We start from the raw sequence: 72,089 nt of genomic DNA on the forward strand, positions 1-72,089 counted from the left end.
CTGGGTCTCCTCCAGCCCCACACCCTGCATCTGCATACGCAAATGCTTTTTCCATGGAAGAGCTCCAGATGGGGAAATATTTTGGAATCAGTCTGAGTTAAATACCAGACCCTATTTGTAATTTCTGCTTAGGCCTAAGCACTTAAAGGATTCCAAAGGGCAACAGTTGTGAGTCCATTTGGCATCCCTTCTTGGGGTAATGGAGAAGGGGATGGCAAGTCAAAGGAAGTTAGAATTATCCAGTCCCAGCTGAGCCCAGCTGCCAGGGCCTAAGCCGAATTGTTAGAAGAAAATCCAGCAGAGTTCTGAATCAGATTTCAGTGGTTCCATCTCGAATAGGATTTTCTCATGGGTCTGGCAAGAGCCATGCTGGATTTAAAGTGAAATTAAGCTGTGGACTCTGGGGGATAACACAGGAAATTACAAATGACAGCTGCTTGTCTCAATAGCCACATGTTGTCAAGAGGCCCCATTCAGGGCCTTTGTTATTCGAGGAATGGGGATGCATTGGAATCCAGTTTTGAGCCCCTGGGGAAAGTTGTTTTAGAGTAGAGTGGAGACTCAGAAGGCTGGTTCTATTTCTTTACTAGGCATGTGATCTCGAATCAGGCACACAGCTTCTCCAAGCCTCGGTTTGTTAATCTGTAAACAGGAAAGTAATAATACTGGCCTATAAGGTTTTTTGTTTTTGTTTTCTGGTGAAAGGCATTTTATAATCTGTAAAGTGTTCTAGAAATGCAGGGCTTGTTCTAGAAATGCAGGGCTCATTACTTGAGGGAGAAGGGAATAGAGATGCATAAGAAATAAATGGAATTTTGAAGAGAAGAAAAGGAACAGTGGTAATATAATTAAAATCAATTTTTAAGGGTTTACAGGCATCTGGAACCATAGTTAGAGCTATAAAAATAAGGTTCCAGAGATGTAATTGGTAATCTGAGGCCACTGCATGAAACGGCTCAGAGCTGATGGGGTAGAGGTGGAAGTTAGGGGTGGAATGAGGTGTAACATCAATGCGGCACCTATGATGTGTGAGGCATTTTTGAAGATGCCATTATCTCCTTAAGCCTCCGTACGAAGTATGTACCAACCTCATTTTAGAGAGGAGGAAACGGAGACGCAGAGGCCTTGAGCACTTTGCTCAAGGCCCCCTGGCCAGTGAATGAAAGAGCTGGGACTTTGCCTCCCAAGTACATCCTCACGTGCAGACAAATGAGCCAGTCAGTAGGGTGTAAACTAGGTAATTCACAGGACATGTTCTCCAAAGGGGTGAGGCCCGAGAAACGAGAGCAGCCCCGAGAGCTAGGGTGACCAGTGCATCCCGATTTGCCTGTGACTGTCTCCATCTTAGCACTGAAAATCCTGTGTCCCAGCCCCTCAGTCTGGGGCCTCCTCAGTCCCAGGCACACTGGGCGGTTGGTCACCTTATAGCTGACAGTTAGGGGATGTGCCCTTGGTGAACACAGGCAATTTCTCGGGATATCAACATCAGATGGGACTTTCATGGATGTGACGGAACAAGACAAAAACGAGACTACTCTGAAATGATGTCTGAGCAGGAATAAAAACAGACGCTGTGCAACTGCAAAAATGACCAAATACCCCCCTCTCCTGGCTAACAGGAGGGACTACTGTTTCTTCTTCAGTGACAACTCTAGCCACGCTTCTTTCTTCCTGCCTATTAAAGAAAAATTAAGATAATCACTAAATTTACCTACTTTCTCACAGCTCTCAATTCACTTCCTTGAGTCCTCCTGCTAATCAGCTAACACAGGCCCGACTCCTAGAGCAAGCCCTTCCTGAACACTCTTTCTCTTTTTTTTTTTCTTCTTTTTCTTTCTTTTTTTGTCTGCATTGGGTCTTCGTTGCTGTGCGTGGGCTTTCTCTAGTTGCAGAGAGCGGGGGCTACTCTTCGTTGCGGTGCGCGGGCTTCTCATTGCGGTGGCTTCTCTTGTTGCGGAGCACAGGCTCTAGGTGCGCGCGCTTGAGTAGTTGCAGCACGTGGGCTCAGTAGTCGTGGCTCGTGGGCTCTAGAGCGCCGGCTCAGTAGTTCTGGCGCACGGGTTTAGTTGCTCCGCGGCATGTGGGATATTCCCAGACCAGGGCTCGAACCCGTGTCCCCTGCATTGGCAGGCGGATTCTTAACCACTGCGCCACCAGGGAAGCCCCCCTGATACCCTCTTTCTGAGGTGCTTCATGGTTCCTCGTGATGTCAGGTGGCCTCATAGCAGGGTGCAGCACTAACTCTATTTGACCTCAGGTGTGTTCCTGGATGGTCTTTGACTACGGGACATTGACAGGACTTATACAAGGTCAGTGTATTAAGGGGGGCTACCTTTCACTTGTGCTATTGTAATTCTCTCTCTCTGGGCCATCTCTACAGCTAGACCAGATGTTTTTCAAAGCCGAATCACTTACTAAAGATGGTAAGTAGCATGTATGGAGGACTTCCACTCGCCAGGCACCATGCTAGGCTCTCTCCAAGGACTGACCCACTTACGGCTCACCCACACTTTCTGAAGCAGGTGCTATAATTTTCATTTCACAGATGCCGAAGAGGAGGCTGAATGAAACTATGTCCATTGCCCGGAGTTAGTAAGTGGCAGAGCCAAGATTCAGAACCATTGAGTTTGACTCTACAGCCCTGCTGGCACCCACAGAACATCCAACGTTTGGGGAATAGATCAATAACCAACTTGTCTTCAGTCAGAGGTCTTGGCATGATAATAATACGAAGGTTTCCTGCTCCGAGCCATACACTGTTTTGAACACTTTCCATGTGTTAACTTCCTTGACCCTTACAACAATGCCATCGAGCTGGTACCTCCATTTTACAGTTAAGGGTGAGGCTCCAAGAGGTATACAATACATTTATATAGAGTGTAGAGTGAACAAGATCTTTTCACATTTGCATTTTCTAAGCCCTGCGAAGTACTGAATTACATTAATCTAAGATGCTAGTTATCATAAGATGCACCATTGTTTTATGTGCCACTGAGAAAAAAAAGCTGCCAGTTACAATTTGTAAGATGTCTTCGAATGTACCCAGTTTTTGGAGATGCTAAAATGCAAGGAAAAAGACGTTTTAGAATTGATGAAATGGAGTAGGTATTTTTATCCCCATTGTTTAGATGCAGCACCTGGGGCTCAGAAATGAGTATATTTCTCAAGGTCATAAAAGTAGCAAGAGAGGGACTTGAATCCAGGTCCACAAAATATGCTCTTTCTTCAGTGCTATTCTAAACATTATGGGAGTCTTTGACCCCTGAGTTTAAAGGAGGGCTGAAGGAGTGTGTCTGACTCTAGGGCGTCCCTGAGACAGAAGACTTTTTGGGCCAGGGAACACTTTTTGTGACGTTTATATCACATTTTGTGGGTGGCCACATCTGCATCTAAATGCAGGGTGAGCTTTTCTTCTTTGCTTTTTAACTTGGCTAAGACTTTAGGTTCCTGTGGGTCCTTTGGCCAAAGAGATTGCATGAATGAGCTCACCATGCCTGGGTGATGCTTCTCTTTTCCAAGCCCCAGAGATTCTCTGTAGAACTCTCTCTGTCTCTCTCCCTGGGCTTCCCCAGTTGTGGTTTAGGTCTTGGACTGTCAACTTGCTTTAAGTTATCATGGGTCAGAGATCTCACAAGGAGTCTAACTCCATATTTGACGCTCCACTGTTGACAGCTTTTAAGCCTAACCTCTTCTCCCTCTCTGCCCCACGTCTGAGCAAGCTGATAAGAAAGCCATGGTGGTCTCTCCTTTGGTCCTGGTGGGAGATTTAAAGGATGCTAGCCCCTGCCAGCATGTGGGTACCCTCACTCTGACCCTACACTCTGTCTACACCCTATAACCCTACCCAGCTTCCTTTCTTTGTGTTCCCAAGCCATTTTGGACCTGATTGGGAGGTCTGCCCTGATCTCCCCAGAAAAGCCTCAATTATGTACAATCATAGCCTTTTCATAGCCTTTTGGTATATGTGTGACATTCTCCGTCTTGACATCCAAACTAAATTTTGAGTGGGGGTCCCTCCCGCTTCTGTAGAGAGGCTGCAGCAGACCCCTCAGAACAACTCAGCAGAGCCACGTCATCTAAAACCTATTTAAATTTTTTTAACAGAGAAAAATGTTAGTCATTTCTACCTAGATATTTTTAAAATGAAGAGAGGTTATGCTCACCAGCTTCTGTGTTTAATTGAAAGTCTATAGACGCCTCTCCATGGTAGTTTGCTAAGAGAGCTGGCAGGAAGGGCTGGCTGTGTGCAGCTCAGCCATCATCTTACGTGGGCCAGGTCATGTGAAGATTAAGGCAGGTGATGGAAGACATTCCAGGCTGTCAGCCCAAATAGACAAGGCTAAGGGAATCTGGAGGGCTTTAAAAGGTTCTTCCGGAGCAAATGAGAAATGGAATGGATAAATCAGACAGAAAAATGAAAAAGGAATGAAAAAGACTAGTGAATTATACAGAGAGAGAGAAAGATTATGAAATTAGAGGAAAAAGAAAAAGGGAAATTAGAAATAAAAAGAATGAAGAATGGAAAACTAAAACTAATGAATTGCTGGAGAGGCCTGGTACATTAAGAAATGGGAGGAGAAATGAAAAAGGAATAATTGGACAAGGAGAAGACAGTAAACAAGATAAACAATAATACAAGAAAATGATGTTCCCATCTTATGTAGGCTTTTAATCAAGAACCACAAAGTTTTACCACATGAGGGTTGAAATACATCCATTTCTGGGGGGTGGAATGAACAGGGTAAACTAGTTGCTGTTTGGACACAATTCGCAAAGTAATTACAAGGTCTAACAATGCTGAGTCATTAATCACCATTTCCGATGATGCTGAAACCGTAATGAGAAAACCCGTACCAATGTTTCCCAGGTCAATTTCAAGCTCTGTTATAAGAGGTATGGAGAGAAATCCATGGCATATTATTTTCCTGATTCTGAGTCGACATTTCAAACAGCACAGTGTGAAAATATAAAGACAGCACCCTTTTAAAGGTCAATAGTGATTTCCATTACAATCCATGATTTATCATTCAGCCCAGAAGATTTATTCCAGGCTGGGATGTAACACAAGAGTTTGCTCTACACAAGGGAGAAGCAAAGCAGAAAAAAAATTACCTAGTAGTTTTAAGGGCCTTTTCCCCCATGTACTTTTTCCCCTTTGAGCTCAAAAGGCAGGCACCAGACCAAATCTTCAAACATTTACATTTGGGTCCTTCTCTCTGTTTTGTGATAAATTCTCTCCAACCCCTCCACAAAGATCTGCTCCCAGTAGCCTGAGAGGTCTGGGGAAAATGCCGTTCAGGGTTTCTCCTTTTTGGCATCTTGAAGAAGTATTCTTGAAGAGTGTTAAAGAGTCTCTTCCTCGCTTTCTACCTGCCTTCCTCTATCTGGCTTTCCCAGCCGGAGAACACTGCTTCCAGAGAATTCCTCAGGCCCTTTAGCCATCCAGGAAAAGAATGACTTCAATACAGGGCATCTCGAATATTTAAGAAAGGGCTGTCCTAGGTGGCTTCTGCCCACAAAGGCAAGGTTCTTACCTTCGCTGGCAGCTCAGTGGCTGGGAGCGTTTTGGATCAAATCAGGTAGCAAACTGGCTGGGAGGCTGTAGAACAAGCCATGAAACCAAAGCTGGATTGACAACAGGTGATAGTATTATTTTGTAAGGTTTTTTCCCTCTTAGTTATATTACCACCCAGTAGTACTGTGGGTCCCAAACTGATGGAAAATGACTAAATTAACTAGGATGCCTGGGCCTCTTGTTATTTTGTTGACTTGAGAGTGATGCTGTCTGCTATCTCTTCTAACCGTTAACATTGACCTGGTTGACTTAATTCACGGGACCAAATTCAGAATCTTGGCAGAGAGCATCTGAAAACAGGTGTATTTGGAGTCAAGGCTAGTTGGGGGGTGGGAGAAGGGAGACTTCTCCGTTTCTAGTGCCTTCCTCCACGGGAGGGACCAGGAGCCCCATCTGTTTATTGGCCTCTCTGTTTCCTGCCTCTCTCTGCGTGCAGGGGGCAGAGGGCTGCCCTGAGCAGTGAGTGGACCAAGAAGCTGTGCACTGGGGCCACACCCTTCCACCCTTGCTCTTGGGAATTAACTGTCCACAGGGAACTTGTGTTCTCTTCTGCAATTCTCTACCATAATTTCCCCCATTTTTTTTATTGTGGTAAAATGCACAAAACATAAAATTTACCATCTTAAACGTACAGGTCAGTGATCTGAAATATATTCATGCACAACCGTCACCACCGTCCATCTCCAGAGCTCTTTTATCTTGTAAAACTGAAACACCACACCTGTTAAACAATAACTCCCCATTCCCCTTCCTCCCCAGCCTCTGGCAACCACCATTTTACTTTCTTTTTCTATGGTTTTGACTATTCTAGGAACCTCATGTAAGTGGACTTCTACAGAATTTGTCATTTTTAAAAATTCTTCTCTCCCCAGCTTTGTTGAGAAATAATTGACATCACTGTATAAGTTTAAGGCGTGCAGCATGATGGTTTTTTTTTTTTAACATCTTTATTGGAGTATAATTGCTTTACAATGGTGTGTTAGTTTCTGCTTTATAACCAAGTGACTCAGCTATACATATACATATATCCCCATATCTCCTGTCTCTTGTGTCTCCCTCCCACCCTCCCTATCCCACCCCTCTAGGTGGTCACAAATCACCGAGCTGATCTCCCTGTGCTTTGTGGCTTCCCACTAGCTATCTGTTTTACATTTGGTAGTGTAAATATGTCCATGCCACTCTCTCACTTCATCCCAGCTTACCCTTCCCCCTCCCCGTGTCCTCAAGTCTATTCTCTACGTCTGCGTCTTTATTCCTATCCTGCCCCTAGGTTCTTCAGAACCATTTAAAAATTTTTTTTAGATTCCATATATATGTATTAGCATAGGGTATTTATTTTTCTCTTTCTGACTTACTTCACTCTGTATGACAGTCTGTAGGTCCATCCACCTCACTACAAATAACTCAATTTCGTTTCTTTTTATGGCTGAGTAATATTCCATTGTATATATGTGCCACATCTTCTTTATCCATTCATCTGTCGATGGACACTTAGGTTGCTTCCATGTCCTGGCTGTTGTAAATAGACCTGCAATGAACATTGTGGTACACAGCATGATGGTTTGATTTACATATATTATGAAATAATTACCACAAGAGATTCAGCTAACATCCATCTTCTCATATAGATACAATAAAAAGGAAAGAAAGAAAAAAAGAGAAAAAATAGTTTCTCCTTGTGATGAGAATTCACAGGATTTACATTCTTAACGATTTCCCTATGTATCATTCAGTAGTGTTAGCTATAGTCATCATGTTTATGTTACATCCCTAGTACTTATTTATTTTATGAATGGGAGTTTGTACCTTTTGACCACTTCCCTCTACCCCACCAACCCCTGCCTCTGGTATCCACAAGTCTTATCTCTTTTTTTTTTTATGAGTTTGCTTTTTTGTGTTTTGTTTTAAATTCCACATATAAGTGATCATACAGTATTTGTCTTTCTCTGTCTGACTAATTTCACCCAACACAATGCCCTCAAGGTCCATCCACACTATTGCAAATGGTAGGATTTCCTCATTTTTTATGGCTGATGGTAGGATTTCCTCATTTTTATTCCATTGTATATAATAGTATTTGTGTTTTTGTCACTGGCTTATTTCCGTCAGCACAATGTCCTCAAGACTCATCCATGTTGTAGCCTATGACATAATTTTTTAAGGGACACTTCCCCCACCCCCAAGCAGAGACCGCCCAGAGATTAGGGGTTGACTTTATATAATTCTGAGGTTTAGTACTGTGGGGTCATTTGCCAATTTTTAAAATTTTGATTTTGTCAGCTCCTTTGTTTTAATTCTCAACTGGCTCAGAAAGGGCCCTATTTATTGGGCCCTCTTTAGGTCCCAACAAAGCTGAAATTATGACTCTCCTTAATCATCTTGAAAGCTTAATAACTTGATAGAATGCAGAGATTCTATATGATAGTTTGTTCCATACTTTCTGGCTTCACTCATTTCCTGAACAAATAAAAAAGAAAGTCTACTGTGTTTCAGGAGCTATGCCTCAGCAATGAGCAGCGCAGACACATCCTTGCCATCAAGAACTTTTAGTGGAAAAAAAATAGTAACAAAAGGAAACTTATGAATTGCGATTATTTCTAGGATGGAAAGAAAGGGCAAGAAAGAATAAGAGAGGCAGAGGGTGGCTAGATGGAGTGGATTTGGTTAAAGGCAGCTCTCACCCTTTCATGTTCAACCGTTAATTAAAATTGCTCATGATGTTTGAATGGAGACAATACCAGTAGTTAGTAAACTTGACATATGTTATGATAATTTTTAGTCTCCCTATAACTTACACGTTTTTCCTAGATTTATTACATATTGTCGTGCATTCATTTCTTGTCAATGCATTTCTAATATCAGGAAATCTGAAAGAGGTTAAGGATATAGGGATGAATAAGACATTCTTGCTGCCCTGAGGAAAAACCTCCCACATTGAGAGAGCCAGGGACATAAATAAGTAACTCTAATATGGTGTGATAAGCTGGGGGAAGATCATGAAAACACAGAGTAGGGGGTGATCACCTCGAGATATGGAAGTTGGGGAAGTTCAGGCAGAGCGGGTATGAGCGTCTGCAGAGGCACAAAGCAATGAAAAGCATGGCTTGTGTTTTCAGGGCAGCAGGAGTGACGTGTGCTAAGGAGAGAGAGTGGTTAAGGTACTGAGGTTCTGAAAAGGCCAGCGCATTTCCAGCGTTCCTTGGAAACACAGGCCTGATAGCTTCACCTTTTGCTTTGAAACTGTCTTGAAACCTTAGCTTAATTATTATTCCCATTGTAAAGGTAAGCAGACCAAACCTCAGCAGGTCAAGTGACTTGTGCAGGTCATGTGGTTGGTAAGGAGCAGAGCCAGATTAGAATGATCATGAACATAAAATAGATTTTATTGGTATTGGTTAGAATTTATGGAAAGTCAGAGTTTAGTTTTTTTAAAAAAACCTATTCTACAAGGTACACTGTCCTGTTTTGGGCAAAATTTCTGCTTAATCCCCTGAAAAGTATATAAAATTCCACAAGAATTTAATGGTGGTTGTGGATCTATCCGTACTCTTGGACTTGAGTGGTGGTAGTGGGGGGAGTAGTTCATTTAATTCTTAGCTAAAACATGGCAGACACAATTTAAGCATGAAAAAGAGTGAGATTTAAAAACAAGGAAATAAAAGTCAGTTTAATTCATATTTTGTTTGGCCTGAGTGCGAACAATTTCTTGCTTAACCTCTTGTTGGATACAGTAAAAAGATATTTTTCTAAAATGTCCAAAGCAGTGTTTAGTGAATTGGTCTTGGTATATATTTAAGAGGATAATTAGAGAAAAGGATGGGTTTAAAAGTGACTTATGCACTATCTCCACTAATTATTTTTAATAAGGAGTGATTCACCATGCAGAGTGCTGTTTTTTTCCTTCCCTTTGCATGTGCAAAGCAGAAGCAATGCTATGTGTGTGCTGAGGCATATCAAAGCTAGGCTGAACCTTCCTTACCAGGTCTGGTGGTTTGATGTTAGTTCAAAGGAAACCTCCAATCCCGAAGACTTTTAAATTTCTTTCTGCAAAATAAATTAAACGCAAAAAGCCAATATAAAACTCTCTGTGCCTCTGAATGTGAGGGATAGAGCCAGGTTGTTTCTCTCCAAAGTGTTCTTTGGAAATGTGTGTTTTTCTTGCGCATAGCATACACATATGTGGTAATCAAAATATGAGTCAGTCTTGGAAAGATGGATCAAGAGTCTAGGGGCTTCTGTTGAAGGCAGCTCTGCCCACCTTCCCTGTGGCTGGCCTAGGGCAGGGCCCAGGAATGCTGAATGCGTGAATGCGATGTGATAATTTACTCTTCACGCTGAGGCTGTCTGCAGCACACATGTAAGCATGTCACTCCCTCTCCCCAAATAAAGAAAAACATCCTTCATTTGCCCTGTAAGTCCCATGGGGTCTGGCTCCTTCCTCCCTTTCCAGCCCCATCTGGTACCATCCTCCTCCTTGTGTTCCTGAAGCTCCTCCTACCACAAAGCCTTTGCCAAGCTGTTCCCTTCCTCATGAAACATACTTTCTTACACTCTTTGCATCGGACAGCTGCTTTTACCCTTTAGGTCTCAGCTCTCATCACTGCTTTAGGCAAACCTTCTCTGATGTGCTTGCATAGCTCAAACCTATCACTTACTCCCATGCTATTCTGCACCTGTGATATTGTGATATAATAATAAATATATATTTGGTCTTCATCCCCAGGTCCTGGCGCACAGCTCCTACTCCTAAAGCCCTTGGAATGTCTGTGTGATAGAGCTATGAGGGGTGTTTTTTTTTTTTTTTAACTTTGGGTTTATTTATTTATTTATTTATTTATTTATTTATTTATGGCTGTGTTGTGTCTTCGTTTCTGTGCGAGGGCTTTCTCTAGTTGCGGCAAGCGGGGGCCGCTCTTCATCGCGGTGCGCGGGCCTCTCATTATCGCGGCCTCTCTTGTTGCGGAACACAGGCTCCAGTCGCTCAGGCTCAGTAATTGTGGCTCACGGGCCTAGTTGCTCTGTGGCATGTAGGATCTTCCCAGACCGGGGCTCGAACCCGTGTCCCCTGCATTGGCAGGCAGATTCTCAACCACTGCGCCACCAGGGAAGCCCGAGGGGTGTTTTTTGTTATCCATAATAAAACCCTTTCAGCCATACCTAAGTTTATGCTAATAAGGTGACTGTTAGAGGAAGTGGGGAGGCTAGTTGCCAGAAGGACCAACTATGTGATTTGAGGTTTGGAACTTTCAGCCCCACCCCCTGACCTCCATGGAGGAGAGATGAGCTGGAGGTTGTGCTCAATCAACAATGGCCAGTGATTTAATTTACCCTGAGTGCAGATTCATCTTTCTGGGATGGGCACATATGAACCTAGTCTGCAGAGAGTAATCGATGAAACCAGAAAGACATCCTCTTAATCTCCACCAAGAACTATAAATGTCAAGGGAACTGGCCACGTGACTCTAAGTGTGTCCTGACCCAGAATATTCTTTCCCTAAAGGCATGTTACATGGGAAGGCAAATAAGAGTTTGCTTGGTAAATCTGGAATCAGCACTAGGGTGGTAAGTATACTTAATGACGTGCATCTGCTTCATGCCCTTCCACATAAGAGAAATGCTTGCTCTAGGGCTCCTTTGGGCAGTGTCTAATCTGCCTCAGTGGTCCCCCTTATCCATTCTTCTGTGGTTGATCAATCCCACTTCTGATTAACAGTTTTTTGGATGTGTCAATAAAGGGATGGCAAGTATATGCTGTCCTTGCCATCAATCCCCTCCTCTTTGCATGGCAGATATTACTAATTGATCATGGCTTTCTTTCCCACTGGGCTCAGATGAAGTCTCAAAAGTCCTCCTCTACACAGCACTCCAGGGACCACAGTCAGCTGACTGGAATTGGCATGTAAGATATAAATGATTTCTCTCCTAGAGAAAGTCAGACAAATCAAGTCTGGTTAGAGTCTATATTTTCTATCACTTGCATACTTCATTCTCAGAGGGCAATTCCAAATTCTTGGTGGGGAGTGTGGCCTCATGACTGCCTTTCCTGTACCACTTGCACGACATATTTACATTTTTACTAGGACCTTCAATGTCTTCATTCATTCACTCCTTCCTTCCACAAATATCTGTTGGGAGTTATTGTACTTAGTGCCAGGCTCTGGGTCTCTCCAGGAACTGTTCTCATGAGATTTAGAGTTGGCTGGATTAAACCTGCCAGTGGTTCTAAAGAGAGAAATTTGAAATAGATCCATGGCAGAGTCAATGCTGGATTCCAGTCTTCCCCCAGAGGCATGCACCTGTAGGGTATAGCTTATCCTTTGGGACACTGGTGCCCAAACAAAGACAGCCTGATTCCTTTTAGATTATAGATTTTATTTTCTCCTTGGGTTTGTGTTCCTGTGGGCCCACGCTTATCTACGAATTCATGCAGTGGTGCCTGAGCCTGGTGCCTGGAATACCCCGCTTTTAACAAAGGGATGGTCATGTGTCCTCTTGTCTTCCAAAGGCACCTGTGGCAACAAAGTGTTTAAATATTCTCCCAATACCCCAAGAAATGCCTGTTACACTGTAATAAGAAAGGGAGGCAGTGATTCCACTCCGGAAGTAAAAACGTGGTGGGACAAACGAAAAGAGGTGTGTTAGGAGGAAGGAGGTAACCGAGGAAGAGCGCCCACAGTAAGGGAAGGAGCACTGAGCGGGTCGTGAAAAGCAGAGCGGGCGAGCGCTGCCAAGCCCCTCGGTGCTCTTCCACCGTGGGTGCACCGGTCCTCTTCCACCGTGGGTGCACCGCACTGTTCCCGCTAATGGGTCGGGAAGGTTCCCGCCCAGCCAGCTTCTCCTGCCTCCTGCGCGGAGCTCCCACTGCGCGGCTCCTGCTTCCAGCACGAGCTCTAATTCTGGGGAGAGGCTTCTTCTGTGTCCTGTGGTGCTTTCCTGGCCACAGGTGACACGGGGCTCAGACACTTGCAGCTGGGGGCCTGTCTGCCAGTTTCCCTCCCTTCACTTCCTCCTTGAAAAGTACCTCCTTGAAAAGGATGGGTGTTTAGAAGTAGTTTACATTCATGTCGAGAAGGGAAGTAAAAGTGTGAGAGGAGAAAGGAAGAAAAGGACAGCAGAAGAGGCATTACCGCTTAACCTGAAGGGCTTGGATCACGGGTCAGACCTGGGTTCAGGTTTCTGACTTTGCCATTTTAAACTCTGGGTGGCTAGACAAGCCTCAGTTTCTTCCTCTCTCAGATGGACGTAATTATCGTACTGCTCACATAGGGTTGCTGTAAATGAGGCAAGGTAAATAAAATCCTTGGGAAAGAAGCTGGGATGCAGAAATTACTCAAAAATGGTGACGATGACACCATGGTGCTCAGCTGAAGCTTTTGCTCTTGTTGATGGTGGTGCTGGCGACCATCTCTCTGGGCTCAGCTTTGTTATCTGAGTGAGTTGAACCAGGTGGCCTACGACATCTCTTCTGAGAGTCTATTTTTCATGATTAAGAGAAAAGAGAAATAATAGGCTTAATAGTGAAAGACAAGCACAACTGACATTTGTAGAGCTCATCAAATTTGCAAATCATTTTTATATAAATTTTCATCAGAACCTCTTAGCATATCTGTGAATAGGGATAATTATCCCAGTTTACAGATAAGGAAACTGAGGTTCTGAAAGTCAGATGATCTATTCAAGGCCATGAGGTTAGCAAATGGCAGAATTGAGGCTCATCTTTCCAACACAACACTGTGCTGCATTTAGTACTCCCTAAACCGCATTCACGTTTGTACCACTATGTCTCTGCTCATGCCTTTTCCTCTGCCTAGAATGTTCTCCCCATCAAAACATCTCCTCCTCTATTCTGTCAGTCCCTTTTCAGTCCTTCTGGAGCTTGTACTGTGAACATGGTGCTGTCACGGCATTTATCCCCATACGACTGTTTCCTGCAATGGTGCCTGAGCTTGGTGCCCAGAATACTCTGCTTTTAACAAAGGGATGGTCATGTGTCCCTTGGCTTCCAAAGGCAACTGTGACAACAAAGGTGTTTAAATATTCTCCCAACACCCCCAAGAAATGCCTGTTACAGTGTAATAAGAAAGGGAGGCTCTTTAAGATAGAAGCCAGTTTTTATTATCCTTGTATTCCTAGAACCTATCACATCATCTGACACATAGTAGGTTCTCAATAAATTTTCAACCAATGAATAAGTATAAGTGATTCCCACTAGCCTGGCTGGGGAAAGAGACATATATGATGCAGTATAAAAATATTGGAGAAACAATCACTTTTACAGTGGCCTATATGGATTATCATTTGTTTTTTACAAAATAAGACCAAAGTCTTTGGAATTTGTATAACATTATTGAAACCCATTAAAAATTACAATATACCCTCTTGGAAATTTCGATTGGTCGGCATTTTCAAGGTGACATTCAGAACCAAAATCACATTTAAAGGGCTCAATTTGATGAACATCATTCAATTCCGGGTATACCACAGACAGACACCAACACAAAGTGATATGTTGTGAGTGATGCTTTCACTAGAGACCTTACTTCTTTAGGGCCTGTTTTTCTTTCTTTCGCGTCCTGGGCTCATGGGTCATTTATTTTATCCCCCAAAGGTTCAATCTGATGGTTGTTTTAGACGACTTTGATAGGATTTTAAATGTCATGGCTCTGTGTAGGAGGAGGTGATTCAAGGTTAATGAGAGCCCAGACGGCACCGAGTGTAAATCTGGCCCTTTGGATTGACAGCCGTGGGTGACAGAGACTGAAGGTTCCTGTGCACAGTAGATGCAGTTTGACCTTTACCTGGGGAAGAGGATGAGCTGATGAATTCTGAGCCAGGTGGAGCGCTGCTGGGGTGAAAGTTTCAGGAAGATCAATTTGAGAGCTGGAAGGTACCTTGAGGGGGGTCTCTCATACATATGTATGTTTGTGTATATGTATGTGTGTACGTGTGTGTACGGTATATATATCTATGTAGGTACATATGTATGTATGTGTGTGTGTACCCATTCCTATCTCCTTCTATGCTTAAGGCAGCAGATTTGCAGAGATACACCTACTATGGACTGAATGTTTGTTTTCCCCCAAAATTCATATGTTGACCCCCTACCGCCTCACTGTGATGGTATTTGGAGGTAGGGCTTTTGGGAGGTGATTAGATTTGGATGGGGCCATTAAAGTGGGGTCCCCATGAAGGAATAAGTGCCCTAATAAGAAGAGACACCAGACAGCTTGCTCCCTCCCTCTCTCTTAGCCATGAGAAGACACAGTGAGAAGGGGGCCATCTGCAAACCAGGAAGCAGCCTCTCACCAGACACTGAATCGGAGGGCACTTGGATCTTGGACTTCCCAGCCTCCAGAACCGGGAAGAACGTAAATGTCTGTTTTGTAAGCTGCTCAGTCTATGGTATTTTGCTACGGTAGCCTGAGTGGACTGAGACAATACCCAAGGAGGTTTGTGAAGCCCATGAACGTGTGTGCAAAATGTCGTGTGCACGTGTGTAATTTTCACCATATTCTCAAAAGAGGTCCCTTAATGGTGGCTTGTTTCTTCCCCACTCCTCATTTTTTGTTGAGGAGAAGGAAGGAATTTTCATTCTACTCCCCAGCAGGATAGAGGATGGGAAGACCAGTTCCGCCTTTATTTTCTCAGCAATCTGGCTCACTCCTCCCCTGGAGCACCTTCTACGTTTGGGGAGTCTGAGTGTGCTCCTTCAGAGCCTCCTGGGCCTCTATCTCATTGGAATCTGCCTGCTGCAGAGGCAGGGCCAGCTTCATAGGTGTGTAACTTATGCAGTTGCAGAGGCCCCTGTGCTCAGAAGGGCCCTGTGCTTAGGTTAATGTTCTGCTTTTGTCATTTTGAAATTATTAACAATTTTTAAATAAGGGGCCCTTCATTTTCATTTTGCACTGGTCCTTGCAAATTATGTAGCTGGTCCTGGAGAGAAGGCACATTCTCACTGGCTCTCCATTAAGGAGAAGGCTCTGCCCTTGCAAGGGGAGACCTGTAGTTATGGAGGGTAAATTTCAACTTAGAGGGCATATTTTAGGAACAGGAAGTCCGTTTGGCCACAGACCAAGGCTCATTCTCCAACCAGCTTCATGGGCATGTTTGGCTTTTTAGGGGCAGCGCTGCGTGGTGGTTACAAGTTGGGCCCTGGCACCACTGCCGGATACCAATCCTGGTTCTGCCACTTACTAGTGACATGACCATGGCCAAATGATTCAACCTCATGTCTCTTAGTTTCCCATCCTGTCATACTATCAAGTGACTTAACATGTCTAAGTACTTATGGTTCCTAGAACACAGTATGTATTACTAATAATTGCTATTATACTTTGATCTCTATGATGCTGGTACCTTATTTCTCACTTGATTTGGAATTTGAAAGGGGAAGACAGGGCATTATTTTCTGGATTCTCTAAAACTCATATCTCAAAAAAAGGTTAAGAACCACTGATACATTTTCGAAGGAGGGTCAGTCCCTGCCCTCAAGGAACTTGTAAATTCATAGCTTGAAAACTGACACTGTAAGGTAATTTGGGAAAAGAGCTTTATAAGGATTAAAAACTAAACCCTCTAGGATCAGCTGGAGAAAGATAAACCCCTCTCATTTTAAAAAGAAGACTTTTTTATCATCGTCTTTGTGACATTTTCCAAGGGCAGCATGGATGGGTATCTTCCCTTTCCCAGACAGTAGCCACAAGCATGTATCTGAGACGATGATGTATTTATAAAAAATTTGGTTTTCAACTCAATAAATCAGGTCCAGTGTAGTATTTGGGTAGAACTGTGAGCCTGTGACTGGTTTGATAATTTTCTAGAATCATCTTGATTGTTCTCTGAACTCCGAAGGGGGATGATTATTTATTCTTTCTCACCATTCCTGAGCTCAAGAAGCTTACGGGCTAGTGAAGCAATCAAAATGGCCAGTGAGTATGCAGGGTGTGCTAAGGAGTAGAGGGACTGTCTTACTCAGTGTGGGTGGCTGTAAGAAATTACTGCAGACTGGGTGGCTTAAACAACAATTTCTTTCTCACAGTTCCAGAGGCTGGAAGTCCAAGATCAGAGTGCCAGTATGGTCAGGTTCTGGTGAGGACCCTCTTCTGGGTTTACAGATAGCTGTCTTCTTGCAGTGTCCCCGTGGTTTACTGTTTCCTAGCGAGCTCTCTTGGCCTCTAAGGACGTCAATCTCATTCATGAAGGCTCCACCCTCACCACCTAATCACCTTGCAAAGACCCCACCTCCTAACACCATCACATTAGGATCAGGGTTTCAACATATGCATTTTGGAGGGGCACAAACATTCAGTCCATTGCAGGAGGGGAGAGGGTACTTTGGCAGCCTAAGGGGCCAGCTGGAAAAGCTTCACAGAGAGGGTTAGCTGTGAACTCCCTGAAGTAAGAGTAGAGTTTTCACAGTAGACAGAGGTGTGTGTGTGTGTGTGTGTGTGTGTGTGTGTGTGTGTGTGTGTGATGACTCTTTTAAGAAAAGAAAAATGAATGTAAAAATATTAATGCACAGATATAGCCTGCTCTCATGGTGGTGATAGTGTCAATTTTGGACTCATTTGTGCTCGAAATGAAAATCCTAATTTAAATACTCTTCCCAGCAGAGACTCCCCTGCTCCTCCTTTCTCCCTAGAATACCTTTATGTTTCTTTAAAAATCATCCTCATTTGTGATTCATACCTCGTTTAACAAAATTTCTCCCTGGGATTTTATCATTGGTAAATAGTTTCCTAGATAACCATGATGGGATAAAGATTTGAAAAGCTTCGGGTAGCTTTCCAAGGGCTCTTTCTAAAAGTGTAGGTGCCACAGGGAGAAGTGAGAAGGAAGGGTTATATTGGAACAATGGCCGGGGTTTTATGAACTAACTACTCCTGAACCCATGAAAGCACAGTATATTTTAGACCAAAGGGAAACATCCTCCCTGCAATTTGTATCAAGAAAAAGGAGAGAGTTTTATCAGAAAAGATCTCGAAAAGTCAGGCTTTAGTGAGTACCTTAGCTCAAATGGTGATCAGATGTGGTCTACCAGGACTACAGTATAAATCCTGTTTCTGATACCTTACAAATAAATATTCAGTAAACAAGTACAGAAATCTTAATATACAAACAAAATATGAACTCAAATCCTTAATAAACAAGGCCAATATGGAAGTAACAGTTTCCTAACTGCCAACATCGGTGTCAGGAGCCCCTTCCTTGATGTCCAGCTGCACCTTGAACACTTTCCTCCCATTCTATTCCCATTCTAATGTGCTATTTCCACATTGTATAGTGATGGTGGGTTTAAAGCCTCTGTCCCCTTTGGGCTGTGAACATCCAGAGGTAGCTTTTGATCCCCTGTGCCTAGCACCATACCCATCACATAACAGATAAGGGAGGGAGGGAGGGGAAGAGGGAAGGAAAGAAGAAAGGAAGAAGGGAGGAAGGAAGGCATCCTTACTGTAGCATTGATGCAAATTTCAAAAAACTCATTTCTTCTGTCTGTTTTGACACAGACCTGTGTCCCCCTGAGCAGAGCTTCTGCCATCATTCTGAGGCTTTTGAGCCCTAGGGGTAATTTGGTTCAAAACATTTATGAGAATTTGCCAGGCATTAGGGGGTCCAAGGACTCCAAGGCACAGTTTGCTTTGTGCTCCTAAGTCTTGACAATTTCCCTTATGGCCACTGGGTGGCAGTGTGTCCCATGAAATGTTCATTTTTGTGGGGCTTTTGTGTGGCTCCTCCCCAGGCCTAAGGCTCAGAGATTGTTGCTTCTCACTTGGATTTGTTTAATGCACACTTCCAGATTGAATCGACAGCTCGTATTATAGCCATGTGTGTGCAGTATATGTGCTTAATTATACTGTGGAATTAAATTCAAAAGGGTGAGAATGTGGTTACATGTGTACATTTCCAAAGCCGGCTTCAGTTTGCAGCTTTTGCCTGGGGCTCAGGCAGGGATGATGCGACTGCAGGGGAAGCTGAGGGAAGCCTCAAACCCAACGGCGGGTGGCATCCGTTTGGAGCGAAGGCAACTGCAGATTTTGCATCCTAGGCCACTGATAGCCATGGCCCTGAGGTCCCTTCCCTTACCCCCTTGCTGCCCCAGGTTCAGATGCTCAGCCTCTGTGCTCTTCCTCCTGCTCCCAGCTGGCTTGCCTCATGAGAACTGGCCCTTAAGGGGGCCAACACCTGGCCCCAGACCTTCTTCTCCCCATCTCCCAGCATTACCTACTTATCCCTACCCATGCACAGAGCACTGCAAACTTTTCTCTACTATGTGGAATATCAATGACTTTAGATGACATTTATTAGACAGGACTTTAATGTCCAGGTATGTCTGTAATGGTGAGGTTTCAGGCACTGGAAAGGTCAATGAGAATGCGCACCAGAATGGAAAATCCTCAAGGTTATCTCCACAGCATCCCTAGCAACTGGGTGTTCCATTGGTGTTGAATACCTCCAGTGATGGAGAACTCACTGCTTTACCAGCAGATCCTTTCCTTCCTGATAGTTTTAATTATTAAATTTTTCTCATTTTCTTTGAGCTGAAATCTGGCCTCCCGTAGGTTTCAACCAGTGGCCCTCATTTCCCCCCTGGAGATATCTAGGCAAGATTTGTGGATCTTTTAAATTGCACATTTTGATCTGGTGGATATGAGACAGAGTCAGAGATTCTGGATCTCTAACAAGCTCCCAGGTGATACCAATCCTGCTGGTTCAAGGGCTGTACTGTGAATAGCAAGGGAGTAGAGGAAAAACCTCGCTTGGGCTTTCAAACTATCCATGGGTTCAAAATCTAGCATCATTCTCTAGCTCTGAGACCTTAGAAAAGTTACTCAAGTTCCAACAGTAAAATGGGGATAATAAAGCCTAAATGAATAATACCTAATTCATTTATCATGAGACTTCAATGAAATTACGAGTTTGTATCAGCTAGGAATGCTTTCAGTTGCAAGAAAAAGAAACCTAATATTGGCTTAAACTACTGGAGTTAATTTTTCTTGCATAACAAGAAATCTGGTGGTAAGTGGCTGCTGGCATTTGTTTAGCTGCTTCGTGATGCAAACAAGGACCCAGACCCTTTATATCTTCTTCACTACCATCCTCAGCATATTGGCTTTTCATCCTCATGCTTATTGTATGGTCACATGAAGGCGGCCACAAATCCAAGCGTGATGTGTGCACTCAAGGAAAGAAGAAAAGGGGAAATTTCGGTAATGGCTAAGTCTGACTCTTTTAGTGGGAAAGCAAAACACTTTCTAGAAGCCCCCTAGCAGAGTTTTCCTTATGATTCATTGGTCAGAGCCGGGTCACATGACCACTCTTAGTTTAAAAAAAAAAAATTAATTTTCTGCTCTGGGTCTTAGCTGCGGCACGTGGGATCTTTAGTTGCAGCGTGTGGCCTCTTTTTTTAAGTTGTGGTATGCGGGATCTAGTTCCCTGACCAGGGATCGAACACGGGCCCCCTACATTGGGAGCGTGGAGTCTTAACCACTGGACCATGAGGGGAAGTCCCACCACTCTTAGTTTTAAGGGACCCTGGCATAACAGATTACTGGCAAAAAGGAATAGGATTGTTATGGTTCATTACCTTGGGCTGGGCACACTGCTACTCTGAACAAAATTGCAGTTTTGTTGGTAAGTGTCTTAGTCTAGTATGGGCTGCTATAAAAAAGTACCATAGACTGGGTGGCTTAAGCAACAAATATTTATTTCTTTCAGTTCTGGGGGCTGGGAAGTCCAAGATCAAGGAACCAGCAGATCTGATGACTGGTGAAGGCCTACTTCTGGGTTCATAGACGGCTGTCTTCTTGCTGTGTCCTCACATGGTGGAAAGAGGGCAAGAGAGCTCTCTGGGGTCCCTTTTATAAGGGACTGATCCTATGCATGAGGGTTCCATCCTGGTGACCTGATCACCTTCCAAAGGTTCCAGCTCCTAATACCATCACATTGAGGATTAGGATTTCAATATATGAATTTTGGGGGACCCAGGTGTTCAGTCCATTGCAGCAAGGATGAAATGGGAGATAAACATCAGGTAGATAACTGTGTGGTTTTTAAAGCATATTTACAAATTCATGGACACTCCTCCCTTTAAGAAGTGGGATCTACGTCCCTTTCCCTCAAGCCTCATCTGTAACCAATGGAATATGGGCAGATATGATGCTGTGTGACTTCTGAGGCTGGGTCGTAAAAAGTCATGAATCTTCTACCTTGTTTCCTGGAACACCTGCACCTGGAGCCTGGAGATACCTTGTAAGAAGTTGGACTCCCCTGAGGCTGCCATGCTGTGAGGAAGCCAAGTCACACAGAGAGGGGCCACATGTAGGTACTTTGGTCGGCAGTTGTGGTCTTCCAATTAATCCATCCCAGGTCCCAACAGGTGAGTGAGTGAGGCTTCAGGTGGTTCCAGCGCCTCCCCCCCGCCCCCCACTGTTGGGTCTTCCAAACCAAGGCCCCAGCATTATGTAATAGGACAAGCCTGTCTGAATTCCCAACCCAAAGAATCTGTGAGCATAATTCAATGGTGATTGTTTTGTTTTTTTTTTAATTTTTAATTTTATTTTTGGCTGTGTTGGGTCTTCGTTGCTGCACGCGGGCTTTCTCTAGTTGCGGTGAGCGGGGGCTACTCTTCACTGTGGTGCGCGGGCTCTCATTGCGATGGCTTCTCTTGTTGTGGAGCACGGGCTCTAGGTGCGCGGGCTTCAGTAGTTGTGGCTCGCAGGCTCAGTAGCTGTGGCTTGAGGGCTCTAGAGTGCAGGCTCAGTAGTTGTGGCACGCAAGCTTAGTTGCTCCGCGGCATGTGGGATCTTCCCGGACCAGGGCTCGAACCCGTGTCCCCTGCATTGGCAGGCAGGTCCTTACCCACTGTGCCACCAGGGAAGTCCCTGGTTATTGTTTTAAACTACTAAATTTTGGAGGTAACTTTTTGCGTAGTAATAGTACCTGGACTAGAAACTAACAGAATTTGCCACGGAGTGTTTCCCACAGGGCCTGGCAGAGAGTAGCTGCTCAAAATTATGCTACTTATTAGAACTTCTCTTTACTCTCTCCAAAGCTGTTTACTTCTTTGGCACCAAAGATTCAACTAAACAAGCCGTGATAAGGATCTTAATTTTTTTCCAATGTTTTTCCCTTGAGTTGATTTCATTTTCCTTCACCAGCCTGCTTGCTTTCCTCTGAGTGTGTCTCTGGTGACTCTTTTTTGAGGTCTGGCTTCCAAAACAAATGATAGTAACTGTTGAGATTTATAGAATGATTTTTATGTGCCAAGCCCTTTGATAAGCACATTACTTAATGAGGTTAGGTACTCAAATTATACCCATTTTAAAGTTGAGGAAACTGAGGCACAGAGGGGATAAATACTTGCCCAAATTCGCAAGGTTAGTAAGTGGTAGAAGCCAAACCATCTAGTCTAGCTGTTCTTCATCGTGGAAACCAATATGTTGTCTGTGTTAGGACTATTGCAGTAGGAACATGGGCCAGAGAGTGCTTTTGAGATTCTGTGGGGTTTGGGGGAAGAGACATATTGCATGTATGAACAGCTCAGTAAAAACCATGCTGGGAGAAGAGGAAGTCATCTGGAAGATTTTTCAGGTCTCCAAGTTCCCACATTCTCTGGCTCCTGGTATTTGTCCCTTCAGCATCACTTCTGGAAATACGGTTCCTGCTGTTCACACTCACTCCTGACTCTTGTTCTGCCCAGTTGAACACCAGCAAACATTTACTAAGTCCACCTTGGCGCCCTTTGGGGTGTGTGTTTCTAACTTGCCTTCTTGATGAGATCTCTTCCCTTCCCACTTATCTCCCCATCAGGACCTCCTCTGCGCTAGTTCTCAACACCACACTGGCCTTTTGTCCATGGACTGTTTGTACTGGCCACAAATAATCCCTTCCCTCTGCCTCCCCCCCATTCTGTATCCATTGCCCAGCCCATTCATTGCCAACTGCTGCCATTCAGATGCTCGATGATGGGCTGCCACTCTCTTTCTGATTACCCCAAATGACGCTGGACACCAGCCCTACTCGTCTCTGTTTCTGGGGCAAAACAGACTAAACTTATCTTAGTAAATTCCTCAGGGGACCTGGTTATCACTACTTCCTTTTCCAAGTGCTCATAATTTATAACCATATTAGATAATTTTGACTGAGACTGACAGCAAAAATCACTGAAATACTTTCTTTTAAAGAACTGGAATAACACATACTTGTCTTCAGTCTTCTGTCAGTAACAATAAGAAGTTTCCTTCTCCCAACCACTCCCTACCTACCTGCCAGAGCCAATCACTTCAAATTTGAAAGCTTCTTTTGGTCTTCACTGCTCATATTTCTAAATAATGAAGTTACTATTTTTTCCTTAATTTAAAAGTTGTGAACATTTTAGATCTACTTTCTGTTAGAATTCTCATGCCTCTTATTTTCTCTTCTATTCATATTTTTATATGACAATTTTTAGTTTATTCAATAACCAATTTTAACATTACTTTGACTAGGAACAGATTACTGAGCCAATTAGGGTATTATGATTACATTATGAAAATTTCAAGCAAATCGTTATATAAAAAAAATACCATGAACACCCAGATACCTATTATCTTACTTAGTTGTAACCTAACATTTTGCCACATTTGTTTCAGGCATAAAAAAAGCGTGATAGATACAATTGAAAACGCTTTGGGTTTCTCTTCCTAATCTCATTCTTGTTCTTCTCCTTACTTATTTCCTTAGAGTAACCATGATCCTGAAGTTGCTGTTTGTCATTCTGTGAATTATTTTTTTTACTTATATTATATATGCAAGTATTCCTAAATGATATGTAGTATTGCTATGTTTTAAAATTCAATGTAAATGGCATAATACTTTATTTAGCCTTTTGTACCTACTTTTCCCCTCAATATTTGCTTTTTAGATTTATCCATGTTGATAAATGTAACTCTGGCTTTTAAAACTAATGTATGGTATTTCATTGTATGGCTATAATGCACTGTATTAATCTGTTCTCCCAGTGATAAACAAAATTTCTTTTCTATCCATTTTTTGCCATTATAAACAGTGCTGCAAAGAACATTCTCATAATTGTTTTCTTGTGCAAATGTGGAAGAGTTTCTCTAAATATGATGAATTTTGGTATATAAACGTTGGCAATTTTACAAGGTATTGTCAAATTGTTCGCCAAAATGGTTGAAATAATTAAATACCCACCAGCACTTTATGAGGGCTTTCCTGGAATGGTCAGACTTTATTAGTATTTTTTCAATATCATGGACATAAAATGGCATCTAAATGTGATTTCAATTTGCATTTCCCTTTCACCTGTAAGGTTGAAATCTTTTCATAAGGTTATTGGCCAGTCTCTGCGGAGTAAATGTTGTCTCACCTTCATTTGCTCAGATTTCAATGTACCTATTGTTAATTTTTTTAAAGCAGATGTTCTGGCATTTCTGCCAAAGCCTGTCCATGATATTTTCCATACCAGCTAAGATGCTTTGGCCTCAAGTAATAGAGCACCCAACAAACAGTAGCTTAAATAACAAAGACATGTTATTATCTCACGTAACAAGAATCACGGCAGTAGTTTGCTCCAGGGTAGGTTTAGACCTGGCTCTCCTTGTCTTTTTCCTCTGCCATCCTCAGCATGTTGGCCTTATCTCTTGGGTGGTCCTGAGACCACTGCTGCAGCTCCAAGAGTCATGTCCTTATACCACACAGGGAGGAGCAGGAAGGAAGATGGCAGGAGTCAAAACTGGGCCTTTGCCTTTGGTTGCTCTCTTTTACCAGGGAACAAATTCTTAGAATCCCTCTGAAGTCTTGCACTTATATCTCATAGGCCAGAACCGGTCACATGTCTGTATTAGATAAATTGTTGGCCTTTGGGAATGGGATGTCATGGTTGGTTTAGGCCAATCCCAATTCATCCTGGGAGCTGGGCAGACTGCATCCCAAACAAAACCTAGCTGCATAGACAAGTGAGAAATGGCTGTTGTGCAGGCTGCCAAAGTGCTCCCTTTCCCCAGATCAGCAGGTCATCTACAGCTCCTATTTTTTTTCTCCTGGACACCTCCCTCTTTAGTCCTCTATCCAGATGGTTCCTTCCATGGCCTGCTTCACAGCTTTCCCCTTTGAGTTTCCCTTTAGTATTCTTCTCTGTTGGGTCCCTTTCCTGAATGCCATGTTTTCCTTTCATTGTTTCTGTCTCTTTTTGCAGAAGCCCAACCCGTCGGTAACTTCCTAAAAAATAATGCATAGGAGACACATGCTCTGAACCTTGTTGGTGTGAAATTGTCAATATTCCATCCTCACATTTGATTCATCATTTGGTTGGTATAGAATGCTAAGTTTCAAATAATCTCCACTCAGAATTTTGGAGGCCTTGCTCCATTATTTTTTTATTCCCTATGTCTAGAAGTGCAAAGGTATCCTGACTACTGGTCCTTTGATGAAAACTCTCCTTCTCTTCTCAAAGGCTCTCCAGATCTCCTTTTTTATCCCTGGCCTTCTGGAATTCCACACAGCTGTAGCATGGCATTGGGCACTCAGAAAGCTCCTTCAGGCAGACTTCTGTCCCGAAGTCCTGAGAAATGTTCTTGTTTTATACTTCTGATGTTCCCTTCCCTCCATTTGCTGAATTCCTGGAATTCCTGTTGGTTGCATGACAGACTTTCTGAATTAACCGCGCTAGTATTCTTATCATTCTTTTGGCCTAGTTTTCCTCTCTTAATTTTTTTGTTTTCCTTTCTGTGAGGTTTTGGGGTTTGATTGTCCAAACTCCTTATTAAGTTTTTTATTTGCTTTCATATTTTTAATATCTAGGGACCCTTTCTTTCTTTTCTTTTCTTTTTAATTTGAAGTCTTTATTTTCCTCTCTAATCTCATGCCCCTTCCTCCCTCCCGTGATATAACAACTATAAGGAATTTGGTGAATTTCCTTCCAGTTCTTGTTGTGTGCATTTGCTTTGTGTATATGTGTCCATAAACAGTATTATTTCTTAAATGTTCATAAATGACATCAGATTGTACTTAACATTCTTCAACTTATTGTTTTTAACTCACAGGTATTTGGGATTCACTCTTGCTATTACACTTTGATTTAACTGATTCATTTTAGTGCACGATATTCTAGTAACTATAGACTACACTAGACTAATTTTTCTTATATTTACTAGGAACTCTTTCTTGTTCTTTAATAAATTCCCTTTCATAGCATCATGTTTTATGTATAAAATATCACTCTGATGTTATACTGTTTTGAGATTTTTCTTCTGTTTCCTGGATTTTCTGTTGTCTCTAGGTTCATTTTCTTCTGTCTTGCTTTTAGTTTGCTTTAGTGTCTCTCATGGTGGAATCTTTGCTCCTATGTATGAGGATTCCTTGTCTATTTGTCCACATTAAAGAAGCAGGCACTGAAAAGATCACTTCGAAGCTCTGAGTGCGTGGGCTGGGCTTGTTGATGTGGGAGACTTTATGTAGGATGATTGGAGCCTAGGGTAGCATTTTGATGGGATATCTTCAAAATCAAAATATGTAAGCCTTTATTCTAGGACCATTTCCAATTTGGTCTTGATAGGATCTAACAGTAGGTCTCTGTAGCATCAGCTTTATGCAGCATTAACTTATTCATGTTTCTCAAGATACCGAACTTCCTTAGGCCTCAGTTTCCTTGTCTGTAATCAGATGGAGTTGGGCTAGGTGACCTCAAAGGACTCATTCCACTCTGTAGTTTTATAATATGATTCAGGACAGAGATTAGTGAAGAGACGGAAGCATATTAGAAGGAATCAACTATGCTAAAATATAAAAATCCTTTGAAGCTGTCAGGAGATAGGCTCCTAAAAATCTAATAAAAATTTTGACTCATTGGGGACATGACTCAATGGGAGATAATTAGAAATAAACTTGGGAGGGAGGACTCAAGAACGGCTAATATTTAGTGACAATGCCTTAATTAATTTCACCTGTGCCCTTGGGATGTTGAAGTCACTAGGCTTTGCAGTCTACCTCTTGGAGCTGAATTGCACACGTAAGCTGGACGTTGCTGATTGAATGGGGCATTATAGATCCAGAGAGAAGGAAGGAGTATTAGATTTTAATTTATAATAACCCATCCAAGACCCTGGGTCTTAGGCTGACAGATCCCTACACAAAGGTCAACATCTTGGAGGATTTCTAAAATTAGATTCTTGTTTACTCCGCAAATGAAGCTGTGTTCTTCCCTCCTGGTGTTGTATGAGGTTAAGGGACTCTCAAAAGGTGATAGGGAAAACATTACTTGGAGATTTTACGTTTCTGCAGAGAAATTTTTATTAGGGTCTGATGTGTATGTGTGTATTAAAATTAAAACTAAGTCTTAGTTTAAACTCTGTTTGCTTACTTAGACTGTAAATTCCTGCAAAATTGCTGCCTGTGTCCTCACGGTTTTATGTATCTCTCATACAATGTGTGCAGTTGGTGTTTATTACACATTTGAGTAAATGAATATATTGAGATGAAAACATGCCCTGGGAAACTGCTTCCTTTTCATCCACCTCTAACGCAGGTTGAAAATCTATAGGTCACCATCCAAGTTCAGCATGTTTTAAGTAGGCTGAGGATTGGAACTGGGGCTTGTTTAAAAGTTAAAAGTACGTTCAACTCGATTTGATGGAATTCCAATGTCACAAAATACCTTGAGGACTAACGTCTCAGCCAATACTCCTTACTTCAGCAGCATGACTTGTCCTGCAGTCACCTCAATATCATATTGCTGAGCTGAAATATAGCTAACCTGTCATAATGGTATTTACCCAGAGCGCAGGGGAGAGTGATGACGGGGGAGACATTTAGGGGAGATTTCCTGGATTTACAATATTGATTTTTGGTCTTTGTATGAGGAAGAAATTAACATCCCTCCTCCTGGAAATATATTCTCTGTAATGAGCCTGGTTAACTTCATGAAATACAGCTTACCAAGTTAGTGTTTGCCAAGAAGGGGGACTGGGTTGGATTCAGAGGGAGGTGGGCAATCTCACTCAGAGATAGGGCTCTGTCAGACTGCAGACAAGGAAGGAGAAGATTTAGGCTGTCTTTGGTTTTGGCAAAGATGATGAAAGACAAGCTTTTAGTTGGGGAAACTTGTTTAAGAAAGGTTGGAGGGGAGAGAGGATTTCCATAGTAGCACAGACTTGGGGGCCACTTTTTATGTTTTTGTTCTGAAAAAGGCCATTCATTCACTCATTCATTTCAACAAACATTTACCAAAGGCTAGACTCATTACTAAGGATGTAAGGAATTGCTTTTAGGGAGCTAAGACACCAGACAAGAAAACAACCCAAACCAGCCTCATAGCAGTTGAAAATGGAGACTTTAACTCTTGGGGAAATTCACACTCTCCCCTGAGCATTATAAAATGGAAAACTTCATTTTGGCAAAGCCTAATGTCTAGGTATCATCTTTACATCTTCTCCAGCACCTTACACAGCATCTGGCCTGAACTTTATTTTATTTTATTTTTTAAAAAATTTATTTATTTATTTATTTTTGGCTGCCTTGGGTCTTCATTGCTGCGTGCGGGCTTTCTCTAGTTGTGGCGAGCGGGGGCTGCTCTTTGTTGTGATGCACGGGCTTCTCATTGCGGTGGCTTCTCTTGTTGCGGAGCACAGGCTCTAGGTGCACGGGCTTCAGTAGTTGTGGCACTCAGGCTCAGTAGTTGTGGCTCACGGGCTCTAGAGCGCAGGCTCGGTAGTTGTGGCGCGTGGGCTTTGTTGCTCTGCGGCATGTGGGGTCTTCCCGGACCAGGGCTCAAACCTATGTCCCCTGCATTGGCAGGTGGATTCTTAACCACTGCGCCACCAGGGAAGTCCCTGGCCTGAACTTTGTAATCAGTCCTCCTAAAAGTACGCCTTTCATCATTTCTCCCTTTCTTAGGGATCTACAATGACTTCCTGTGTTGCTTGCTGAACTCAAGATCAAAAGCCTATGCCTGAGTTTTAAGGCTTCTCATAATTTAGCTTATCTTCCTAATGTATATTCCATATATTCCATAAAGGAATAGCCCCCCCGGGGGCCCTCTCTACTTCTGAGATTGCTCTCAGACAGCTGGTACTCTGACTGAATCTTCAGCTTGTTAAAAATGTTGGTAGATGGAGACCACGCAGTTCATCCCTGTGGCAATGGGCACATGGACGGGGGTTTGGTTGGGTCTGCAACAGAGGTATGAGCTCTGGGAGCCTGCTGGGAGGGCTTCCTTTTCTCCTTTTCTCCACTCCCAGCAGCAGACCCAGGCTGTGGGGACAGAGAGGCCTGAGCTGGGCAGTGGGTATCAGTCTTTTTAGAGGCCGGAGCAGGGTCCAAGGGGAGGATGGGTTGCAGGGCTGACTGTGATTCCCAAAACAGCCTGGGTAGCCACTTAAGTCTGCAGAGCTGCCTCTATCAAAATGTTTGTGTGAGGCATTTTATGCTAGTTTTTGTTTGTGTTTAAAATAAGAGCTAGAAGGAAATCATCCCTAATTCTGTCATCCCAAGGAAAGGCGAGGGGAAATTTGAAGTTTTGCACGTGCTCTTTTTTTAAAAAAAAATATTTATTTATTTATTTGGCTGCACTGGGTCTCAGTTGCCGCATGGGGGATCTTCATTGCTGTGTGTGGGATCTTCTAGTTGTGGCATGCAGGATCTAGTTCCCTGACCATGGGTCGAACCCAGGCCCCCTGCACTGGGAAAGGGGAGTCTTAACTACTGGACCACCAGGGAAGTCCCTGAACACGCTCTTGAGAGTAACTAACCCGCCATCTACCTGCCGTTGCTGGCCGGTCCAGGGAAGACCTGGCTCAGAGGATGGGCAGTAGGCGATTGGGGGGTGTGCCCCGCAGAGTCCACCCGTGGTGTTGCCGCCGGTGTGTGATAGCCACTCGGGCTGTGATTCTAAGCTCTGTCCAGTGTGGAACACAGGGAAAGAAGGGCCTTAGGAACCGCTGAAGTCACTTGTTGCTCTTCACTGCTTTAAGGAAGTGGGGGGAACAACAGCCTCCTGACAGAGGATGCAGGGCTCCTCCCAGCGTCATCCAGAGAGGCCAGTTTTTGTGAAAGATGCTTCAACGCTCAATTGATAACGTTCGGCACTCCCCTCCTTGCCTCCACCCTCAGACCTTAACTTCTCACCAGCTTGTCTTTTTTTTTTTCTCCTTTATCCCCTGAATCTTTGCTCTGAAGTCCCTCCTTGAAGGGCTGCCCACTGGACGGAGCTCTCTGTGTACTCACCTGCTCTTGTCCCCCTTCCCCTGCGAGCGCCTGGCTGCCGTCCCCGGACCCAGCCGCCCTGACCGAGCTCCTGTGTGCTCCGGCCGCTCCTGCAGGGGCCACACACTACACTTAGAAACATGGCCAGACCCCTCACACCTAATTCCAGTGCACAGTGTTTGTCAAAAGGAAAAAAGGCTTTCTCATTTTGAAATTCAACAGGACAGTCCTGGAGGCCGTTACAAACTCTCAAGATGTGTCCTTCAGGTGAACCTGCCATCCGAGTGACAGTCCTTCCTGTCTGAGAAAAAATAAAAACGAAAGGGCCTCCTGTTCTCCAGCCCTTTTCTCACCTGTGTTTCCTCCCCCCCCCCCCAAAAAACCAGAAAACACTAAAAAAAAATGTTGGTAGAGAGCCGCTGCCTCGAAGAGCACCCCTACAGGCCAGCCCCAGGCTTACCTTTGTCTGGGACGCACCCACCCTTCCACAACCCAGGAGCCAAAGGGTTAACGCAGGCAGGGAGCACCAGCCTCCAACCGGCTGCTCTGTGTGGTCCGAGCCCAGTAGCACAGCTGGTGAAATGCTTTGCATCCATCCTGGGCAGCCCCCTGGGACCCACTCTGCCCTCTTTCCACCCTCTGTGTTTGCTCTTCTTCTTCTTTGCCTGTTCCTATTCTTGCCATTTTTAAAGACCCAACACAGCAAACTCCATCTGTGCATTTAACCACTATTTATTGAGGGGCTGCCATGAACACAGCGGTGCCAGACAGACACTGTTAGGCCCTCACAAAGCCTAGAGTCCACAGTGCGGAGAGAGACATTCATCTAATAATCTTCCACATCAGTGTAAATTGTGTGGTGTGGGCCATGCAGAGGGCGTATGGTAGGAGGTTGGTGTGGTGGAGTCTGTGGGAACCTGCACCTGGGCACCTGACTGGGCCTCTGTACCCAGGACCTGGACTTGACCTGGGTTGGGAAAGGGAAGGGGAGGTCAGGGATGCCTTCCCTGTGGTCCTGGCCTCTGGGCTGAGGTCTGGAGTATGAGTGGATATTAACTAGGCGTATAGGAGGGAAGCACGGTGTGTTTGAGGAACTGACAGTAGCCAGTGTTGTGGCTTGCAAGTCTCATTTTTTTCATGGACTCTCCTAGGATTTCCCAGAATTATATCCTTATATCCTCTTGTTGATTCATGGAAGAAGAGATTGATGGTTTCAGTAAGCTTTAATTTAGGACCGAGTGTGCACTGTGAAGGGCGCTGGGAATACGAAGCCTGCTACAAACTCCAACACTGCTTTTTCACTTTTTGCTTTCTCTTTTGTAGTGCTCAGCCCACCTTTAGGTGTTGTTCCTTGCTTGCTCTCCCTTCCCTGTATCTCATCAGAGGCTGTAAGTTACATCCTGAAGCGATCGTCTGTCCTCTTTATTAGCGTATCCCCAGCCCTGGAACAGAGCTTGGCCTGTATAGTAAGTGCTCAGTATATATTTGTTGAATAAATACTTGTGTTGAATGAACTCCTGATGAGACATGGTTGTGACCTTGTTGTGTATTGGTTTGTTATGGTTTCAGATCCACTTGTTTATGACTTAAGTGAAGGTGTTTTGATCTAAGGGTGAATTTGTTTACATCGAGGAAGATGTGCCAGGATGACGCCATCAACGTTAGTTGTAGCTCGGCTATGGAGAGGCGTTGCTTGATTTGAGCCAGAAATCTAGCAGCTGATGGACAGAGGTTTGCAAAATAGAATCCATCAGGATAAAACAAAGTCCTGTGAAATTTCCAGGAGAAAGTACTTTAAGAGATAATAATAATGATAATGGCAATAATAATAATAACAATGCAGCTTAACTCAATTCTCTCAATGCTATGTTGCTTTCCCAGTGAATTCCTAACTTTACAATACAGAGTTCAAAGGTATTTAGCATACCAGGTAAGCACCATATATATTTGATTTTTTGACATTTGAGAAGCAGACGAGATAGACAGAATGTCTGGCCACTTCCCATTTCAGCTTACTGGGTCACTGCCTGAACTCTCACATACAGAGGTGACATGAAAAGCTGGTGTTTTATTATTACCTCTCTTTATGGCTTATTGCCTCCATTAAAGAAAAATGGGTCTGAGATGGGATCCTTCAACCCCGGCTCTGAAGAGGCTAGCCTGAACCCCAGGGGAGGGCTAGGGGTCATTTTACACCCCCGTGAGCCCCATGCAGGAAGTTCTTAGGGGGAAAACTCGTTAACCATGGAATAGAATTCTATTTGGAGCTTTCCAGGTCTGTAATAACCTCTCCAGTGACCTTGCCCAGACTCACAAGTCTGCGGGCTGTGCGCTGGCTGGTTTGGCTTTCTCGTCTGTGTTTTAGACGATGGCTTCGAGGAAGACAAGAGGGTGTGGTTCAAGGGAAGCATTGAGCCCCAAGGAGACTCTGCCAATTACTGCACCTGTCAGTGTTCAACAGCAGATCCAATGAATTCAGAGACCCAAACAGTCTGCAGAAAACTGAACACAATTATCTAAGAAATTAAGTTATACAGTTGCCATGACCTTTAATCAATCATCCAACCGTTAATGTTAATTTTGTGATCTAAAAATCATAGTTCTATTTGCATTTTAATGGCTGCTAAATGAGTGTCATCAGGAAGAAATAATGGCAGGGTGGCCTTTTGCTACAAATTCTTGCTTCCTAATGGTGATGCAGAAAGCGAGGAAAACGGTGTTTGGAAAAGGTTTTGTTTCGCCTTCTAACAGATGTATGGAGCTGCCCTTCTCAAATGAAAAAACAAGCAGTTCCCCACAAATACCACCACCTGTTGTTATAAATAAATCCAAGCTGTAAAATGGCACGTACTCTTAATGGCAAAATCATTACGGGCACCCTACCCACCTCCCGCCAACCCTTCATTATAGCCTCTTAACACCTTGTTTCTCAGTCACGTACCTTTTTAAGCTTTCGACCGGCCATCAGGCCCCATCCCTCTCCAAGAGAGATGGCCTGTGGATTTGTGGCTAAAAATAAAAAGTTACCAACCTCGGGGAGAATGATCACACATCCCTTTGCACAGTTTAAGCAGCTAGAAACTGGCTACGTGCCACTCCATATTTAGGGTTCTCTTAAAATCTTAATCCAGACAGCCAGTGGTGTATTTCACAGCTAATGAACCTAACCTTCAAGTAGGAGCATAAAATCCTAATTAAATCAGGGCATCGTGAAGTTATTGGCAGGCTGTTTATAATTCGGTAGAATCTTGTTTCTATGAGTAGTTATACGAAAATTATAAAGCATTAGAACTGGAATGTTGTATCCTTTAATTATCTCCTTATCTATCTCCAAACTCCTTTAATCTACAGACTGTGTCACTCCATATATAAATATTGATTGTTTAGCAGGCCCAGGATATTAGACTTACTAAAATATTGTGTTTCTCACCTGAAACTCAGCTTCTTGCCTCCACTCTCTTGGGAGAAGTTTCATATGAATGATTTCTTCTGATGAAAGAGGTCTTGAACTTATAAATTTGGGAAAAAAGCTTAAAAAATAAAGTGCTTCAGGTATTTTCTGAGTACAGGAAATTCAAATAGGGAAGGGAGGAGAAAATATTAGAGATGAATGCTAACTTATTTTTTTCTTCCAAGGAAAGTGGGCAGGGGGATGTTCCTGCAAAGATTGCAAAACTCCATATTTCATAAAAGATTTATTAGCAATGACGGAGGGAGATTGCTGAGAGGAACCCTGATAAATGCCTTGCCTTTTTTCGCTGCTTTAAAATTATGGGTTCTGTCCATAAAGTACTGATTAATTCATATTCATTCAATGACATACCTTCTTTTTCTCCCCCAAGCAAAGATTGTAAGCATTTTACTTCAACAAATAAAGAACTCTGGGTGGGATGCATACTAATTCATTTAGCTCTGGAACTTGCACTACAATTTATGCAGCTAATCACAGCAAAGCAGGAAAGATTCTTTTCTTTTCCTGTGACAAGTCCTGCCTACCTTTCAGCATCTTTTCCCCAAAGGTATTATTAATCTCTAAACGTCATGAAATTGAAGACTTATCTAAGACCCTTTAAAACAGTGTGGCATCATACATAGCAACTCCCAAAGAGAGAAGTTGCTTTGCTTTTCTAAATGACTGTAGCAATTGGAGTCTTTTTTCCTTGCTTAAGGAATCCGGATAAAGTAACTGGTGCCTGTTCTAAACTTCCAGAGGAAATTGGTTGGATTTTAAACACAGTATTTATTTTGGAATACTGGGTGGTTCAGGCCTAGAAAAATGGCAAAGTCCTTGGAGGGAAGAGAATAGATGTTGGGCAGCAGATGAAGAGCCAGCAGTGGCTGTTCGCTCAGGAGTTTACCTGGAAGAGACACAGCTATGGCAGTGGGATGGATGGGACTTCCTGCTGCATAAGGTGGTCTGACAAATTACTTTTATGCACTTCTTAGAGAATCAGCCAGTATTTTTCAAATTTAATGAATTTTTAAATTATAAGAGTAATGTACTCCTATTGAGAATATTGGAAAATGTAGACAGGTACTAGCAGAAGAATTATTTGACAAGCACTGTGCTAGACACCATCCTGGATTAGTAAGGAGATTTCCATGAAAGAAGGTCCCTTAAATCTGGTTGGGGAACAACGGGCTGTAACCTCCATGAGGGTAAGTATCAGGTCTGTCTTGATCACTTGGCCCAGTCCTTGGCACTCTAGATGCTCACTATGTATTGGTTGAAGGAATAAAATAGTAAACAAACAGTAAAAACAGTGTATGTCCAAATTTGATTTTGGATAATTTTGACTGAGAGAACTAGAAGTATTGGTCTGAGTAGCTGTCTAGACTTTTGAGTAATTTCCAAGTAGTTTTGTTAAGGATCTAGTTTAAATAGATAGAAAATGACCAGACGTCAAGTTGCGGTGGAGAGGGGGAGTGCTATTTTCCATCGAAAATAAGACTACTTGGGGAATGCTTCTCCATGCCAACTAGGGAACTAAGTTTAACCTACCTCTCTTATAGCAACTCTCAGAAGTATGCATTTTTATCTTCACTTTATAATTTGGTTCAGAAAGCATAAGTAATTGTTCAAGACCTTAGTTATTAGTAAGTGGCACACCTGGGATTCACACTCTCCTTTGTGTAACTCCAACACTGTGTTCATAGCCACCATGCTTTACTGCCTGGAGTCTGGGTCAGCCAACGACGGGGGCCAAATACAGGAGCATATCCAGGGTTTGCACATAGGGATGCTTATAGGATCCGCTGTGGGGAGCTAAGTCCAGGGGAAGAATATGTGGGATTCCTGAACTTTTAATCCAGGGTCTACTGAGGATCCAAGATCCGGGAAGTACATTTGCCCAAGACTCACACAGCTTTGAAGAAGCTGAGTTCTGATCAGGTTGGCAGTGAGCACTGGGAAAGCCCGAGATCAGCAGTCAGGGAGCTGGTAACTGGCATTGAGGGACAGGAAACCTAGCCATTGGGGCTGACACGTAAGACTCTGTGTTTGGCTACTGGGAAGGTTGGGGCTTTCCAGTTGAAAACTTGAGATGCCACATGGGGGACTCAGCCGCTGGGAGAAACAGAATGAATCACGATTGACTCCGCAAGGCACCCTGCTGCCATGGAGGCCATCCCATTTGTCTTATTTGGAGACAAACTTAGTACCAGTGCCTGGAATAGAACTAAAAGGGAATCAGGTTGACTCAGTTACCAGGGTTGGATGGTGTGATTCAGTGAAGGGGCAGACTACCCCATGTTTGTCTGACCTTAGGGAATAGTCACAGCTAATATATGGGACTCAGGTTCATTTTTACCAAAGTTAATTGATATGTTGGATACTTCAAGCTTTCTCCTTTAATAATAAGGAGCACTAATAGTTGTTGTGCATCTAATATACATCAGGAACAGTGCAGAGCCCTTTGCATCTCATTTAATCCTCACGGCAATTTTGGGTGGTAAGCACTGTTCTCATCATCTTCCTTTTACAAAGAAATGAAATGAAGGCTTGGAAGGGTTAAGTAATTCAGGTAAGGTCACATATCTAGGAAGTGTGGAGCAGGGCTGAATGGCTGGGCAAGTCATTAAAATACTGAAAAATGTCTATTCTAGTAGTAAGTAGTCATCACAAGCTCTGAGTGTCCACACACCCCTGGCCTGCTCCGTGGTCAGCCAACTAGAGAGGGGTTTGTACAGTAGGAGGTCTCTGGGGCCAGCATCTGCTCTCACTGGGTGATTTCCCTGCTGCACTGGATGTACATCTATCGGTGGAGGTAGTTTTCATGGCGCACATGCCACCTGGCAGGTTAGGGCTCAGCACCCTAACAACCCTCTAAGAGAATACGAATCACCCTGAGCGTTCAGATGCGTAAGCTCTTGCCTGTGTTCCTTCATCAACAGTTGCTCCAGGGGAGGGGCCCATAGTGTTTCCTGTCATTCACCCAACTTCTTTTCTCAGTGTTTTGGGCTTTTCCTTTTGTAAAGGTGTCGATCCTGTTAAAAGCCACTTATATTTCCTGCCATTGCTTTCTGTGGGGCAGGTGGTAATGCACTCCAGGAATGCTGAATTATTTTCGTGCAGTTTAATGAAAGGAACCAGGATCTAAAGGTAGCTGACTTGAGTTCAAATCTTGACTCCATCATTTATTATCTCTGTGTGACCTTGCATAGGCTACCGAACCTCTTTGTATCTCTTCATTTGTAAAATGATGGTAATTCTATCCATCCCTCCTAGAGTCCTACCATCCATTTAAATCTTTTTACCAGAGAAAGACATAAATTAATATCACAATGGATATAGGCTACTGCACAATGTACTTGTCTAGTCCCTGAGGGGATTGAAAAATTGGCAGACCAGGTTATTAATAGTTTTCAAGATAGAATCCACACCAAATGCTGCACTATTCTCTGCCCCCAAAGAGTGGACGCGGGTTTTCTGTCTTATTTGTTGTGATGGGTTTGTTTACTGGAGCTCTTCTTTTAGAACTGTCTAGAACTTTTCCAATTTAAGTGATTCTGAAGTGACATTTCCAAAACTAGCCTAAGGCTTTTCTCTACTCTCACTAGCCTCACCTCACAGCCCCATGAACGCACACTCAGGCTTCATTACATTCACCAAGATAGACTCAAGTAAATCCTACTGTAGATAAACAGCCCATAAAATTAACCATGGGTGAGCAGATTGTCTCTTAATGCACTCTCTAAAGGGCATGCTCTTTAAGGGGAGAAACCAACCAGGGAATGGATTTGGAGATAATTTGTGAGCTGCAGGTGTGACCTGATAAGGCACTAAAAAGCTCAACATTATGATTGTAAAAATGCAGTATGCCCATCCATCATCAGTGTAGCCTACATAAGCAAAGTCATTCATTAGAGCAAGATAAATAGCTTATTATTTGTCGGGAGTAAAAAATGAATAGGTACAAAAATAGTAATATGGTAAAATTTGCGAGTACTTGTATGCATTATTTCTTTTAGTCGTTAAAGCTATGCTGTGTGATAGGTATTACTGGTCCTCTTTTACAAACAAGGAAATTAACCCTCAAAGAGTTTTACTAATTTATTTGTTTCCATAGCTAGGAGTCAGAGTAGTTCTCAATGCCCAGGAGACATTTAGCCATGTCTGGAGACATTTTTGGTTGTCACAAGTGAGAGGAAATGCTACTGATGGGCAGAGGCTGGGGGTGCTGCTACGTATCCTATATGCACAGGACAGCCCCACACATCAGAGCATTATATGCACAGGATGTTAGTGGTGCTGAGGCTGAGAGACCCTGAGTTGGAGGGAGTGGCAGTGAACCCAGGTTTTTCGGATTCCCAGTTCAATGCTTATTTCTCTACAAGATTTTAAAGATAACAGTGTAGTAGAACTGTCATTGATCATACGTTTCTCTAGGACGACGTTCCTCTGGGACCTGGTAGTATTAGCTGATATTATTTTGATTATTGCCGACCCTCCCGAGTTGATCCCCAGCAAGGACCCTTCTGCCCAGTGTCGCTTACACCAACAGGAGACTGAATTTGTTTCAGAAGGTGGAGTTCTTTGATCAAAGGACGGTGAGGTACAAGCTCACGCTGTAGAGTACATGCTCTCCCCGACAGGCTGTGGGAGGGGCTGCTTTATAGGGTTTTTTTTTTTTTTTTTGGCCTCGCCTCGCGGAATGCCGGATCTTTGTTCCCCGAACCCGTGCCGCCTGCAGTGGAAGTGCGGAGACGTAGCGCCTGGACCGTGGGGGAGGTCCCCTTATAGGATTCTTGTCATGGGGGAGGGGGTGGAGTTCCGGGGCGGGGCGCTGGCGGGCGCTGGCGTGCTGCTCAGGCGCAGGACTGCAGGGCTGAGGCGGAGCCTCTGCGCACGTCCCACCGCCGCCGCCATCTTGGATCATGTGGGCCCCGCACTTCCGCACACGCCCTGCGAGCTGAGGTGTCGGCACGGCCGGCCCGTTGGCACCGGGAGCTCAGGTCTGAAGGCCGGAGGCGGGGGTGGGGGTGGAGAACTCCTCTGCGCGCACCGCCCTGTGATCCAGTGAAACCGGACTAGGCGCAAAGGAAAGGAAAAGGTTAGACTATTTTATGACCCAGATTCTATTTTTATTTCCCAGGAATTGTTAATGAGCTTTGCCAGTGACAGTTGCTCCTTGTGTCCATTCTGATGGGCTCCTGAGGAGCAGGTTGTGAACTGTGAACTGTGAATTGTGAACCCCTGGGTGTCACGTGGCCGTGTTTGGCCGTATCTAATCTGCAGGTGATAGAGGAAGGATCTCCTTATATGTAGCAAAGTTGAGGAGAAAAATGAACCGTAGGTTTTTTTTTAAGAAAGGCTCTCCTTTGGCCTATCCATGTAAATAATAATAATGCCCCATCACAGGTATTTAGGGCTTTATAATTTTCAAAGCACTTCTGTATTCCTTCAACATATTGAGGAGAAGATAAGTGCCATGTTCTGTTCTAGTTCTGAGCGTACAGTAGAGCCCGAAACAAAGCCTCTTGACCCCTTGTAGCTTATGTGCGAGGGGCAGGGGACACAGACCATAGGAAACAAGTAAGTATGTAATATGCTGGAGAAAGGTACGCGCTGTGGAAAAGGATAAAGCAGAGTAAGCGTAACAGGGAGTGTGGGGGTGGGGATGTTGCCGTGTCGCATGGGTGGGCGGGGAAGGTCAATGACGAAGGGGGGTATTTTTGCAGAGATGTGAAGGGTGGAAGAGAGTGAGTCACGTGGATATCAGGGAGAGGAGAGTTCCGGCAGAGAGAACAGCAAATGCTCTGGGACTGGTATGTGCTTGACAAGTTCAGAGAATGGCAAGGTGGCTGGCGTGGCTGGAGCTGAGTGAGCAGCGGGGGAATGGGGAAGGATGGGTCTCAGAGGTAGCAGCAGGGTGACCTTGTAAGCCATTGAAGAAGGACTTCAGGCTTGACTTTGATTGAGATGGGGAGCCACTGAAGAGTTTTGAGCAGAGAAGTGACATGATCAGGTACAATTATAAGAGATCAGTCTGGCTACTATGTTGAGGCTAAACTACAGGGCCTTAGGTTTGAAGCCAGGAAATCAGTTCCAGGGCTGTTGGAATAATCCAGAAAGGAAACAAGGCTTGGCACCAGAGATGTAGCATTGGCGGTGATGAAATCAATCTGATTCTGGGTATCTTTTGAAGGTTGAGCCAACAGGATTTGCATCACAAATGGGGTGTGAGAGAAGGAGAGGGAAAAGAGATGGCTCCAAGGATTTTGGCCTGAGAAACTTTCCCATTTGAGATGGGGGACGCTGTAAGAGAAGCAGGTTTGAGGTGAAAGATCAGGAGTGCTGGTTTTAACATATTAAGTGTAAGGTGCTTATTAGGAATCTGAGTGGAGACGTAATGTCATATCAAGTAGCGTATGACATATCCAATGTTATATCTCTCTTTGACCAAAGGCCAGTGTTTAATTAACATGCCCAGGGCTGCAATGCGATGAAACTGGGATGAAATCACACTCTGTCTGATTCTAAGACCAATGTCCTTCTACTGAGGGAGAATTCTAGATATAAATAAGTATAAAGAAAGAAGCCTCTAATAGCACCAATTCCTAAAAACTGTCTTTAAACTGTACTTCTTTATGATCTTCCCTAAAAAGCAAGGAATGGCCGCATTTGGACAGAGGCACAGAGCACATTAAAATAAGTTGACCTCCTGGTGTGGGCCTTGGAATTATTATCAAAGTCATAAAAGGAGCAGGGCAAAGAAGCCCAAATAACTCAGATTCTGCCTACTTCAAATATCACAACTTTTTAAAAGCTCTCTTTTTCTTTATGCATCGATAGAATTAACAAAAAATGAAATCTTACTCTTTGTACTGTTTGGTTTATTTTTTTCCCTGAGTTTTATTATAAAAAATTCAAACATACAGAATTGTTCAGTAAGCATCCATATATCTACCTCCTAGCTTCTGCATTTAATATTTTCCTATATTTTCTTTTTTGCATATCTGTCCATCCATCCCTCTATCCAGATGTCTGTCCGTCTTACTTTTTTGATGAATGCCATGGTCAGCTGCACCCATCAGTACACTTTCTGCCTAAAGACTTCAGCATGCATATCATGAACCAAGTTCCATATTAAACCCTTTATTTTTTACACTTGTTCCCCATTTGGTTTTCAGTGGCTCTCTTGTAAACGGCATGTAGTAGAATTTTGAATTTGGGTCTAACCTAAGAGTACCTCTTCCAAAGAGGAGCCTATCACCCCATCACATTGACTGGGATTGTGGAATGTCAGTTCTTACTTCTGTCTTCTTATTTTATGTCTTTCTATGTGTATGCCTCCTTGACATTTCCCCTTTTATGCTTTTATAATCTTTAGGCATTTATTCAAGTTTTCTTTGGTCTTTTCCATCTAGTAAACATGTTCTACTTTTTTTTTTCCAACTAGTAGTTACCTTTGAATTAAAACAGATATTGAGTCTAAATTTCTCTATTCATGTCGAGAATGAAACAGCATCTATTGCCTCCTCTCTTGTGAGAGGGGATCATTGAAGCTCTTTTGCTTTCCTTGGCTACTGAACCATTTCAAAGTTTCAGCCCAGGAAATCACAGACTCAGAGCATGTCAGGCTCTCATTTTTCAAGAGGGGAAAATTGAGACCCAGAGGGGGAAAAAGACTTTCTCCTTCTGAAAAGCCCCAGCTTCTGAGTGGCAGAATCAGAGAGCTGGCTTGAACACAGGGCGTTTAGTCCACCTCTACCTTTAGCTCAGACAACACTCAAACAACACTTAACAGCTCCTAGACAGATGGGAAAAGACACTAGTTTTAGAGGATTAAAGAAAATGGATTTCTCAATTCATTGTAGAAATTTAAAAGCCTTCTAGGAAATCCTTCCATCTCTATAATAAAAATTTTTAGCCTACATTCTATTAATCTTTATGTCCACAATGGAAAAGCCTTTTGCTTAATAATATCCCCTCAAATATTTGAAGACTATTCTTAAGTCTCCCCATAGTCTCCTTTTCTTAAGAATAAATAATCCAAATTCCTTTAAAATTTTCTCATAAATTCTTCTTCCCATTCTTTTATTAATCTTCATAACTTTCCATGAGCTTCCTTCAATTTTTCTATCTTGCTTCTAAGTTGTGAAGCCAGGAAAGGACAAAGTGTTCTGATACTGATTATTGAGTTCATGCCAGACTGTGAGTTCCTTGAAGGCAGGGGTTATTTCTTATTCAACTTTGTACCCCTGGATTAGGGGTCAGCAACCCTTTTTTTTTTTTTTCCCTAAAAAGAGCCAGATAGCAATATTTTAGTCATTGCAGGCCAAGAGGCAGTGTCCTATATTCTTTGAACAGCTGTTGTCTCTGAAAGGCTAATACTCTTTTTTATGTTTTATATTATAGAAATGTGAAAATCATTCTTAGCTCAAGGGCCATGCAAAAACAAGTGGTATGGCAGATTTGGCTTGTGGGCTCCAGTTTGTTGACTCTTGCTCTAGATCCTAGCACAATGCATGGTACGTAGTAGGCATTCAGTAAAGTTTGTTGAATAACAGGATGTATGAATCTATGAAGATTATTTCATAATTTCTGTTTTTTATGTTCTTATTTAACATTTCTCTTACGTTGCTGGCTCAGTGAACTCGTCCACTAAGACCTTTAGATCTTCCTCCGCCATACAACTCATGGCCAGCACTTTCACATGCTGTTTGTACTTGTGTAGTTTTACCGTTTTCCCCTTAATCTGAGATGCAGTAGGGGCCCTCTATTAACCTTCATCTGCTGGTGGCTTTGGATCTCACCTTTAATTTAGTGAGGTCGTTTTGAACTTTTGTTTTTCCAGTGTGTTCAGCAGCTGCCCTAGTTGCAAATTATCTGTGAACTTTGCAAGCAACCACAGGCAATTGACAAAACCAAAATGCCAGACTCAGTTCAACCACCCCAGCTGAGGCCCCCAGCTCTATGTGTTTCCATTCTTATGTCTCCTACCTGCCCTGAAGGGGTTGGGAAACTCATTTCTACTTATTGTCCTGGAATAAATTGGAAGGAATCAGACAGGCACACAGAGAAGGCTGGCACTAATGGCAAAAGGAAAAACCCTTCCTTTTTTTCTCCTTTCTCCTTTTTGGGCCCGTAGAGAACACGAGTCACAGGCTGAGAGAGTGTGAAGTTCTGTATTAGAAGAATTTCCATTCTGAGCCGAATTTGTTTTTTGTTGCTTTTTTTAAAATTTATTTTTGGCTGTGTTGGGTCTTTGTTGCTGTGCTCGGGCTTTCTCTAGTTGCGGCGAGTGGGGGCTATTCTTCGTTGCTGTGCGCAGGCCTCTCATTGCGGTGGCTGCTTGTTGCGGAACACGGGCTCTAGGCGCACAGGTTTCAGTAGTGTGGCACGCAGGCTCAGTAGTTGTAGCTCACAGGCTCTAGAGTGCAGGCTCAGTAGTTGTGGCACACGGGCTTAGTTGCTCCGTGGCATGTGGGTTCTTCCCGGACCAGGGCTCGTACCCGTGTCCCCTGCATTGGCAGGTGGACGCTTAACCACTGCGCCACCAGGGAAGTCCCTCTGAGTCGAATTTGGATGAAGCAGTTGTGAGCAGCACAAATCCAGCATCAGGGGGATGGAGCTGCTTTACAGAATGCCTAGAGGCTGATCCCTGAGACTGAGTACATCACTCCTGCCATCCCCTCTGTCCCACTCCCAGTTTCAGAGGAATTGAGTCCTAGGTCCACAGATGCATTTCTGATGGAATCTCCCTATTTATCTGCAATGACCTTGTGGGGTACCTGCTGTCTCTTTCATGCAGGGTCCAATGGAACCACCTCTAAACTGCTAGTGGGTCAGCAAAGAGCCATGCTTCTTCAGTGCTCGGTGTCCTGCCTGGGACACAGAAGGGCTTTTAGATTTAGCCAGATGTGAAGTCAAGCCTGATGGAAAACATGGGCAGGGAGTGCTCCTTTTCCTCCAAGCTCCTGACTACTAAGTGGTTACAGCTTTCAATGGGAGGGAACTGGGAAAAGCTCTGCTCTGGTTCCCTAGGGGTGATATCAGTGGCCTGTGGACCATTTTATCCAATCTTCTCTTTCCCTCTCCTCCCTTACTCTCTGTGTTGCTAAAATTGTTGTGATTGTTACCATTTAAAACATCCAGGAAAGCTGCATTTATTTACAACGACTTCCTTCTTAACCAGCTGGGAGAAGTTGCAAAACAGCCAACTCAGTGGTGGATCAGTCTTTAACATTTCTTCAAATGTTGAAGTAAAGAAAATGATGACAATTTTAAGGCTCTATTAGGTGGAAATGATCTATGAGGGAAGGCAGACGGCTGAAGGTCACAAATCAGGCAGCTGCCTCTGGCTCAGTGATTCAGAAGAAACGTGGAAGGCAATGGGAAGTGTGTTCCTGAGTTTTATGAGAGTCCAAGTTTGGGAATTTATCACCATGCCTGGGATTTCCTGTAATGAGCCTCTTTACTCCTTTCATAAAGCAAACCATTGTCTGATTAGAGCTGGCTGGCCTTCCTTAGATACAGAAATTAATTCATTTTGATTTTAGGGGAAAAAATATCACACTTGTGTGGCTTACTTGATAACAGCCTCATTTGCATGTGGGGATCACGCTTATTCCCCACCAGGTTAAAAGAATAATGTCAATGACATTGAATTTGCATATTTTCCATCATTAATATTTGGAGAGCTTCTTTCAAGGTGTTTTAGATTCTGGGTATACATTCTCTTTTTCTAGTTTTGTTAGAGGACTTTTTTAACCTGTGTGTCAGGATAGGCTTGGTCATGCTGCGGTAGCAAAACCACTTCCAAATCTCAGTGGCTTAAAACGAGGGTTTATTTCATTCTCGTGCTACGTGTCCATCTTGTCCAGCATGAGCTGTGCTCCATGATATTTTGTTTCAGGGACCCCCACTGTTGAGAGCATGGGTTCTCATACTTCTTCTGTAAAGGGCCAGGTGGTAAATATTTTGGGTTTTGCAGGCCATATGGTCTCTGTTGCAGCTGCTCAGCTCTGCTGTTGTAGCACGCAAACAGCCATAGCCTATATGTAAAAGGATGGGCATGGCTGTGCTCTGATAAAACTTTATTTATAAAAATTTGCAGTGGGCTGGATTCAGGCTGTGGTCTGTAGTTTGCCCACCCTATGGTGGAGAGGAGAAGGAAAGGTGGTGGACCTTGCACCAGTTCTTTAAGGCTTAACTTCCACTCACACTTGATTGGCCACAGCAAGCCGCATGGCCACATCTAACTTCATGGAGGTACAGAAAGTGCAGTCCTCATCCCTGTCCAGAAAGAGAACCGGAAGTGTTGGTGAACAGCACCAGTGATCATACACCCCTTCCCTATTCTTCTTAGAGAAACCAGTATTTCCTCAAGTTCTAGACTAACACTTCAAAAAACATCCTTTAAATGCAGTCTAACTCAGTTGTTTTGGTGGAGCTAAACAAATTTAGTAGGTGAGCAAGATCTAATTTCCAGGAGTCATTCTAAGCATTAAGTATGTGACATTTTTTCTTTTAAGCCCATCAAGTTTCTGTTTGAATCCCTGCACCAATCTGAAGTGAGATTAAATACATCCATCCAACTCATTGTCGGGTATTTAGACTTCTGGATCCAGGCAGTGATCACATCCTCTCCTTTTCTTTTCCTTTATAGCCATGGAAGTCCAGGGCTCTCACCTTTCACTGGGGTAGAACTGGACCTGGGTCTTCCTGACCACCTTGGGCACCCCTCTTTGCATCCCCAAGAGAGACCAGCAATTCCCACTATGTGAGGTCTCCGGAGCCTCTCCTGTCTTTTAGCATTCATGTCCTTGTTGCTAAGCTTTGCAGATCAGCAAAGTAGATGTCACTTCATCCAGGAGAGGGCACTGTTCCCAAAGTCTAGAAAACAATTCCTTCTGGTGGAGGAGCAAATTAAGGATTAATGAAACCCATATTCAAACGCTGAAACTATAGCACCTATTATAATACGTAAACCAAACACCACACTAGGAATGTATTCTATAAAAAGGAAAGAAATGCAATTTATTAACAACTTGTACATTCCAGAAGGTACAAACTGCCTTGTTAAATCATCCAGACATTTTTAGTGGCTGTTGTTCTTCTTTTCTTACAATACAGACTCAGGCTTTTTGAACCAAAGCCTGCCCTGGTGTTGGCTGCTTAGAGGAGGTCCTTGGGGTCTTGGAGGCCAAGGCTGAGAGAGACAGGAAGTTTAGGTCCTGTTGCAAAAGGAATAATTTGCCTCTTTCAGGCATCTTCTCCCCGCAGGAAAGTGAGTAACACTTCTGAGAAACTTAATGCAAAATGTGGGAAGCAAATATAACTAAGACAACTTGGTGGTTATAAACTTTTTTGTTCCACACTCTGAGTTCATTTGTACCTAAGCCTCTATTTCTTTCTTTTTTAAAAAAATATTGTTTATTTGGTTGCACTGGGTCTTAGTTGCGGCAGGAGGGCTCCTTAGTTGTGACATGCGAACTCTCAGTTGCGGCATGCATGTGGGATCTAGTTCCCTGACCAGGGATGGAACCCAGGCCCCCTGCATTGGGAACGCAGAGTCCCATCCACTGTGCCACCAGGGAAATCCGTAAGCCTCTATTTCTCTGGTGTGTTCTTAATAGAACCATCCAGGCCTTTTTTTTTTTGCTGCAAATTTCTACTTAGCTGCTAAATCTCCTTGATTCTGACTGTGACCATCAGGTTACTAACTCTGTCTGCCTCAGTCTTCTTGTCTGTAAAATAGGCGTAATGATACTGCCTGCCTCAGGAGATGTCACGAGATTCCTATTATCTTGTGTTCTTTTGTTTCTTCTCACAAGTTTGCGGACTGTTTTAACCTCCTCTGTACTTTTTTTCCCCTCATTGTTGCCATGTAACTCTCTCTGGGGTTAATTTACTCTCAGGCAGGTTAGTATCAATCATAAGATAAAAAACATAAGATAGTAAAGGCAACTCTCTGGTGGTATTCTTCTCTGAGGATGGGGGGATTCATATCCCTTTCCCAATTAATCTTTTGGTGATCATATACAGCATCCAATATATTCTTTACATCCTATTAAACCTCTCTATAGGGTTTTCCCTGGAATGATGTCCTTTGGAATTTTATCCCCTTTATCTGGTTAAGTTCCTAGATTAGGTTAGGTAAAAAAGGATAATGATAATGTTCATAATGTTAATAGCAGCTCATATCAATTGGCTACCCTCCATGTTCCAGGCACTATGCCAACCACTTTATGTGCCCTATATCATTTGATCCTCATCAAACTCTTGTGCAATATCTCCATTTTGCAGATGAGGAAACTGAGGGTTAAGGAAGTCAAGCAACTTGGTGTAAGTCATACAACTAGAAAGTGGCTTGTGGACCTGGGCCCGTTCACAGTATATTGACGTCAGTCCTGTGCTGGATTGTTCTAAAATGTGTTTCCCCAGTGAGAGATGGAATATACAAACAGACAAAGGTCAGACCGTATATAAAAATCAAACTCTGACCCACAGTCTGCAGCACCCAGCCCAGGAAACCAACCCATTGTCAACAGTAACCAGCCCAGGACACCAGCCTGCTGTCTATCAGTCACACTTGCAGGAAGTCGGATCACTATCTCTAGCAAGTGGTCCAGGAAGCCAAACAATAGCCTCTGGAACAATTGGCCTCACATGGCCAAGCTTAATAACTGACAGCGTCCCTAATTTTTGTCCCCACTTCTAACGTAGGACCAATTAGAGAAAGCCAAATACACACCCATAACCATTCACATAGGATGCTCCTCTTCTGGTTAGGCTGCCTACAGCTTCCCCATGCCAACAGCTTCCAATCAGGGCATCCCTGAAGCCTTCTCATTTTTCCACTGTAAAGCTTTCCCACTCTTTTGCCTGCCTTTGGGTCTGCCAAATGTAAGCGATAGTGGCCAACTCCCTTGCTATAGCAAGCTCTGAATAAACAGGCTTTGCTTGTTCTCATCTGATTGGTCTTCATTTGTTTCCACACTGGTCACCGTGTATTTTCTCTGGGCTATGCTAATTCTTTTTCATGTTCCACACCAATCTGCTTTCCATGCTGATTTAAACGGGTTCACGTGTGTGTGTGTGTGTGTGTGTGTGTTTTTGAGTTGGCATCGCAACTACAGAGAATTCTCAGTTTGTCTGTCTGAAATTGCTCACTGTGCAGACTTAAAGCACTGTGACTTCATCAGTTGATCAATTGTATTTCTATCGCTTTAGCTATTTCTGTTCCAATTTGCTACTGAACTGACCTGTCCTCCAGTTCTCTCAAATGTCCACTTGGGTCATTGCATAATGTCTTCATCTTTGCTGCTGCACAGAGGGTTTTTAAACAGTTGACAGGCATTTTTGGAAAAGAAAACAACCTTAGTCCTGAGCATTCCAGGTCTCCCCCACTTCTCAGAAATCTTCTGCCTTGTGGCTGCTTCCTCAATCACATGACCTATGTCTGTCCTTCTCACTCTGCCAGAAGCTGGCCCAGGGATTAGAAACAGTCCAGCTGCTGCTCACTCCGGGATTTTTCTGTCCAACTAGTTCACGTGTCTTCTAATACCACTAGGTGAAAAATGAAATTGGTGTAAATCTGGGCGGGTAGCATCTCAGCTGGAAAGTGTGGATTTAGTCCTAGATTGTCTTATTTGTCAGGGTACCCACGCTTCATTCTGGGCTGTACTGGTTCTATAGCATGGGCCACTTCATGAACACTTATTATGTGTCAGGAATTGTGTTAGGGACTAAGGAAACAAAGATGTATGAGACTTTGGTCCCCAGGTAGAGAGATGCTGAACACATAAAAGACAGGAGGCAAGGCAGGGTCTTACATTCTGAGTGTGGGATTAGCTACTCCTCTGTGTTGGCACCAACAACAGCGGGTCTCAGGCAGTCCTAGAACTTGTCTCAGTGTAGTGCAGTTGAAGGCACAGCACCATTTACCCCACTGGACTGTGGTTCCTTGAGGACAGGGACCGATTCTGGCACACCTGCTGTGTTGTCAACACCTCAGCTGGTGCCTGGTTCCTTGCAGGCAGGTGAAGAGTATGAGCTATTTGGTCAAAGAGAAGCAAGTTCAAGTCCCAGCTCTTCTACATAGTGATTATTGGAATTGGGGCATGTTACTAAGCCTTTCTAAGGTCCTGTGTTTTCATCTGTAAAATGGGGATAATAATAATTATAGCAATTCTTTCTGCCTCATAGATCATTTCCACATTATTGGCACATAGGAAACACTCAATAAATATCTTCTGCTACAATTATGAATTCAATTGCCTTGAAAGTCCCAGTGATATGATGATACATACTCCAGAGTGGAGAGGAAGGAGGGATTGCTGGAGCAATCCTGAAAGTTGGGAGTTTTTCTGGGGTGGAAGCCAAGTGAATCCATCCCAACGTTACGTGGCACTAGAGCCAGTGATAACACTACGTGGTACTTCCGAACAGCACACGGTAAAATAAGGCATCCAGTTATTAACGGGGGTATGAAGAACATGAATTCATGACTTAAAACAAAGACTGAAATGTTTGAGAATTTCTGTTCCACATTGCAAGTGTTGGTAATTACCTTTCCACAGACGCACAGCAGAATCCTGATTTATTAACTGGTGCTTCAGAAAAAAGGTCTTGGTTATGGGGAGAGTTGAATAGGGGTTGCTGATAAAGTCTAAGGAAGAAAAGAATTTAGCTAAATACATTTCATAGGGGAGAAAACTAGGAGAGGCTCTAAGCTTAAAATACTCCCATTTCACATATCAATGCTGTGAATCTTAATTTCCCCAAATGAGGATAATACCTTGTTGTGAGAATTAAATGAGATAACAAATGTGAAAGCACCAACACAATGCCTAATATCTCTTGAATACTAGAAGTAGTTGAATATTATTTCCTTTTTTTGTTCTCCTTGTGACAGAAAAAGTAACATTTGGAAAATGTATGGTATACCAGAGTAGTTATCCCAAGATGGGAAATGAACGCATAAAAATAAAAATGATTGTTTTACTCGGGCATAGTGTGGCTGAGTTTGCTGATTATCCTTTAAATCCATTCTCCTTTTCTCCCGCTGTGATAGAATCCCTTGTTAGATGGGCCCATGGCTGTTCGGAATAATGACTTCCTTTTGCAGCCTCTTTTGTAGGAAGTGTGGCCAAGGATGATAGGCCACGAGGGGGAAGTGGGGTGTGCCATCTACCGTAGGTTTTCTTAAAGAGAGACTGTGTGCTCCCTTCCTTCTCTTCCTCCTCTGCTGCCTGGAATGTTGATGTGATGGCTGGAACTGCATAGGACAGTCATCTGGGCTCCAAGGTGTGGGCCTCATTAAAGGATGGAGGAGATTGGGCCCTTTATGACTGTGGAGCTGCAGACTCAGCACTGGACTGCCGATGCTTATTGGAGACAGAGTACACTTCTATCTTTTCAAAGCCACTGTTGTTTGGGCTTTTGGTCACATGCAGCAAAAGCTAATCCTAATAATTATTTCATCATTGATACTGTCACTGAAAGACATGGCTTTAAAGGGACCTGAATATTTTAGGAGACAAAGTCTAGGCCCAAAAGGAATATGAATTCCTCACAAGAACTTATTAAAAAATTCCATCCCATCAAAATAAGTAAGGAAAACAACCAAGCCTATTGGTTTCCAGTACAAGGCTGGCCAAGCCAAAGCTTTGATTTCACATTTTCACCAATGAAGAAGACATAGATAGTGTCAGTGTGCACAGGTTACTGATTTCTGAACTTCTGCATCATTTTGGACCATGGCAGTCTAGAATTGCTAAGAATCCTGATGAGAGTAATCATACACTAATAAGACTTCTCTTTAGGCTAGATTTTGGGATCATTTGTGGTAGCACAAGAATCATACATATATATATTGATGTTTGTACTAAAACATGCATTTTAAAAATTAAAAAAATGCTTTACCCGCAGCATAATCCTATCACTTTGCATTTGCATCTTATTACTGAGAGTTTAGTAATTATTAATGATTTGATAAGATTCAAAAGAAATTGGTGTAAGGACTCTCCCCTCCCCTAATCTCCAGAATAATAATTTCCCCCTATTTATCTGCTGTCCACAGTGCATTGCTGGCTCACCTCTTAGGGAATGAACCCATCTTAATTGTAGTACCAGATATCAGGAGGTGTTAGTTAATCTGGAGGCCAAGGTCAGTTGAAGTTATTTTGTTACATGAGTCTTCCCTTCATGTGTAGCTCTTAGCTAATTTGTGGCTTAAGTGTCTCTTTAAAAAATATCATTTTTTAATTAAAATTTTAAAAATTAAGGTATAATTGACATATAACATTATATTGGATTTAGGTATACAACATAATGACTTGATATTTGTATCCATTGTGAAACAATTGCCACAATAAGTCTAGTTAACATTCATCACCATAAGTAGTTACAATTTTTTTTCTTGTGTTGAGAACTTTTAAGACCTACCCACTTAGCAGCTTTCACATATGCAATACGGCATTATTAACTATGGTCACCATGCTGTATATTATATCCCCATGACTTATGGAGGTCATAACTTTTGACCCCATTTCACCCACCCTCCACCAGTCCCTGCCTCTGGTAACTACCAATTTGTTCTCTGTATCTATGAGCTCAGTTTTTTTTTTTTTTTTAAGACTCCACATATAATATCATATGGTATTTTTCTTTGTCTGACTTATTTCACTTAGCATAATGCCCTCAAGGTCCATCCATGTTGTTGCAAATGGCAAGATTCTCTTATTTCTTTTTCATGGCTGAATAATATTCCATTATGTGTATATACCACATTTTATTTATCCTTTCATTCATTGATGGATGCATAAGTTGTTTCTGAAGCACCTTTTAATAAGGAGATCCATAGAAGTTATTCAAGCAGCTGATGGGGTTGGCTTTGTTTCCCACTTCTCCTGTGAATACTTTCTTGTCCTAATACTCCAGCTGCTAGTAGTTTAAAATGACTTTCACCAGCTGTAGCTGGTACAGCTCAACTGGCCCTTAAACAGTATTTTATATTTTAAAGTTTACATTAATGACTTTCTTTTGTTTCATTATAGCCAATTCAGTGTCCTTCACATAGTAGGCATTTAATAAATGCTTGTTTATTTATTATCCAGTGGCTTTGTTGGCTCAGAATGCGTATTGGTGTGGGCTGGGCTTAGCTGTAGTCATATCTTAAGTATATGTGGATCCTAATTTCAGAGTGAATTTTTTGAATTTTGAACGGTTGACTTACCACAAATGTGACTTGCAAATAATCACTTACCAACTCAGTAAGGCAAATGGTTAATAACAGCTTGGTTAGTAAATTCTTTTTTTTTTTTTTTTAAAGGAAAATGTATATCGAAGAGGATTAAATTAATCATACTTCTGAATACAAGGTAAATTATCATCGCTGTTTCATGCAAGGCTCCTGTTGTTTGTCTGAATTTATTCCTTTTTATCCCATCCCCATTCCATTCCCTATATACAGTGATTCTAATGTGTTTCATATGTATTTCTTCTTTGTGTTTCTAAAAAGTGTAATAGTAAATAATACCTGTATAGCACTTACTATGTGCCAGGTTCTCTTCTAAGCCCTTTATGTGTTATTATCGAATTCTTATAACAACCTTATGAGTTAAGAACCTTTATTAAGACCATTTAATAGAAGAAAGAACTGAGGCACAGAGATGGTAAGTAAGTTGCCTGAGGTCACTCAGCGACTAAGCAGAGAGGTTAGGATTTGAACCTAGGCAGCTGAGGTCTTAAATCATGCTCTTAATTACCAGCCATACCACTGGAATGTGTACTATGCTTTGTGTATATGCATTTTTAATTTATGTAAATGGTATTGTGTAAATGGCACAGCTATAAATCTCAGTTTGTGTCGTCTTTCACTCAGCACATTGCCTTTATGAAGAACCCATGTTTCTTTGTCCACTTATGGTCCATTCCTATGATGGCTGTACCCCAGGGTGAACATCGATCACATATTGCCTTTCTACTGTCCCAGTGATGAAACTGCAGTTTCCTGCCTCTACAAATAATGCTGCAGTGAACATCCTTCCTCCGGACCTATGGGAGAATGTCTTTGGGGTATAAACAATGATTTTCCTTTCTGTACTAAATGTGTGCCTCCTATGAAACAGGAGCTGGTGAATTTAGAGACCTTTTCTGAAAAAGTTACTCATGTCATTGCAATCATGTCTCAGGCAGTGTTCCAGATGTAGGATCACCTCAAGGTGGAACATAGATAATCATTTATATGAAATCACAATTCTTTATTTACTAAATAATCACTTTGTAAATGTTTGTTCATGCCACTCACATGCTAGTAAGTATTGGAGGGGTGACACAAGGATGGCTGAGACATCCTTGGTTCCAACATAGTGAAGCAATTAAGCATATGGACTTGGATTTGCGGTGACATGGGTGCAGAGACCACCTCCATTACCGGTACCTGTGTGAACTTGTGTGCAAGTTTTTTAAACCCTCCAAGGTCAATTTTATCATGTTTAAAGTAGCGGTAATAGTAGCTTGTTGTGGGGATTAAATTCTTCATGTTTAAAATGGGGATAATTGTTGTTTGTTGTGAGGTTTAAATGAGATAATGTATGCAGAGGGCCTAGCACAGAGTCTGGCTGTAAATAAGTGCTCATAAAGATGGAATAATCCCTGTCCTCAAGAAGCTCCCAGCCTCGCTGGTGGAGGAGTCAGATGTTGACTCAGATATTCACAATGCAGTATATAAGGACTGTGACAGCAGGAGGTTCAAAGTGGGGTGGGAGCACAGAGGTGAGGACTTGGAAGAAAATATTAATAATTACCATGTCTACCTTGTCTTCCATATCTACCTTGTTTAAAACACTTCCATATGTTATTTAATTTTATTCTTGCCTTCTAAGGTGGTTATCACTATTTCCACTTAATAGAAGTAGAAACTTCTATTAAGGCTCAAGGACACTTGTCCCTCAAAGTCACTCGGCCAGTTGTGGTGCAGAAAAGATTTGAATCTCTCTCTGGCTGACACCAAAGCCTGTGTTTGTCTCAACGACACTGAAGAGGAGCTGGCATTTGGTCTGGATCGTTAAGGGTGAGCAGGCAACTCTAGATGGACAGAGTATGCAAACATTTTTCTTGGTACCTGGACCTCTTAGTACCTTTGGGGGTCTTTCCAAAGAACCATAATTTTTATTCATTCGTCGACATCACATATGTTTATGCAGAATTTACTCAGGCTGGATGCTAGAAATGCAAAGACTAAGAGATAAGGTCCCTGTCTTCCAGGGGTTATAATGCCATCAGACAGATTGGCTGTGTCCACATACACCACCCATAACGAGATGGGTAACGATACAAGGTTGCTAAATTACATTCCAGGAAAACGATGCCAGTATCCAGTGAGCCCAGAGGAGGGAACGATCACTGAGGGCTCAGTGGTCAGAGGCAGCACTGAGGAGTAGGTGGGGCTCAATTGTGCATTGAAACAAAGAGGGTATTGTGTTGGACACTTGGATTAGGCCCGGCAGTGTCATGTCTTATGCAAGAGTTGCACTTAAAAGAGGGGCATATGAACATAAATTCATGGAAAGTTAGATTTTACTCTTAAAACTCCCTTAAATAGACAAGAAAGTGTAGGCTCTTGTATTGACTCTGTGGTGTGCAGGCACCTTCTGTCTTCAAGCTCAGCACAATCACTTTTCCCTGCAGAGTTAGCACAGATTGCTATTTCTTTGGACCACAGAGCCTCTTCCACCCCTCAAATTTCTATAGTTGGCTTGTGTTTGGGATGGTGTTGAACAAAAAATAGCAATGCTTTAACCGCTAGAGTCAAATTGTTGAGGCAAGATGCTTGTAATATTGAGAATGAGGCAACTGAAGGTTGGTGCAGGACAAGGAGGCGGTCCTTTGCCTCTGTGGCCGGCTCTTTGGTGTCTCTAAGCTCCATCTCAATTTCCTGGAGGACAGAGAATGACAGAGAAGTGACTGCATCTACGTTTCTGATGCCTAAGCGAAGTTGCTACAAAAGCGAGGTTGAGGTGCTGGTGTTCGGTTTGAGAAGGAAGACTAGTCAGCAGTGGAGTGAACTTCACTCCGAAGGAGACACAATCTGTGTCTATCTGATGTGCCACGCAGTGGAATGGAGGAATGACGAGGGTGGTGGAAAGATTGCATAAGGCTGAATTCTCCTACGTTTAACTTATCTAAGGTGTGACATTCCTGTAAAAGTGGAGAGATGGGAATTCATGTGGGTATGTAGGTCTGGGTTTGCTGGAAGAAGAGGCTTTGGGGAGAAATAGAGATACATTTGGAAAGGGACCAGATGGTGGAGGACTGTGACGTGTGGGATACATGAAGGTGTCCTGGTGAACTGCCGATCTGCTCCCCTATGGGGACTCCACAGTTCTTCACACACTCTTGGTTGACCTGGATGCTGAAGCCTGGCAGGTTAAGAGAACAAAATCTTTGGAGTCATAAGCAAAATTATTTTCTTTCTCCTGTTTTATTTATTTATTTATTTATTTGCTTAGTTCCGTAAAGTAGGAACTTCCACCTTGTGGAAGAATGGAAAACTTGGGAAGAAAGCCTCTGTCCTTTTTTCCATCCCCTTCCCTGGCTGGGAAGAGGGTCATGATGTGTGAAAGTTCAGTCCTTCTGGACCATAAACTCAGCAGGGAGGCTCTGCCCTTTGGAAGGAAACCTTGGGTTCTGGCTGGCAAGTCAGTTCTGTCAGAGGTCAAGGCAAGTTCTCTAAGGCAGCCGTTTTTGGAAATAAATCTGATCATTTCAGATCTGCTAATCTAGGTCTGTCTAGCTCCTCAGTGGGTTCAGAACCCATCAGGGAAGAGGTATGATTAATTATTATCATCCCTTAAATCCTAACATCCACGTCAAGGTAAAAAATCCTAATTTTGAGATTCTTTGGAATTTTTTTCTTCTTCTCTCCCTTCTTCTTCAAAAACATTTACCAAACCGAGTGACCATTGTGAACTTGGCCCTTAGGTTAAGTGGTTTGTCTTTTCTTTTGAATAAAAATGGTGGGCCCCATACACAGTGTCTAGGGCCACAGGCAGCCCAGTTGGCCCCATGTGGCCACAAATAAAAGACACTTTTATATAATGAGCACACGAATCCCAGGGGCTATAAAGGACTCTGCAGATCATATGTACATATACATGGACATGTGAGTGCACCTTCATGTGTTCACACACCCACCACGTGCACTATGTGTATATATATGCATATATATATATTTTTTCCTGTCTTAATCCTGGGGTCCATATATATGGGACTATACAAAGCACACACACAGACACAGAGCAAACCTCTGGACCCATGCAAAAACACACACCCAGACCCTGGGCAGCTCAGCCTTTGTGTATAAGCCCCTACTACTGTGGACCACTCCCCCACCCCCAGGAAGCACTCCAACGAAGAAGCACCTGCACCCAAGCCAGACATCCTTATTTTTTTTTGCCTTTGCTTAAGTCTCACAATAAGATGGCACACCAAGGGGCACAACATTAGTGTCATTAAAGTGAACATTTCACAAGGAGTGTTGCCCGAACTGAGATGCTTCTGATGTTTATATTTTCACTGAATCTTTGAGGCCAGCAGACAGGAAAAAATGACTGTGGCCCGGGCTTGAGGAGGCCAGCTTCACCTGAGAGGCAAGCTGGTCAGGCTACTCTAATCCCCTTAAGAAAAGGTACGGGAGTTGAAGTACTGTGTGCGTAATCAATAAACAGGGCTCACAGGCTGAAATACAGATACCATACTTGACATAATATTAATATAATTACAGGGAGAAAGTCGACTTTCAAAAGTGCAGAAACACAGCTAAATTTTTTTCCCTTCATAATGTATCTGCTTTTTACAATGGTGGATTTCCATGATTTTCCCTTCAAACACCCACACATGCATGCACATGCACACGCGCACACACACACACGGATATTTCTACTTCAGTTCTTTTTAAAGTCAAATCTAGTACGAATAGTTTGTTACTAAAGGAATCCTTTGCATGTATATATTTGGTGAATTTGTAGCTTTCCAGACCAAGTGCTTTGCTAAAAATGGCCACAGCTCATAGATGAGACACGACTCTCCTGTTAATGTCATTAGCAAGCAGAACAGGAGCATCTACAAAGCTCAGAGTGAAGAAATGATACCCCGGGGGAACCACATGAGGCCAAATAAATGTGAGGTGGTTGACTGTTTTCATCACCACCTCTACAGCAGGCTGGTGCCCATTTGTAAGGGGCTGCCTTGTGCCGACAGGGAGGGGGCAATCAGACAACTCTGAGGCAGTTTCCGTTGTCCTCAAAGACACATCATCTCCAGGAACAAAGCCCCGGGTCACACTGTTTGTCCTGAAGAAACTCCTGATAAATTTTCCTTTTTAAAAAATCCCATTTTCTTTGATTAGCTGTACTAAAAGCTTTTCCTTCTAAATATATGTCCTTACACATCAAAAGCCTGAGATGAAAAATTCATTATCATGTGCAAAGAATAGTGTCTCTTTGTGACTTATCTGTCGAACTCTATGTTATGAAGTCTCTTTGAGGGCTCTGATAGCAACTAGAATACACGGCCTCTTACGGCAAACATGTTCGAAGGTGTAATTGTGGGGTGTAGGCTGGGGTGACCAGCACATTCTCCCATACTGACCGGATAGCCACTGGGCTGTGTGTACGAAGGAAGCTTCCTCTGCTTTATCCTGTTTCAGTGGAAATGACACTGATATCAAGTGACAAACTGTTCCTAGGGTGGATTCTAGAAACCTCTATCCTTGTCATCTGGGCTGGATTTACAAACAGCTGTCTTCTGTTGTTTGACGTTCTAAAATCAAAATTGTGGGTGGGGCCATAAAAACAACAGCGTAGTGTTAGATGGGGGACAGTCTCCAAACACTTGAAGTGACTGAGTGTGACTTTCTAATTAGAATGACCTGCAGCATATTTGAATTCTTGAAAAGCTTTTAAATTGTGGTAAATTTTGTTTTAAAGAAAACTAAATAGTTGAAAGAAAATGATCCTGATTAAAAAACTTATTTGAGTTAAAAGTTACAATTCTGAGGGAGGAACGGGGAACTATTTTTTCATGGGTACAAGGTTTCAGTTTTGCAAGATGGAAAGAGTTCTGGAAATGAGTGGTGGTGATGGTTTTTCAGTATGAATGTGCTTAATGCCAGTGAACTGGACATTTAAAAAGATTAAGATGCTAAATTTGATGTGTATATTTCACCACAATTAAAAAAATAAAAACTATAAAATAATTTCTTGATAAGTGCTGGTGATAGAATAAATATAGGTTTTCTGTGTGTGCTGCATTGAAAATCTTGACCCCTAAATATCATGCTTCTTTTATCTTACAGTAGCAGTTTGATCAGACTCTCTAAAATTGGCTTATTAATGTTGCTCTGTGGATAAACTACTGAATATAAGCTTGTGCAATTGCTAATGTGATCTTTTGTTTTAACCTGATGTAAACTGTGGTACTCTAACCAAATCTTTAGAGATTTAATTATGCAGGGAAATATTCTTAACCTCTCTCATTTTAAGTCAGCTGATTTGCTACTCATTTATCTTTAAAAATAAAACTTTTGGCTTTTTTTAGTTTCTTTCACTATGTTAGTCAGTTACATGTCACAATACTGTCTCTCTTCATGAAACACTTTAACCTACACATTTTATGTGTTGACTTTTCAAAGAGAATTTTTTTGCCAATTGAGAGGCTTTTGGGAGGAGAGGGAATCACCATTGAGATGAAGCCAGGAGCTCTGGTTTTGATTTCCAGCTTCGTGAATTACTGGCTTATTTCTTAGAGTCTCTTTCCTTATGTGTAAAATGGAAGCAATAACTACCTACCTGTAGGGCTGTTGAGAAGTTCAAATGACATAGTAATAAGAGCTACAATTTACTTAGTGCCTACTATAGGTTAAGCACTCTTCTAATTAATTTATGGATATCAACTAAATTAGTTAACCCTCCCAATAACATTGTGGAACTATTGTCATGTCCATTTTACAGATGAGGAACCAAAGCACAGAGAGATACGGAAAGTATCCAAGGTCACAAAGCCAGTCCATGATAGAGCTTGAATTTGAACTCAGGCAGTCTGATTGCTGAGGCTGTTCTTAATCACGATACTGTCCTGCCTCAATACAGAGGTTAAAATGCAATGCGAACTACTTTAAAGCATTATATAAAGTGAAATGATTGAGCAGAGTTGACTTTTTCTAGGTTTACTTTCCAAGCAGAATGTTACAAATGCTGGTTCTGTGTTCATTTGATCCCCTCAGCAAATCTCCTTTCAGTTCAGAAGCCCCAGTTTACCAAGGATGTAAACAATGTGGAACATCTTCATAGCATTTATTATTCTTGCAATATAAATAATTATCTGTGTAATTATATGTTTGATAGGTTTGCTTCTATACTATAAACTCCATGAGACCAGGGACAACGTACAGAGCCTGTTATCCATGATCTTCTCCCAAACTAGCACAATGCTCAGAGCAACTAGGTGTTTAATAATAATGAGAGCTAATATTTATTGAGAGTTTATCACATGCCTGGCACAGAGGGCTTTATATAATATCAACTCATTTAATGCTCACAGCAACCTCATGAGGAGGGTAATATGATTACCACCTCCATTTCACAGATGAAGAAACTGAGGCTCAGAGCACTTAAGTTAGTGTCCAAGGTCATGCAGTAGTAAATTGTAGAGTCTGGTCTGCAACCAGGCTGTCTGACTTCAGAGCCTGTACCCTGTTTCAGTTCCGGATATATTAGAGTAGCTGAAATCTGAATCCTTTTGAATATGGAATTGGAACTGGGAATAAAGCACTGCTGTAAAAACCCTAACAATATGTGATCTTGGCTTCCTGGGCAGGTGTTGAGAGTTGGACAGCAGAAATGAAGAGACTGCAGTCTAGGAAGCTGGTGACCCTTCTAATGATATATGTGGTGAAACGTTTAGTAAACTATTGCCTGCGACAACCTTGGAAGTGAGACCATGTGTCTCCCGAGCCTGTTCCTCTAGGGGAAGTAGTTGAAAAAGGTCAGAATATTGAAGTGTGTTGGCTGCTTCTTGACATTTTTAGCAAACTTCTATAAGAAAGAAATCTGGAGACTTTCCTGGTGGCCCAGTGGTTAAGGCTCTGCTCTCCCAATGAAGAGGTCCCGGGTTCAATCCCTGGTCAGGGAACTAGATCCTGCATGCCACAACGAAGATCCTGTGTGCTGCAACTAAGACCCGGCGCAGCCAAATAAATAAATAAATAAATATTTAAAAAAAAAAAAAAAAAAGGAAGAAATCTTTCCTGTTTGTAAGTAAGCAAAGACGAAATGTAATTACGCTGTGTGAAGGGAGGCCTTGCCTTCTCTGCCTGTGGCCTGCAGCCTAAATTGACTGAGGGTCAGGTCACGTGAGGCCCTTCAGGACTGAAACAGCCAATTGCTTCTGTGCTCCAAAGAGCAGAAAAGATGCAGTCCAAGCTCTTTGCAGGAGTCTCCTATTTCTTTCATGGCTCTTGTAGAGGTCGTATGTGGAAAGGTCCAGATACATTAGTGCTGAGGTTTGGAAAATTATAATCATAGCTGCTACATGCCAGCTCCTGGAAGACGTGCTTTACAAACCTACTTATTCTTTTTTTTTTTTAAACAATAATAACCAACATTTATTTGGTATTTATCATGCACCAGATACAGTAGTAAGCACTTAATGTGAATTATTTCATTTGATTCTCACAACAACCCTTTAAAACTAGTGCTGTTATGATGCCATTTTGCACATGTGGAACCTGAGACTAGAGATAATTTGTCCAAGACATCTGGGCGAGAAAGGGGTGGAAATAGGAAAGGAGTTCTTCAGCCTGGCCATGGGTCTGGGTTTTAACCTTACAACATAACACTGTGTAAAATCCCATGCTGCTTTATGAAGTCATTGAGGTGTAATCCTGTGTTTGCCTGAAATAATGTTTGCATTTATTGCTGCCACTCGCCCGAGGCACTGTCAGTCCTAATTACTTTGAATTAAATTCTCCGTTTGACGTTTGTCAGATCTAACTTTACAAACCTACCTTATCTCATTGTTCGTGATCACATTTGAGGTAAGACTGATGCTCAGAAAGGGTAAATAACCTAGCCCGGGATCGTGCTGTTTTAAGTTGGTGGAGCTGGGACTTGAACCCAGGTCAGACTGATTTCAAAATCGAGGCTTTTCTCCCAATGCCGGAATTGAGGCGTCCCTTTTGGAGCAAGGCTGTGGAGTGGTGGGGCCATGGTCCTGTGTGAAGCACCGTCTTGGTGGCCGTGGCCTGAGAGGCGGTCCTCTTGGGCACCCTTTCTGTAAGGACTCCGTGGTGGGCACTGGTCTGTGCCAGGACGCTGAGCTGCTCCCACTGCCGCCCGCCCGAGTTGCCGAGGCCCCTCGCTGTGCTCAGAGCCACTGAGGCGCATACACATCGCGGCTCCTGGCAAGGGCCAAGCCCCTCACGCTGAGCACAGCAAGGCTCTGACGCTGGGATTTGCCAGGAGGGCTAAAGAGTACTTTCTTCCTCAGGAAAAAAAAAAATCATTTTTATTGACACCTAGGAGAGAAACATTTCATTTATATTCATAATTAAGGCATTATTTTCCATTTCAAGGAACAGAGCAGGAGAAATGTTAGACTTGGAGGGGTGCCAGCCAGGTTGGGACAAGTGAAATGCAACAAAGGAAATCAGCCTTCTTTCCACACTATCTGGTCATCAAGGTAAACGTACTTGATCATCCCCTGGGACAAACCCACACATGTTTGCAGCTAATGTTTGTAAGTTACTCAACTGTGTGTCAAGTTCTGTTCTAAGCAGGTTTCATGGATTATCTCAGTCTTCACAACACCGTGAAACTGGTACTATGGCTACCCATTTTATAGAGACAGAAGCTGAAACACAGCTAGTAACGGGTGAAGTCAGAATATATATCCAGGCAGTACGGCTCCAGGACTTCAGCTCTCAACCATTATGCTATAAGCTCTTCATGCATTCATCATGGGGCAGAATTCCTCAGCCCTCAGTCATCAGTAGGCAATAACTGTGCATTTATGATTGCCAGGTCTTTTTATGTAAGAGTCAACCTCACAACAACACTAGCATTACTGACCCTCCCAAGTTGGTCCCCAACAAAGGTTCTTCTGCCCGATGTCATTCGAGCCTGTAGATCGAGACCGAGTTTGGTTCAGAAGCAAAGGAAAGCTTTATTCTTTGCTCCAAGAACGGAGAGGTATGGGCTCGTGCTGTAGAGTTCATGCTCTCCCCGACAGGCTGTGGTGGAGCTGCTTTATAGGGCTCTTGTCAGCGGGGGGTGGGGGGGGCAGAGCTCTCGTGGGGCAGACGCAGCTGTGCTGCTCAGGCCCCAGGTCGGAGTGCGGGTGCAGCATCTCTGCACACAGCCCACCGCCGCCATCTAGGATTGAGTGTCCTCACGGAGCTGAGGTGTCGGCACAGCTGTTTCACACTGGGAATTCTGGTCTGAAGTGCTGGGTGCAAGGCTTCTGCACGTGGCCCCCTATGAGCATGTGAAACGAGACTAAGCACACACACACACACACACACACACACACAAAAGGTTAGACTTTATTTTATCACCCAGATTCTATTTTTATTTCCCAGGAATTGTTAATGGGCTTTGCCCCGGCGGCCCTAGCGGATAGCTAGTATTATAATTTCCCACTTCAGAGATGAGAAAACCTAGGTCCAGAGAAAAAAAAGAGTGTTGTTTGAATGCTACAACTGGGTTTCAAATCCCCAACTTTTGGACTTCCAGTCTTCTTGTAAAGCACAGAATCTGCCTCAGCTTTTCCATGCATTGATCTGTGCCTGAAAAATATTTTAGGATATTAGTAATAGCTGAAAAAATGCAAATTTTAAATATATGCATTGGTTCATATAGTAAGAACTCCTAATTTTACTTTGCTGAGGCAATTTGCTGCCTCAGAATATTTACATTTATAACTGTACTTCTCTAGAAACAATAAAATAACCTCTTGACGTAGGTAATTAACAGAACCATAAAACATTCCCACAAATGGCATCTGCAGAAACAAGGTGAAATGAAGAGCTGTCATTTGAGCCAACCCCATTTGAAACTCATTTGGAAACATTTACCCAAAGGGAGATAAGGGAGAGATGTGTGGCTGTTTGTTGCAGGGTCATTTAACTAACAGCAGTTGGTTTCCGAATTAAACCTTCCATTTAAAATTGCCGAATGTGTGCGTATGCGCATGCGCCTGCACACACGTGTCTGAGCGACTCTCTGGTTATACGAGCAAGTTGTATTAATCACGTGGAAGTAGTTTTTAAAACTCTTTTAAAGAAGGCAGTTTGTCTTCCCTGATCCTATGAACATTGCCCAGTAGGGACTTCTGTGCTGTAAAGGGTAATTATAAGTTGTGACCTTGGGCATATCTTTCAACCTCTCTGGGCCTTGGTTTCTTTTCTTTTCTTTTTTTTTCGATTTTTTGGCCGCAAGGGATGTGGGAATCTTAGCTCCTGACCAGGAATCGAACCCGCACCCCCTGCATTGGAAGGCGAAGTCTCAACCACTGGACCGCCAGGGAAGTCCCAGGGGCCTTGGTTTCTTAACTTTTTAGAATGGATTCTTGCAAACGTGTGATGGATATAGACAAGTAACCAGATAAAGTATGACAGAGTACTTTTTTTTTTTTTAAAGTGGGATGAATATCAGGAGTCCCACATTTTTTAAAAAAAATAATTAATTAATTAATATATGGCTGTGTTGGGTCTTCGTTTCTGTGCGAGGGCTTTCTCTAGTTGTGGCAAGCGGAGGCCACTCTTCATCGCGGTGCGCGGGCCTCTCACTATCGCGGCCTCTCTTGTTGCGGAGCACAGGCTCCAGACGCGCAGGCTCAGTAATTGTGGCTCACGGGCCCAGCTGCTCTGCGGCATGTGGGATCTTCCCAGACCAGGGCTCGAACCCGTGTCCCCTGCATTAGCAGGCAGATTCTCGACCACTGCGCCACCAGGGAAGCCCTGACAGAGTACTTTTAGATGTATGCCTAGAACCCCACAAGAATGTTTAAAATGGAACAGATAATATCAAGAGTCGATGAGGATGTGGAGCAAGGGAAATTCTCATACACTGCTGGTGGTGTGGAAATTGGTGCAGTCACTATGGAAAGCTGCTTAGCATTGTCTACTAAAGATAAAAGTATACATACTTTATGACCCAGTAACTCCATCACTAGACATATACCAGTGGAAATGTGCACATATGTTCAACCAAGAGACTTGCACAAGAACGTTTATAGTTGCACATAGCCCCCAAATGGAAACAAGACAAATATCATCTGTGATAAATTGGAAAAATATATCACAGTATATTCACTTAATGGAACACTGTACAGCAATGAGAAAACATGAACTCCAACAACATGGATAAATCTTACAAAAATAATATTGAACCAAAGAAGCCAGGCACAAAAGAGTATGTATTATATGAATCCATTTATAGAAAGTTCCAAAATAGGCAAAACTAATCTCATTGTTAGAAGTCAGAATAATAGTGACCCTCAGAGACCTTGGTGCTAGAGGTGGGGATGGTCCCTGGAAGGGGAATGAGGGGGCTTCTAACATTCTGATAGCGTTTTATTACTTGATCTGGTTGCTGACTACTTTGGTGTATTCACTTTGTGAAAATTTATTGAGTTGGACCCCTATACTTTGTACTCAACTGTATGGCATACTTCAATACATAAAAAAAGGAAACATTCAAAGGATACTATATGATTACCAAAGATGGACATTTAATCCAGAACTGAGATAACCAAGGAAAGCTTCCTATAAGAGGTGGTTCTCAATCTTTAATCTTTACCTTTGCCATATATCTTTTTTTCTGGGGTATGTACATATTTATTTATTCTCTCAGTTTTACTGAGATATAATTGACATACAGCACTGTATAAGTTTAAGGTGTACCTTTACCAGTTAGCTTTGATACTTTGCCATAAATACACTGGAATCTGTTTCAGTGTGAAACTATTTCCATTGATCTGGATTTCAATTTTTATTTCATATGTGAGTATTACAATTTTAAAGTTAGAAATGTTAGGTCAAGCATCTGTTCATCACTCTTCATTTTAAAACTTTCCTCAACTTGTTTCACCTGTTTATTCATCTGTATGAACTTTAGAATAACCTTGTCAAGGTATATAAGACAAAATACTCCCCCTGCATTGGAATTTTGCTTGGGAATTATATAAATCTTAGAAATGATATTAGTTGGGTAAGAAATAGATACCTTGACAATAGTTTTATCATCTAGGAGCAGGGTTGGCATCCCCACTGCTCACCCCATTTAAATTACATTTTCTTCTCTACAGGATGTTTTTGATAAATGCTACTTCATGCCCTGGGCCTGTCTCAGACTGACCAATTGCCTCTGACCATTGCAAAGACACAATATCATGGCAAGAAATAAATGATTTTTATAATCAGGAGAGGTGGAAATATCAAGACGGGGACATCTTAAATTGAGGAGAAAAATCTCCTTGCGAGAAGAATGTCTGGCCTAGGGATAAATTAGTCACCAAGAGAATCGTGGAGTGCACCATTCTTCTGTAGATTTCCAGGGTAGAACGTAAGAAAGACGAAAGGGTTCAGAATGGGGGAAGAGGTGACCCCTCACTGAGCCTGCATCACCTGCCTGCCTGTTTTTTCTACCTCGAGTTATTCAGTGATTTTTGCCCTAAGAGCTGAAGATAGGAAATGGTGCAGGTGAACTGAGTTCTAATATGTCTCAGTGTCAATACCTGGTCATCAGGATGCTCCTCAGTGAACTTAATCCATGAGACCAGATAGCTTTTCAATGGATAAATCTACTCTGAGGATCACACCAGAGGCACAAATTGATGCAGTGAAAGTGGAGGGACTCTCGAGTCTAATGGCTGATTCCAGGCTCAAAAATTATAACACTTCTTGTGTGAGGAGCACTGTACAATGGACAGAGCTAGTCCTTAGCCATTATCTCATTTCACGGCCCTCTGTCCCCAACACCCTAATTCTTGGCCAATAATCCTTTGAGGTAGAGAGAGAGAGAGCCAGGGCAGAGCTTACTGCATCATTCTGCAATCAGGGAAATGAACTCAGAGAAGTTGAATAACTTGCCAGATTTCATTGGTAGTAAATGGCAGAGAAGAGGTTAGAACCCAGATCTCTCTGAGTCCAGAGCCAATGTCTTTTCTTCTATATTGTAGGGCATATCTGTTTGTCTCTTGATGCAAGGCTCCAGGCAATATTCTGCTATGGAGAACAACACAACTTGAAAGTGAACATTCTTGTTTGTGTTAGTACCAAAGGCAGCATTAAAAACCATCTGATATATAGTCATTCTAGTTTATAGTCTGAAATTAAAACTGTAAAGTAATTTCCTCTCCCAGCTTTAGGGGCAGCTTCTTGCGTGACTAATATTAGTAAGCTTTCAATATTATCATTGAAGTAGGGAAACTTAAAAATCAAGCAGTGACTCATTGTAAGTGAGCGAGAGATGAAATAATGCTGTGATGTGTCATAGTTGTCAGACAGCTCAGGAAGTCTAGACTTCCAAAATGAGTGGTTTTCCCCATAGACTGAGCTCATCTTCCCCAGGTGGTACATACTGCTTATGTTTGGAACCAGGAAGCCCATACCCTGGGAAGCGGAAGTGGCTGGCTTGCTCTTGGTCATACCCTACTACCTTATTCCCAAGAGCAGGGCTCAGGAAACTGTAGCTCCTATGCTACATAGGTGGCTCCTATGCCACCTTGTTTTTATAAATAAAGTTTTATTGGCACATAGACTATTCATATGTTTACTGTTGTCTATGGCTCCTTCCTCATTACAATGCAGAGTTTATAGTTGCCAGAGAGATAGTATGGCCAGTAAAGCTGAAAATACTGATTATCTGGCCCTTTAGAGCAAAAATTTGCTAACCATGGCAAATGCAGTCATTAAAACACCTGCTTTAAAAAAGGACTGGTCAAATTTATATCAACTTTTGAGAAGAAGTGGAACGCAAGCAAATTATAAAAGCATGCAGCATAGAATGCATCAGATTAAAACTCTGGTGCAGACTCAGATTTTGATTTGTTCAGGTTTATTTTTTCCTTGTGGGCAATTTTTCTTTCCCCTTGTGGGCAGTTTTATTTATTTATTTATTTATTGTTCTTGGCAGGGCTCTCTCTAAAGATCTGTCCGGACGTCAAGCTGCTCAATATGATTCCTCACAATATATTTGGGAACGATCTATCCTGCACTCTGTAAAGGGTTATTAGTGGTTTACCTTATTTACCAGAGTCATCTGCCAAAAAGAAAATGTATATTTGCTGGTTGTAGCTTTTATGCATATGGAAGTTTCCAGAGTCGTTAAAAATTTCCCTCTTTCTTTTCTTACAAAGCTGAAGTGAGTGACAGAATGAGATTGGAATTTTGTAATTGATTTAGAAAGCTGGTCTTGGGACACACCTTTTCAAATGGGAAGCTGGCCTCCAGAGGTAGACAGCTCCCTCTAAGAACAGCCACATGGGGTTCTGGAAATAGGCAGCAACCATATCATGTTTATTTTTTCTGCTTTGTAGAAATGTGCTCATCATCCAAAAAGCCTCTGGCTGAATATATCCAAACGTTTATTGCAATGAAGAACGAACCAATAACTAAATACAGGAAAGAGAATAATGGGCTGAATGTCCATACCAGCCTGTCGGAATTTAAATTCGAGCTCTGGCATGAATGGCCCCTCTTCTAGGCCTGGCAGGAGGATTATCTCTCTTTACTTGAAGGGTAATTTAGCTGTCAGCATTTCCTTCTCGAACTTCACTGTTACTTTTCTAGTCGACTTTTTAATTTCTTGCTATGAGTAAATCATCTGATTTTCTTTTTAAACATGATTCATCTTTGTAGGGTTTAACTGTTTGCTTTGCTTATATCTCACGGATACTTAGTTGCTTTGATTGATGTTTTTCCCAAGCTCAATGAACCCACTGAAGACAAACGTGGAAACTCAATAGAGAAATCAGAACCAATGGCAAGGTACCCTCCGCCCCTTCTCACCCCATCTCATATACCGCAATACAGAACACTTCACAAATCTGTGGAGATGAAGAGGCAGTAGAAAAAGCATATTGCTGATGAAATACATTCAAGATGCAAGTGGCAAATGACCAGAACACAGTGTGATCAGTCTGACCCTATCTTCAAGGTTTTGTTGAAGAAAGAAACTTAAAAAAAAAAAGCAAACCCCAGGCCTGTGGATGAGCGATGCCACTAAATGAGCTGACAGCAGAAGTAATTTAAAAGAGGAAGCTTGAGCCAGTGTTCAAATACGAGGGGAAAAACAGCCGTTACACTGGCAGTTGAAGTTGGGGAGTGAGGGAAGAGGCAGGGAAGCAGCCAGAGAACCAAATTCTGCAAACATTAGCGATTTATAAAATACCCACAGAGTGCCAGTGCATGACAAATAAAACCAGACGGAGGAACGAATTGCTGAACATCCTGTCTAGGTATGCAGGTGGGGGGCGGGAACCACCCTTTCCTTAGCCTTACAGAGCCAGGCAAAGAGAGCCTGCAACTCTTGCAAATTGAGGAGCTGCTGGGGAATAGCAACTAGGGCTGGGAGGAAAGAGATATTTGGAATTTGTATAGCCACCTGAGTATATGGAGGCTTGGATGCATGTCCTTTTCAGACCACGTCTAATTTATTATTGCCTGGAACGGGCCAGGGATCTGCCTCTTTGTAGGCCCTGTGGTGTTACTAGGCTCAGGCACTGTGTCACTGCTTTGTGGACAAATAGTTCAGGATCTCAGCTGTCACAGCTTCCCCCAGTGCCCCAAGTTGTTCTTTCATCCCTGCATTTCCTGTTCTGCCAGCACTGTGCCCAGTATATATTTGATGTTGGAAAATGTGTGTTGAATTGAATGATCAAAAGTTTTAGGAGGAAATGACAGGTAGTAAGCACCAGACAGAGGCAGGTATAAATTCTCGTTGTACCACTTACCTTAGGCACGTTAATTATGCTCTCTATGACCTTCAGTTTTCCCATCTGTATAATGGTACCAGTCTTAGAGCGTTGTGAAGATTAAATGCAAGAGTGTTCACAGCATGCCTGATATGGTGTCTGGGGTATAAAAGGCATTCAATAAATGGTAGACATTGTTAGATTGTAAAGCATCACACCTCCCAGTGTGTTTGCAATTGAACAGAACACTTTAAAGGGAAATAGTTCTACCGTTGGTGTTGAAGGAAATGCGGTAAGACGAAAGGGCAGTGGGTTGAAAGAGAGTTGGTTGTGGGGCTTGAACTGGGTCAGAGCAGGTAGTTTGGGACCAAGAAAGTGAATCCCAAGGTGAAGTTGGATCCCTGCTGTGAAGCAGTGGGATAGGTCTACACTTAAACAAGCCATGTGGCATCAAGGAGGTTGGCTCTGGGCTAGTCCCTTAAGCTAACTGAGCCTTGATTTCTTCACCTAAAAATGAGGGAGTTAGACTACTAGGTAGTCTCTATCATCTCATGGTTCTAGGATAAACTTAAATTGAGATAGATTTTAGAGGGTATGTTAATAAGTCCCACAGATCAATGACAGGACTAGAATTGGAATTCTTTTTTCCCACCTCCTGAACTAGCACTGGAGGCAAAGGATATTTCATTCCTCATGTAGTGTTCATGTAATTAGCTTAAAGGTGTTTTGGGGAAGATGAGGAATGAGCTAGGAATCCTTTTCTCTTACCTCACTTGCTGCTTTCCAGGAGATGAATTACTGTGAGATGGATGGAAAAAATATTGCCTCTGCCCTCATGGTCCTCAGGTTCAGAAATTCACTGGAATTCAATCTTGAGAAAGACAGTGCCCCCACGCTTTGTATACTGTCACATACAGGAAGTAATACAGTCATTAAAAAATAATCATCTTGAATTTTTGATGGCTCTCTGCTTGCTTGCAATTTTATTATTCATAGGTGTTAGCTTTGCAATTACAAAACCTGGTATTGTTGATATTTTGGAGCAAATTCTGACATCAAATTTGGTTTGCCAATAGATGGGATGAACATGTCAAGGAAAACAGAGGGCAATGACAAGGGATAAAATCCCATTTGGTTTCTACAGCTAATAATCTTGTTCAGAGCACAAGATATTTGAACACCATAATACGATTTCCACATTAAAAGCACGTTCCAGTCAATTCAAAAATTAAGTAAATAGAGCAGAGGCATACAGTTCTACTAATCCACCAATGTCATAAATTTAATGATTTTAGCAGCTCAAGGAAAACAGGGATTGTTGTAAAACTTCACATCTGAATGTGTTACTGCCTCTAACAATGATTGTTTGTCATTTACCTGACACTAAAGGTGTGAACTGCACATTACCGGAATCAAAGGTTTTGCATAAAACAAAACAAAGGCTCTTTCTCCAAGGCTCTCCAAGAGTGTGCAAGTGACTCATGAGAATGTGTCAAAAAACCAGTGAGAGACAAGGGGCTAATATCTGTGGAGTAGGCCTTGAAAAGGATGCATTTTCCATAAAGGGTAATCAGGAATGTGTATCTGTGAACTACCGAAGCTTCTCTAAGATAAAGTAAATTGTAGAAAAATCTGGAATCTTCTTTGTCCACCAATCTTTCCTGGTACAAAATGGTCTAATGGTCTCTGACATCTATACATTCCTGCACACTTCCTTCCAGCATCTTACAAAGCATTGGAGGAAAAATGGAAAGGCATGCATTTTAATCTCTGATTTATCTGTGGAAGAATTAGGCTTTCAAGCATATTTCTTCATAAGTTAGTGAAGCATTTGTGATAAATCTTGTCAGCACTATAGGTTTAAAAATATATATGGAACTATCTACAATATTTAATATGTAATGAAACTTGTTCAGGGAATCAAACAGACATAAAACTGTTATTTCAATTGAGTCTGATTACTATCCGCAACAGCAGTAGAAACAGTACCCCTGATTTCTGGTACTTTTCTCTTATTTGGAGTGGTTCGTTTAACACAGGACTCTAAAAGCTCACCAGTGATTATTTGAGGATGGCTGAGTCTACACTAAGGAAAGAATGATATAGTCTACATAATAGTGCAGTAAGCTGCAAATAAATTACACTGATAAACATAGCACCATAGTCTTCTGGTGTTTCCTACCAATCCGTCTACACTAAGGTATTAATAAAATACCTAAGGGAAGTATCCTGGTCCTGTTTGGACACTTTTCTTCCATTGGTGTCTTGGGTCTGTGTTGTCGGTTTTGGTGCCTCATTTTTGCTGGTGGTGTGCATATCCAAGCTGGTATTTGAATCAGACTTGTCAGTCTTTCAGTCTGTAAATTTTTAGTAATTGTATTTAAAGCTTGAGGTCTTCATCAACTGCTTTTCTATAACACTGGTTATATTCCTATTCCTATTAGCTACTGCATTAACATATGTGATACTGGAAGTTTAGTAAATTCCAGTTTTGCAAATATGCCTGCCTTCTATGGCTATGTGAAGATGGGAGAAAACAGTCTTCACACTGAGAATTATCTCATACTGGCTTGTCCACTGAAATCATTGGCCCTGTGTATATTTGTTTTTTTAGTTGTTCCAGAAGAAAAGCATGGTAGCAGAAAGTGCATCCATCAGAAGGGTTACAAGCCTGCATCTGTTACTCATTGCAATAGAACTTAAGTTTCTTCAGTCCTCTCCTATTTAAAATGGGATGGTTAACATTTCATGAACTTTCATAGGTTTAAATAATGAATGTAGAGCATGCTGTTTAGAAACTGGTATTTAGTAAACATTTAACAATTGATCTCACTTTATGTGCATTTATGTTTGGCCTGCATATGGATACTGAAAAGTAAAGGAAGGTTCTGAGAAGTGATGTTTTGGGTCCCCCCATCCCCGTGCAAAACAAATCTATATTTGCCAGATAGATTCCAGCTTCTTTTAAAATGGAGGTGTATAGGGAGAAAGCTTGTGATAAAATGATAAAGAAATAATTATGTTTTATGTCAATTATATCTCAATAAAACTGGGGAAAAAAGGAAGCACATATCATTAAATAAAAAGTAAGAATGCAATGTGTGCTACTGGCTAAATTGTGTATTTTTGCCGTGGTCTCATTAATTCCACAGACCATTCTGAGAATCGTTTGCATAGGACAAGAATATTGGAAACCTCCTTTTCCCTTCTGCCCCCCAAGGAAAGATTTCTGGTTTACTTTGAAATGTATGTATCCGAACGCATCTCAGTCTTTCAGTTGTTATGAATTGTGATCTCCCAACAGCTGGTCTTTGAACTTGCAGGTACTTCCCACAGTTTTTTTCTTTTTTCTTTTCCTTCTTGAGCCCCTTTCATGATTGAATTAATAAATAGAAAAACAGCAAAAACAAAGAGAGGAAGAGATAAAGTTATAAAATAGTGCCCATTCAGTTACATTAAAGATTATTATTAATCTAAAACATCACAAGCTCCTGATAGCAAAGAGAATTCTTGCAGTACCCTGGTTTTTTTTTTTTTTTTTTTTCTTTTTTAATAAAAAATGTAAGAGTACTTTGCCTGGAGATAAAGGCATATTTTGAAACCCAAGTGTCATTTGTTGAAGCTTCCACAGCTACCTCAGCAAAATGAAGATGATGCATGGGCTGTTTTGCTTCAAAAAGCACAAGAGTTGAGAATACTTTCATGTTTATGTGAATAAATTCTACATAAATTTATACCTCTTGAATTCTGCACACATAATACCTGGGAGATAGACTTTAGATTTTGTGTCTAAAATCACAGCAACAGCTAGAACACCAAGAAAAAACCCTGGCGTTTATTTTTCAGTGACCTTGACACACAGGATTGAGTAGACATGAAAATATC

This window comes from Balaenoptera acutorostrata, chromosome 11, assembly GCF_949987535.1.
Source record: "Balaenoptera acutorostrata chromosome 11, mBalAcu1.1, whole genome shotgun sequence".
NCBI classification, from domain to species: domain Eukaryota; kingdom Metazoa; phylum Chordata; class Mammalia; order Artiodactyla; family Balaenopteridae; genus Balaenoptera; species Balaenoptera acutorostrata.